The sequence below is a fragment of the Oryzias latipes genome, chromosome 1, assembly GCF_053564925.1.
Source record: "Oryzias latipes strain Hd-rR chromosome 1, Olatipes_Hd-rR_3.1".
Lineage (NCBI taxonomy): Eukaryota > Metazoa > Chordata > Actinopteri > Beloniformes > Adrianichthyidae > Oryzias > Oryzias latipes.
The window spans coordinates 27,327,073-27,384,198 of NC_136237.1; the positions used below are offsets into that span (position 1 = coordinate 27,327,073).

At 38.7% G+C, this 57,126-nt stretch overlaps 1 protein-coding gene across 6 annotated transcripts; it reads right to left on the minus strand.

The window, feature by feature from the left end:
- Positions 1-1,496: 1,496 nt before the first annotated feature.
- On the minus strand, positions 1,497-56,880 carry npnta (nephronectin a). 6 transcript variants are annotated; one of them, XM_023957375.2, is made up of 14 exons: positions 56,465-56,842; positions 47,326-47,426; positions 38,555-38,605; positions 33,895-33,987; positions 27,033-27,116; positions 19,876-19,995; positions 18,537-18,656; positions 16,499-16,633; positions 14,702-14,824; positions 13,313-13,693; positions 9,530-9,619; positions 8,644-8,742; positions 5,713-5,972; positions 1,497-5,530 (listed from the first exon to the last, which is right to left on the minus strand). In XM_023957375.2, exons 1-14 carry the CDS (start codon positions 56,533-56,535, stop codon positions 5,420-5,422), a joined length of 1,839 nt encoding a protein of 612 aa, XP_023813143.1. In that variant the 5' UTR covers positions 56,536-56,842; the 3' UTR covers positions 1,497-5,419. The 6 variants fall into 6 exon arrangements, with proteins under 6 accessions (XP_023813143.1, XP_023813141.1, XP_023813149.1 ...); XM_023957373.2 differs by having other exon boundaries at positions 27,033-27,119; XM_023957381.2 differs by lacking the exon at positions 27,033-27,116 and having other exon boundaries at positions 56,465-56,844.
- Between the last annotated feature and the right edge of the window lie 246 nt (positions 56,881-57,126).

Consider the following 57,126-nt stretch of genomic DNA (forward strand, 5'->3'; position numbering starts at 1 on the left):
TGCAGCCAGGGCAAAGGAGTCCTGGTGATCTTAGACGCAGTCTTCACCACTCTCTGCACGCGTTTGCCGTCCATGGCGGTAGAGCTGCCGTACTACACTGTGATGCAGCTGGTCAAGACGGACTCAAAAACGCAGCTGTAGATGTTGCTGAGAATTTTTTGGGAAATGCCAAACTTCCTCAGCCTCCTCAGGAAGTAAAGCCACTGATAAGCTTTCTTCATCAGCTGTGTGGTGTTGAGTGACCAGGTGAAATCCTGGCTGAGGTGGACCCCCAGATATTAAAGCTGCTCACCCTCTCCACTTTCACTTAATGTCTTCATCCGTGTGGCGTTTTTAGTCTTCATCCACGGTTGCTTTGTTTTTGTAGCGGTTCTATAAGAAATAATCAAACTGAAACATGAAAGTTTTCAAAAGTTGTAAGTTTTTATTTTATGTTCTACTGAGCAAAAACGATATTTTCAGCTTTTTGTGAAATCCTACCTGCTTGTAATACAATTGTTTGTTTTTGGGGTCACATGGGTCATTGCTATAGTTCTAGCCTTTGTGTGCAAGCTTGAGGTGCAGAATGGAGCACAAAGGGATCTTGACATTATACTGTCTTTATCTTTATCACACTGATAAAGACAGTATCAGACAAAGGGATCTTTATATGATACTGTCTTTACCTGACCTTGAGATTAACTTCTTTTTCTGACTGTAATTAGTTTAAAGACACAAAGGAGTATTTTTTTAAATATGTTAGTCAGATTAACTGCAAAATTATGTGCACCAAAGGGTTTTATTGGGATGAAATCTTGAAAACTTGATAGCGATTTCTAGATCGGGAGAAAGCAGAGAGTCACATAAAACAACTTTGATTTAAAAATGAAATGACAATTTGAGTTATGAGTAAGTCATGAGAATTTAAACAAGAAAAAAGTGTTAAAACGTTCATGTCTGTCTGAGAAAAGTGTATTTAGGCAGTGAGGAGTTTTACAGCCACAAACCGTCTGTAATCAGACTCCGTGGATTTCCCGATCATGGGTTATTTTTTTAACACAATTCCTGCAATAAACAAGGGAGCTCTGTTCTGGTGAAAAAGTAACACAGATATATGTTTAGCTGCAGCAGAAGACGTAGAAATGTGTTTGTTTTTTTCCATTATTACTGGATGAGAAACAGACAGGCAGGACACAAACAGCTGCTCAGTTTTAGGGCAATCTGTGAGACGTGTGAGGAGCTGTAGCCCTCAAAGTCTCAGCGGCACTATGATGGGAGAGAATTTACTATTTATTATTTTGTTGTTTTTTAATGTGCAGAGAAGAGAGAAGAGAATTATATATATACATATATACACATATACGTATATTACTATAATTATTAGTAGTACAAGGTATTTACTTTTAAACTCTTTTCTGCAAAAACTCAGCTTTTGTGCTTATAAAGTGTACACAAAACCAAAAAACTACTTTAAGATTGAGTTGAACAATCTAGTTTCACATCATACTACATCATCATTTTATGGTTTACATTTGTCTTTTAATTAGCAGTTTAAATAGCTACAAATTCAAATATCCATACATGAATATAGATCACACATAAACTACACAGAGAGTGAGATTTCATAAAGTATGTACACACCACAACTTTTACAAGTTCACCACTTGTGACGGCTTAAAAATTGTTTGTATAACAAATGCTCTTTTTATAACAAAGCACAATAAAAAATGAACTAAATATTTCTAAAATAAAATAATAAATCATGAACTGATTTTTTTGTACCTAATTTTGGCATCTGATATTAGTAAACTAACTTTTTTGGGGGGGGGCTTCAGCAGCAGGTCAGCTTCTAGAATGGGCTTCTTAGTAGATCTTTGATAATTTAGGTACAAAAAATGTTGCACAAATTTGTACGAAGGTGTTGATTGCATGTGTAAAAAATTAACTTCATAAAAGCTGTTTAAGAGAATATGAGGTCATAAGTCTGCTTTTCAAACATTTATGAATTTGACGTCCGGGTACCGTAATCCACAAAACCACAGGACATTTTTTTGCTAAACTTCAGATTTTCAGAGTTGATATTTTAACCACTTATGATCAAAAAAATACATGTTTGTCATCATTCACCACAAATAATCCAACAATTTTTAATTTTGACTCAATAAAAAGTTCTTTGTCAAATTTCCAGATTATGTGAATAACAAGCCATTATTATAAAGGCTATTGCAATAAATTAACTTCATTTATGAAGTGTATAAAATCTCAATCTTGGGGTAATTTGGGAAACCCAGCTAACATTTTTACATTACTTTTGTAATGCTTTGAGTTTTTTTTTTGGCATTTACTCATGAACAACACTGAACATCTTGGAGATCACATTTCAATATACCTTGACGCTACCTTCTTCACTGTTCTCTGGTAGACCTTCTATTTGCTTGTGTGTTTGGGATCCTTCTCGTGCAGCCTGACCAAAATTCAGCTAATTCTAAAAATCTTTCAGAAGACCTTGGGATAGTTTCATACGAGCTTATGATGAGGTCATCTCAGTGGTGATGAGGTCCCCATTTTCCCACAGCTACAAAAGCTTGATGTCTCAGAGGTTGGCGTTAACTGATTTTAAATCAAAACAACAATCATCTGACTTCTTGTGGTGCAATTTGGTAATTGGAGCAGCTGTGAAAGTCAATCTTAACTCAGGACCAGCAGTCTCCAGCCCTACTGCTCTGCTTGTTTTCCAGCCAACATTACTACTTTCTGCTGATCAGTTGTATTATTTGGTTTCAAATGCTCATTAGGCAAACACACTCAATGCAGGTGAGCCAGCTAAGCTGGAAAACAAACAGGGGGGTTGCTGGGTTAGAAGGACCAACGATCTAAACCAAACAAGCAGCCCACCTGTAAATATAGTCTCACTTATAAGTGAATCCCAATGGGGTTTACTACAATGCGACTGAAAAAGTAGGAAAGCAAAAAGAGTAAATAACATAAACAGTGCATTATGAGGCCTGCAGCACAAATCTCAATTATTGTGAATTATTGTGAAGAAAAAGTAGGAAAAACATCTCGAAAGCAGACAGAAAGCTTCAAGGGGATGTCGTTCCTTGTATATTATTAGATTACTATAACAGGACTTTGTAATAATGAGCTTTACCGTTTTGGTTTGGGTTGCTTGTTTTTTACTGACAATACTGCCCACATGTTAAATCACTGATATCATCCGTGCAAAGTGCAAACCAAAACAAATACAACCCTGTGCCTCCTCATCATTCCTCTGCCAGGCAAGAACATAAATGAATGTGACAATGTGTGGAAAGGAAAAGTTCCGCTAGTTCAAATTAGACCCTAGATTTAAAAGATATAGGCAACTTTTCTCCCATTTGTCACATTTTCATCACATTTACATGAATTACAGCCGATAAATATTATATTTGTTACTTTAAAGCACACTGTTTCCTGAATCTTAAACATATCTACTGAATGTGAATTCATTAGATAGGCAAGAATTAAAAAGTTCATTGTAACTTTGAAGGCAGATTCATATATATGTTAATCCACACTAGATATTGAATATCTGTCAATTAGAGTTCTCAATTTTTAGATTCAAATGTTAATTTCTCAAGATAAATTCACATTTATCATTTACATAATAGTAAACGTAAATGTTAAACCTAAAACACAATAAAAATGTAAATGTAAAAAAAAATAATAATATAAACGCAAATGTTTAATTTAAATTTTTTATCGCTATATAAATGTTGAGGAAAATATGTTAATTAGACCTTGTCCATTTGAAGAAGCCTGATGTTGTGAGGCCCAATGCAGGAAACCCACACCTGTGGACCTTTAAGCACAGCAAAAATTAAATGTAACTAAGCACATGAACACTTAAAGAGACATAATAGAAGATATATGGACTGCAAGATTCAATCCGTTGAAGAAATCCAATGAGAAAAGCTGTTTTTCTTTTACTCTTCGGTTTCAGGTCTTCTGCAAAACTTTAGGTGGATCAAACTATAGGGCCATTAGGGAGGTGATGGGCTGTAAGGTGCACTCTACTGATGAATAAACCCTTATGACAGAATGTTTGTTTTAGAAATTGCGCAAAAACACCCAGCTGTGTTCTCCCCCCATCAAAGCTTCTTCGGTCGCAGCCTAAATAATTCGTTTTCTAAACATTTCTACTTAGATTTAAAGATTAACTTGTCTGTGTGCATTAATCATTTGGATTGTAATTTTACATTTCTTTTTAATAAAACATACACATCACTATTATGCTTTGCTGCGTTTTGCGATTAGGATTAGATTTAACAAAAAGCATGTAAATCTAAAATTAACATTTAGACATAACATTTAATTACATTAATACTTTGCACTTGAATTTATTATTTTGTTGTAAAAAATATTACTAAAGATGATTCTGCAATTAGATATACATTTAGATGTAACATTTAAATTTGACATTTTCCCAGAGCGATTCAACATTGAACATTTATGTTTAGATTCATGTTAAGCACTTAAACCAGTAAGGTTTCTACTTGACACCTGTTGTCTATTGTCAGAGTGACTGAAATGTGATGAAATGTTAGAAAAGTTGTCTAAATCTGCTAAAACTGTAAATTAATTTTAATTGTAAATTAAATTCATTTAATTTTCAAATTGATTAATTTTACAGTTGGCATTAAACGGATATTCGCATATCTATACAGTCCTATGTTTGTTTAGTACTGCTTAGATTATACAGTATGTGGAAAAACTGAAGCATTAGGTGTGTAAAAGTGTAAAAAAAATGTCTGCATTGGGTTCTCTTGAGCTGAAATATTCATTTCAGTAAGCAGAACAAATGTTGCAATAAATGTATAGAAGAAGAAAAAAGGTTTTTTGACAAACAGTACTTTTTAAATGAGTTTTTAGATTTAAAAAACGTTTTCTTTACACAATTGTTAAACTTCCTGTCATCAGACTAACCATACATTTTCCTGATCACAACTCTCAAGAGATGGGCTTTTATGCTTCACCTCCCAGAATATTAAAGGAATAGACTTGTACATATAAACATTAAGGTTTGGTAGAGCAGGCTTCAAAGGAATGGAACAATTCTCCAAACAAATGAGTGACTTGGATCCTTGTTTCATGTTATGCCGGGATTTTGGGGGTCGGCGGGGCAGGTTCCCTGATATTTACCAGAACAACGTTTGGAGAGGATGGTGCTGCTGGGATCTGTCCATGAGAATCATTTCAGTACTTTTTGTTCATATACAGCCAAATAAAAGAAACCCAGTTTTCTGCTGACCAACTAGCTTTCAGATACCATTCATAGTCAGAGTGATGATGGAGGGACAGGTGAGGGCCCGGGCAGAGAGAGGGTGGGGGTGTCACAACGGAGTCAGTTCTCCTTTAAGTTGAGTGTCCCTCTAGCTTTTTTGCTGCCCTTCTCTGGACATCAGAGTCTCCTGAGATTGTGTTCCTCTGTGCAAGTGCCTTTCCTTAAGGTGATGTCATCAACTGCCATTTCTCCGCTTCTGCCACGCCCACGCTCTCCCTTTAGGATCACCTGCAGATAACACGTAGAAAACAGTTAGATGATGAAACGTTTCTGTGTTAACTTCTGTCAAACTTCACTCAAAAATAACATCATTTATTTGTTACTCCTTGAATCTAGTTATTTTTAGTGACTAATAAAGAGAAAATGTGTCACTTTTGTGATCCTTAATGCATGTTTACTGGACTACTTACACTTTCCAGGCCTGTACCCCACAGCGTGATTTGGGTGTGCCTCCAGCCATTACCACCTGTTCGGCCCCACACCGCAGGACTGTACTGCTTTCCTTTCTTCACAAACACTTGAAGCATTCCCACATGGTGACCCGCTAGCTTGTGCCGGAAGGACAAGCACAAATTGCCATCATTCCAGGGCGGGGTGAGAGGAAGAACTAGTCGGGCTCCTCGTCCAGTCCTTTTGTTTCCCACTTCAGGAATGGTAAGGTAACGCCCACCTTTAAACACAGTGATCACAAACATCACAATATACAGCTGTACAACTGTGTTTGTATTTTCTTTGAAAGCCAAGGATGCACATGAAAAAGTCTCCTGTAAAACTGTTTCTTTCCTTTTTGCCCTTCTCTGCATCTTTTTTTATTTCCTTTATTCTTTCCTTTCCAATTTGTTTTAGTTTATTTTCAAAAACACATCTTCAGGCACCCCCTAATGTATTCTAGAGTCAATATTTTTAATTTTCGGTAATTACCAAATCTATGCAAAAAGCAATGAATTTTGATTTTTTTTTTTTTTGTTTAAATTTTTAAGCCCACGTTTCTCCTAAATGTATTTTTGGATTTGTTTCGTATTTGAAATTCAGTGAAGTATCTAATGAAGCAATGCATTAAGACCTTCACGTTACAAAGGATTTATAACGTGTAATTTGATTTTAACCCTTTCATCCTGTATATCACTAGTTTGTGATTTTACCATCGTGGGATAAAAGTTATCTAAAATATTTGCAATGTATCATCAAATCCAGCCCTTCACCTAATTTAGAATAATTTTGAACAGGAAAAAACATTTTCGTATATCATTGGATATAAAGTCAGAAATGAAATCACATGTTCAATTCTATTCACATATTAAAAACATTGGGTAATTAAAATGTTTATTTTTACAATGGAAATAATCCTAATAAAATTTTTGCTATTTAAATCCAAATCCCTCACCTGGCCTTGGAATATAGTTAACTGATAGCATTTATTTACACAGTCAAAGAGATTTAGGCAAAGTCCTCATTTGTCCAACTGAGTGGGCAGAATGAAGGCATCCATGTGAAAGCCTGAAAATGTTCCAACATCTTTCGCCTTTTGGGCAGTGTTGCCAGATAAAGTCACAGTTTTCCAGCCCTAGATGACCTATGCCAGAAAAACCACCTCCAAAACGTTCATCAGTGATTAATTACCAGCAATTAATCATTCATTGTTGTAACTTCCTATTGAGAGTTCAACTTTTACATCCGCCATTTTTGCAGTCAGTCGGCAAAAAATGTCAAATGGCAGGGGTTATGGTATAACTTATGAACAAAAGTAGAAATTGTTTTTGCATTTTCACTTTTCAAGTATTTCAGTGAGATAAAATACTGTATAAAAAAATGTCCTAATGAAACATATTAAAAAGTGGTTAAATATTTAAAAACCTGTTCTTGTGAATATAAACAAAGTGTTAACAAAGCATTAAGAACTAAATAAATTAACATATCACCTAAGATTACTTCAAAAGTATTTTGTGTTTTTCATAAACAGGACATTTTGTGCAACAACAGTAAAATCATCATAAATATATATATATATATATATATATATATATATATATATATATATATATATATATATATATATATATATATATATATATATACATTCAGAAAACAAATTAGTTTTTGCTTCTTTATTCACATCTCAAAAAGCACTATTGTTTTTCTGCACGTCTCCCCTCATGTCTTTTTAGTGCAGCTTTATGTTAGATCAGAACAAAAAATAAACTATAGAAAAACGTGAAATACATTAACTATCAAATGGAAAGTGAGAATTTGCAATAAAATGTCAAAATTGATAATAAAAGAACAATAAAGCATTAAACTGTTAGTTTACTCTATAAGCTGTCAACTCAGTGTGCATGGGATTGCGTAATTTGCCATGAGGCCCAGCTCAGTGCTGTATCACCTCGCAGCCTGCACAGTCATTAAACAGGAAATACGCAAAATACTGAGATTTGGGGTTTAAAAGTAGATAAAATGATTATAATCATACATAAAAAAAATGAATTTTTTGAACAGATTAGTGGATGCGTATTTATGTTTATAATTAGTAGACTTTACATCTCATGATGGCAGGTGAGGATGCTTACAGGTGAGGCACTGGCTCACCTGCCTCCCCTGACCCCCTAAAGCAATATTTACCCACAAAGTCAGAATCAAGGCCGCCCAGTTAGGTGGGCAACTCCCCAATCTGGCAACACTGCTTATGGCACACCAATATGTAGACCCTAAACTACTTAGTTTCTGCAGATATTGCAGCACAAGTATCCATTCTGGGTAACATTAGAGTCAATGCAGCTAAAACATTATTGAATAGCTTTTGAGAAGTAAAAAAATAGTGGAAGGCGACTTTACGTCACAGAAAGTGATCTAAGGCAATCCAGTCCTACATTCAACAGAGATCGTTCAATTTTATAGTTTCCATCAGAAGAGGTTAAATAAAGAAATGATCAAAGACACAAAATCCACCCAAGATAAATAAAGAAAACCATGTGCTGGTCACTTCACTGTTGAGACACCTGAGTTCCCTCTGTATGATTACAAACGTCTCCTCATTCAATTACCCCCCTTAACAGAGTTGTAGTAAAACTTAAGCAGGTCCTAGATGGCTCACATTATCCACTCATGATTTGCATTGCTTTGTACAGCAAATCCCTAATCTGCAAAAAAGACAAACTACTTTGTTGAAGTCGTTTTGACCTGCAAGCGAGCAGAACAAAGCTGCTCTTCTGAGACAGTATGCACGTGTATGCTATTAAAGGATTAAAACATTTTAACACCCATTTACTGGCTTTCAGGTTCTTTTTCTTTTCTTTTTAATTGAAGGGGGTAGGATTGGGAAGCGCTGACCCTTGTCCTTTAATTACCTGTTGGATCAGGCGTCGTCTCCCAGTGCAGGTCTCCATCTTTGTCCCTGATCCACCCACAAAGACCATCATCAAAGGAGCAGCTCAGATACCCCGACTCTGAAAAGGGCAACACGTTTCAGAGAAATGGAGGTCACACACACACACATAGAAGCAAAGGCTTAAGCCTGCTCTTTTATTTTGGTGCCTCCAGCATTACAGATGATCATCTCTGTGATGGAAAAAACAAGGCAACGTTTTAAGATTTGATGCAGAAAGGAAGGACGTTTATGAGTTAATTCTACTTTAATAATCTCAGTTGATGTTTTGTTGTGTTTTATTTTTTAACTGCTGTAATGAAGAATAAATGAAGAGCAGAGACTAAGGCTGTAATATACAAAGACTTATAGTTCCAAAATTGGTTTTCAGAAAAAATTAAAACCTATTTGTCAGCTAAATTGACTTTTTGAAAAAGCATTCAAGGCCATAAAAAATATTAGAAAATTTAATTTTGTATTGCATTTTAATGAGCACTGCACAATGAGTAAACGTGATCAGTTAAAATACTCATCTAAAGTTTTCTAATCCCTGCAAAATATTGGAGAAGTTTGTAAGAAAATGTACTTCCAAGGAGTAAAAGAAAGAAAAAAATGATTTGCCAGATGACAAAAATCTCTGCTCATGTCACTTAAACTGATTCCTCATGTATGATTTTCATAGGGAGAGCACTTTAAAAACACCTTTTGTGACTGTAAAACAAGCACAAAGTCAAAGGCATCCCAGAGATAACTTTCTGGTTTCAATTAGTCAATATCTCACGCTGCTCATCTGTCATCTTGTAAGTCTAGTGAGCTCGTCTTTTGGCACTTGCATCTTTCACGAGCTGCATTGTGTGCATTGTGTTCACCTGGATCATCCCTGACTTCATCTGCTGTGTTGCCCAGTTCAATGTCAAAGTCGGAGCCGAGGACAGTGTTCTGGTCATGGTTCCGAGGGACTGCAGAGAGGAATAGGTTGGGATAAATTATAATTACGGTATTATATATGTTCATAGTTTTATTTCCCAACAAATGGATTGCCAACAATGAATGTCAGTGTCACAGTTGACATGTTTTTTTTTGCACGTTTCCTGAAAGAATGAAGATGTTCGTTAAGATGGCAGTAAAGATAAACACCAGAAATCAGATCTGAATCAAAGGGAAATTTCAAAAGTTCATCTGACGCAACATGTGAGCAATCGGTGCTGCTTTGCGATTGGTTGATCAGTTCAGGCGCACACATTCAGTACTAAGAACAGCTGCACCCGGAATAGCTCCTGACCTTTCCCAATGGGGTCACACTGCACAAAATAGTCTGGATCAAGCTGTTATTAAAGGTCAGCCGTGTTCCGCTCTTTTTTGTTTTTTACTTCAGCATTGAACATTTTCTAAGAAAAGCTTTGGTCCTTTTCTTCCAGATATATAAATGTGTTCATTGGTTTAAAGAAATGGTTTAAAAAATATATAAAAATCGTGTGAAGATAAAACATGTTTCCTTTTTATTGGTATAACTTGCTAAAATCCAATTGATAAATCTGCCTTTAATATATGTATATTTTAAATTGTATTAAAATAATAATTTACTTAAATTCTTAACATGAGCCACCCCATCCCCTCCCTCTTTTAGCCCGGAAAGTGAAAGGGCCCATCCCAAAGCTGGGTCATGACGACTTGGCAGCATGTCCTAGTCTGACAGTCGGAGGGAATCTAAGTGTCTAAGTGTGTGGGGGGGTTATGCACACCAGGCTCTCCAGCAATTCGTGGCATCCTGGTATCTCTGTCTGTGCGCAGATCAAAGCCCCATTTGGAATTTTGCATTCAAAAGGGAGGAAACGTTTCTAGACGGCAGCAGAGATCTAAACAGGAAGTGGAATGAATGAAATAAAGTGTTTTTTTTTTTTCACTTGTAAGAAAACAATAACTATGTGTGTTTAAGAGTTTACAAGAACCTTTTTCATAGTCACTGCAAAATTGCAATTATATAAATAAACATTTTTTGACATTTATTTTCCTGAAATGTTTTTATTATTGTCATTAGGTAGACTAAGTACTCAATATAAGCTAAATTTACTTACGATTTTTATCTTTTACATTTTATTTCTTTTATTTACTTTATTTCCAAAGTCTAACCCCATAATAATTGTAAAGACCAAATTTGTGGAGCTTAACAGGCTTTTATGACCAACAAAATCTTATTTCTTTCCTTCTGATGTTAAAACAACAATTTATAGAGTTTCTGTTTTATTAGCCTTCTGTGTCTCTTTAAAAACACCCTCAAACTACACTGCAAATGCGCACTGGAACCAGGAGACTCATCGTTCCTGTTTTCATCTCCTGATTAAAATAATTAGTCATTTCTCCTTCCTTTCTCAGTTTCAGTTTTTTTCAAGAAGCTTTGATTCCTAGAGTGGCTTTGCTGTAGGAAAACTATTAAGTCTGATATCTCTGTCAAGCAGTGCAGACAGGTGTAAATGTAATCTTCTCTCCTCTTTACTGTTTCTAATTACTACATACCATCTGGCAAGATGAGGAAGAACCAGAGCGCCTACACCTTTCTAATTCTGAATGTAGCTGTTGCAACTTACAAGACAGTGAAAGTGCCTTCGCATTGGGTTTCTGGCCTTTGAGATATATTTTGCTGCTTAGTTCAAGCAGTTTGTTACTTTTTCAGGATGCACCAACTTTTATTTATTCCTAATGGTTCTGTGTCATATTCATTTTTAGCAAACGTCAATGGTATTTGAACCACAAAAGAAGAAAAGAAAACAGATAAATGATTATTGTACCTATAAACACATTATGCAACTGAATATGGTAATCCCTTTTTTTAACTTGAGTGGAAATGTAAAAAAAGGAAAAAGATTAAAGAAACAGTTTATTTTCTGACATTGATTTATAATATAATACAGAAGATGTTTAATTTCTCTTTTATTACCACTCATGATTGACTTCCAGCCAATTGTGTAAATGTTTATCTGCCACAAAATCTATTCCGCGAGATGCTAGGAAGTTGACCTTAAGTGTTGCGTGTCTAGCTCTGCATCATCTGCAGGGATTCCTTCATGCAGCCATAATTTTCATTTTAAATAGGTCTGTGAGACGGAGATTATTTTTATTTGAGTTTTTGTAAACTTGTTCTGCAGCTGAGAAAACAGATGAGTAATCTTTAAAATAAAGAGATTCTACAGATTATTTTTTTTAATTAAGCAGCTAGACTCAGTTTCAGGCCTCCTCTTCATTAGTTCCTCTTCACTTCTGTCATTTGATATCGAAAGTTGCCACAAATGTCAAACAAAGTCTGGCGATGAGCTTTAAATGAAATTCAAAACAGAGAGTCACACTTGGCAAAAAGCACAGTGAGAAAATTAAAGCCAACAACAGAAGAACAAAACATTCTCAATCTAATGGTGCCATTAATAAAAACTGATCTGTTATTTTCTGCTTTAGATGTGTTGCTTCTTAAATAATTTCTTAGAAATCATAAAATTCTTACAAACACAGCTGCCTATGTATGTCTAATATGTCTGCTAAGTGGGCCCACAGCAGCTACATGCATAGAAAAACGGCTTAAACTAAGGCTGATGATTTTTTTCCAACACTTTAGATTATTGACTCCCTTAAATGTCTGGCTAGAATTATAAATGCCTTTTGATGCAAATATGCATCAAACCACTGCGGCTCCAGATTTACCGTAATTTAGTATCAACTTGAAAGTGAAATATCAGTGACTTTTTTTTTATAGCTATAAACGTCATTTTAGCTAAAAAGATGAAAATTAAATCTGGACACAAAAAAGAATCTGACATTAACAAAAACTCTTAAGAACTCTTACTGCACTATGAATGACTTCACTTCACAACTACTGTGTCAATTTGTATGCTTTATGTGTAAAACAGCATCTGTGACAAAAGCATAAAAGTTCATTTTATGTTAAAAAATGTGTTTTCCTTTCTGCTCAGAAATGTATGTCAGTCTGTCATGGTAAATGGGGTATACTTATATTGCCCTTTTCTACCTTTATTAAGGCCCAAAACACTTTATGGTCACAGTTAATACTGAGCCTACACATGTTCACAGTTTAGAAAATCTTTACCTGTTCTTTAAACCTTCACTTCTTATTTGGCTATGTCAAGCTATGTTCACACCGCCCTCTGCAACCCATGTTAAAGCAGCCACTTCTGAAGAAAAGTCTGTGTAAACGCACGTGAATGCAAGTTATGGTCTTCTCTGTTCAAAACTTTTGTCTTTATGTGTAGTTAAGCAAGTTTTTACAAGTTTTTGGGCTCTGCGTACAAAACACGTGGCCGTTGAACGCATATTGCTGGTTAAAGCAGTTTGAACTTTGACCAATCAGGGACTCAGATTTTGTAGTGACCGATGGATTTGGTTCATCTGGTAAACCCAGACACAGCGACAATAAATACAAAAAAAACGACAATAGGCAAAAAACAACAATAAACCAAGGCCAATCCATATGCGTCATTGCAAGGACGACCAGTAATTAACCAAACTGTTTCCATTTGGTGCCCTAATTACATGTCAAACGCCCGTTGTGTTTGTGGCTTCAGACAAAACAGAAATGTGTGTCAAGAGCTACATTTTAATCTACATTTTCTGAAAATAAATAAATAAAATAAAGGTCCAATTCTTACTTTGCACATCCCCTCGCTTTTTGGTGACTTCCTTCTGGATGGTGTTGTCCACTGGCGTGACTGGAGGTGGAGTCAGTGGTGGTTTTGTGGGAGCGGCTGGTTTTGGTGTGATCAAGGGCTTGCGTGTGGGTATTGACGGCCTTCTGGTGGGCACGAAGGGCTTTCGGGTGGGAACTGCAGGCTTGCGTGGGGATGGCGTGACCTTACTGGGAGGCAGAGGAGCTTTGGTGGTCGATTTAGGGCGAATGGGGTAGACTTTTTTCTGAGTCACAGGTGGACGGGTGGTGGTGGTTCTTTTGTGGTCAAAACCTGGGATGAGGTTGTGATGATTTGGAGGTACTTTTCCAGGTCTTGGGGGGTCAATAACCACCTTTGGAATGGCTGAAATCACAAGAGAATGTTGTTGAAATTCTTCAGAGATAATGAAACATAGATTTGCTGATATGTCTTTAGCCTTACTTTTACAGAGGAGAGTTTAATTCTATCAGAGACCTTTATGTCTATTAAATCAGATTAGATTCATTAAAATAGCTAAATGAGTAAGTTTCAAGTTTAAAAAGTAAAAAAAAAAGAATAAAGGAAGCATATAGTATCATGCAAACTAAAAAAAGGCTTTATATATATAGAAGGCGTAAACATTATCTGCTTGCATATCCAGAGGCCTTGCAGCAACAGACTGAGAATGTGTGTGAAATAATTCCCTTCAACCGTCTTTGCTGATGAAATGTAAGCAACTCCTCCTTCTCTTTTGTTCCTCCTCACATTGTCTGTATTGGGGGCAAACTCTTGCTATTTTCTGTGGCGTTTTTTTCTTCTTCCTAGTAGCTTCTGAGTGACGATTGAGCCTAAATCGGTGCATGTAGCCTGAATCTGTTTTTTCCCTTCTCGGGTTGCAGACCACTTTTGAAATGTGATCCACAAGCAGGACATAGAAACTCAAGTCTCGGAGCCAAGCGTCTCTCCCCCCCTTGGGAAGGCATTAGATATTAGCAGGAGGCAACCGCTTGGTTGTGTCAGTTAAGTGATTAAATATTGAGTTTCTGGAGAATCTGCAACCACAAAGACAAATAAGCTGCGTGTGATTAAGCGGAAAGAGAAAAACTATATTAGATATGACACATTTGATTCTAACTTCTTTTGTGGCTGATTAGAAAAAGGCCAGATGGAGAAAGTGGGGTTACTCTGGGCGACAGTGATAAGGCAGCAGGGTGATTCCTGGAATGACTGACAGCCATTACAAAGACAGGAATTTCCGAATCAGCTCGACACTTGTGAGGCTTTTCTTCCCTCCCTCCTGCTTTGCAACTGGCAAAGAAAACAACAATGTGAGGCCCCATCCCTCTCAGCAAAAGTGAAGACTGACGCCAGCATTTTTTTCCCAGGCCTTACGTTTACAGTCATGTCCCATGCCCCTGTAGCCATCTTTGCACTTGCACTTGTAGGAGCCTGGCGTGTTGTAGCAGTTGGCGAAGCTGCTGCAGTGGCTCTGACCCGAAACGCACTCGTCCACATCTGAAAGATAACAGAAAAACAAGAACATGCAGCAAAAGCTGAAGGTTTATAGAGGATTTAAATGTAGCGGTAGATTAGAAAAGACTAATTGCTTCAATGGTTCTTAAAGGAACGCTTGTCTGAATTGGTGCTGGCAAAGGCCTTTGCATAATCAACAATGACTCATTCATAAATGCCTGAGAAAAATCATCATGAGGGCTGTTTAGGAAATATCCTTGAAGAGCTAAAGTGCTCAGATGTCAATGGAGCATTCATTATAAAAGATTTCTATTTTACATATTACAGATAATTACTTTTTAAAGACATTGGCTCAAAATTTGATTAAAAGTATTAGAGACTTAAGTGTTGAGGCTTAAAATGATTTGCCAAAATTCAAATCAGTTTTGTGAAATGGTTATTTTTGTTACTATTTGTAGAAGATGAGAACAGAGGAAAGATCAGTAGATAAACACAATTGTTTGTCTGAATAATGAGCCAAAGTGGCAAACACTGGATCAGCACTAATTGATCAACTTCCCATTGATTTCTTTAGCCATGATCTAACATTAGCTGAAAATGTGCCCAGTTTGGTCAGAAACAACTTTCTATTCAGGTATCATCATTTGACAAGAAGATTAGTATCACTGAGGGATCTCCGATGAAATCCTCTTTTTTTTTGTATTTTGTCTTCTTGGAAAAAAAATGCATTTTTCATTATTTTAAAAAAGGTTAATATAATTTAATGACAGTGAGTTATTAAACTATTGTCTCAAACAGTAAGAAATATTATCAGACAGAAGTGTCTGCTAAATTCCCATGACTTTTCTCTCGGTTCTTTTTTAAAAAATGTCCGATATTAGGCTAGTTTGACTCTTCTGACTCTTTGTAGCCTGAGTATTACTTAGTGATCTATCTTGCAGTAGGACTTAATATGTCTTCTGAAGTTAACATTTACATATTCTTTTAAATTGCTGTTGAATTTGAATTCAAAGTGGTCATCATGTCAACTGTAGGGCAACTTTTACAGAAAAATGAATAAAACAGTAATAAAACAGTGTTTCTTTTTGGCCAATTTAGTGTTATGCAATGCTCCAGGAAATCTATCAGTGAATCAGCAAACTTTAAATAAGTCTGGCTAAGTTCAGCTCATCAACTACTGGAAAACTACGTTTTAATTCATTTTACTCACAATAAAAATGTTTTTTAAACACTTTTTCTGTTTGCCAAGGTTTCTTTTGGTGTTTTTGTTGCTGTCAATCCACTGAATGTTGTTCCTGTGTCAATAAAACTATCTATGTTTAAATTCTGCTGCCTTTCTCACCTGACCCAACTTTCACATTTATAAAATTTCCAAAATAATTTGGAAAAAAAATCATACAATTGTGTCTGATTTACTATGATGACATTTGAAGAGATTCTCCCAAACATTCAACTTCCTATTATGTCAAAGTGTAAAAAAGCAGATGGTTTCATGTGTTTTTAGGCCTTCATAAACAGAGTGACATGGTCTCTGTCACAAAACAAAGCTCCTGAAAATGAAGAAGCAGAAAAACTTTCTGTGTTCAAGATTTAGTTTGAATCATAAAAGTTAGATTGATCAGATTGTCAGACTTTATATAAATAATATGTAATTACTGCAGCAGTGACCTATGATCATTAGTTGTGCTTTAGTTGTGAAAGCCAGCGTGTCATTACCGAAGCACTGGTATTTTCCATTGATGTATTGCAGGTCAAAGCCTTCATGGCACTTGCAGATGTAGCTGCCAAAGGTGTTGATGCATTTTCTGAACCTGGGGCACACCGCAATCCCTGCTGCACACTCATCCACATCTGCAGGAGAAAAGAAAGATGGGTGCTATTAAAAAAAAGATGTTCCGATCCATTATATATTCACCTAATCTTCAAGGAAATCTTTATGACAAGGCAAGTTGATGCAAAAAAAAAAGACGGACCATACATTGTATAAGGAAAAAGGAAATAGTCATTTTAAAACAAAACTGCAAAATACTTGTTCCGCCTTCTAGTCTTAACACTCCCTTAGGAAAAAAAATAGAACAGTACCCATGCAGTTGCATAATTTAAAGAACTACTTAAAGTGGCTGTGCTGATCACCTCCACAGGCGTGTAAGCATTAATATTTAAATGACGAGCTTCTCCATGCATTTGCCGCAAAATAATTTGCAGCACAACACGACTCAGCCACTGTGGCGCCTCGGGGCATGCTGGGAGAAGAAGCAGACAGAGTGAGCAGGGCAGCACTTTGCCTGAAACTACGCACGTCCAAACCAATTATGAAAATATGTGCATGGCTCAATGGATGAAGCTGCTTAATGGACAGCAGCTGGAGTCTGCGACACAGTTTGGCATCTATCATAACCATGAATTATTTAATTAGAAAACAAAACAGCAAAGACCTTGAATGTGTAGCATTCACTGCTCTGAAAAGATCCCATCACTGTTCTCCAGAGTGTGAATAAAACCTATTGTAAAGATGCAGAGCATCAGATTTAAAACTAGAGTCGAAGTCTCAAATGCAAAGCATGCTGGATTAGCGTCTAAAGCAGTCTGAAGACGCAGATGCATTTGCAGCTGAGCAACAACAGGTCAATATGCCCCTCGGTGGGATCAGAGGACATCTCTCTTCGGGGAATCAAGGCTCGCTTTAGAAAACTGTCCCTTCCGTTAAGCCACTTAACATTAAAGTGGAATGATAAGGTATTGCAGCAGTAACAGCTCTCACTGGAGGAGTCTGTTCAAATCCAAAGGCAACGTTTGCAGGTAAAAGTACTGTAGATGTGGAGGACAGAGCTGGAGTCTTTCTTGCTACATTATTGTATTAAAAAAGCCAAGATGGAACAATTTTCTGTTTGAGATCATTAAAACACAAAAAAAACTCTAAATATTTCAGACGAGTTCCAATTGAAGGCTTAAAGACTCACTCCAATCCTCTTTTAGATCTATTTTGAAAGCATTTTCAGTGGTCTTTTAATTATGATTAATGCCGATTTTAGCCAAAATAAAAAATGTGTTGTTAACTAGTTTCTAGCTGCAGGTGTTCATCTCTAAGTTGTGGGCGGAATCATTGGTGTGAAGCAATCCCGCACTCCATTCCCATCTCTGTTTTTTAAGAAGCTTTGTGTTTTATGCACTCTCCAACTGGCTTGCAACCCTTCACACCTCCAAACTAGGCGTGGACAATAAATTCCAAATTTATCGTTATCGCTAAATCAGCCCGTGTCATACATGTATCAGAAAAGACACTGTAAACTGAGATAAATGGTTACCTTAAATGTTTACACACATGCTGAAAAAATCTCACGGCATATACCCAATTGGATGGACCACTTCACATAGTTGATGTGAATGGCGTGCAATATCGGAGTTTTCCAGCCACACAGTTTTGAGTCACATGCCAAAACAAAGACATCCATGGATAAGTGGATGCATCAGAATGGAGTGGAGCAGGGAGCTCCAAGCTTTTTCCACTGTCATTTTTTTGTCTGGCCCTGACTCACAATTATAGGAATTAGGAAATACTCAGAAATGCACTTTAAGGCTTAATTTTCTTTATATGTCCTCCATCATGAAAAAAAACACAATTATTTTCTCAAAAGATTTCTTTGTGATAAAAAATATCTGCATCAAGACAGAGAGAAATGCACACAGCTTCACCTCATGGGAGCGATAAAATACGGCTCAGTTTTCCAGGCCCATGAGTTATATAAAGACTCACCCACGCAGGTCCTTCCATCCGGAGCCAGCTGTAGCCCTGGTGACGGACACTGACATCGAACCTCCCCTTTCAGCACTTCACAGCCATACTGACAGTTGGCCATGCCACAAGTCCGAGCATCTAATGGAAAGAAAGAAAAAATGCATGTTAAGCCTTGGTGACAAAGAGGAGTACAAAGGAGAGAGTTATGCTGCTCTTATCCATGCCTTCCACACACACACACATGCACCTCTTATCCCTTAGCCAATTTGTAAGAGCCGGGCCACTTGCCGGCCTTTGTGATATTAGTGAGCTTGACCCCAGGGTGCAGCTGACAGAACAGCAGTCACTCTACGGTTATTAGATTCCTCTGCTGTGCAATAGCCGTATACTCACACCTTAGCTCCAGCAGCCCTCTTTGATCCTTTCTTAAACCCTAAAACTAATAATAATCCATCTCCAGCATATCAGAGCAGAAGTACAGCCGCACTGTTGTTGTTCCATGCTGGGAAAACCAAGACCCTCTAAAATTATAACATGTTGGAACTGAATTTGTTCAGCGCCTCTTGATACATTCAGAGCGTAAAAAGGAAATTAAAAAGCAGGGCTCATGCTGCTGCAGCTACTTGAGCTGCTGCTGGCTCCCTGGAGAACGGTTTGATGGCAAAGGCGGACTGGGCTGATTAAATGCTACAGCGATCCATTGATCAAAGCACGAGCAGAGGAGCGAAAGGGAACAGAAAGGTGTTCAAATTTCCACACGTTGTCATTACGGAAACAACACACTGAAACACTAAGTGGGATGACATTCGGAGTTTCAAAGTTTAAAAGAGGACAGAACTTTTATCCAAGGAGTCATGCACTCAGCAAGTGGAAACATGCACAGAAACCGAGGTGGGAAACAGAATGAATGGGAGGCAAGCAGAGGCATCAGCTCCCACAATGGGAAAGAACTCAGGGCATTCAATGAAAGTTCACATTCTGCTCCCTTCATATTTTCATTTTAGCTCTCAAGAAGCTTTTTCTTTTGGTTTTCTAAGAAAAAATGACTGTGATGAAGCTGATCAATGAGAGCTTTTAATCTAAAAAGTCTTTTTTTTCCCTTTCATGATTTTTTATGGAGAAAAAAAAGGCTTCTTAAAGAAATTGCCAGGCTGCTGTCAGAGAAACTCACAGGAGAGGAAATGGGTTTTATGACAGAGGGCATGTTTCATCAGCTTTCCCCTTTGGAAAGTTGATGATTACGGAGGTAAAAAATATGCTTCACCATAGAGTATTTAATAGGGATTTCTAAGCAGAAGTGATTAAAGAATCTCCAATTAGCTATAAACTCATGGATGTGTGCACTTGTGAGACTTACTTCCACAGGTTCCATCAGGCATCAGCATGTAGCCATTCAGGCAGTAGCATTTGTAGCTCCCAAACGTGTTCATGCATCTGTGTTTACAGGGCCTCGGCTTCAGCCCACATTCATTCAGGTCTGTGGACACAAAACGGGAGCATGAGTGGACACACTGCAAATCCTCAAAATACAAGCAAGTGAGGTCAAAGATGAGAAGTTCTCTCATGTTATGCCTTAGTCCAGGGGTCGGCAACCTGCACCTTTCAAAGAGCCATTTTGATCAGTTTCCCACTGAGAGGAAAGCACAGGGAGCCACAACAGTAGGGGTGTAAGAAAAAATGGTTCTGCCGATATATCGCGATAGTTTATTCAGCAATACTTGTATTGTTTCAAAATGTTGTCAGGATATTCATTTAATTATTTATTTGCATTCTTTTTATTCTTTACGAGCGTGATGTTTCCTTTGATCTTTTGTGTATTTTCCACAACCTTGAATAGACTTTTCCGTAACAAACAAACAAATTCACTTTGATACAGACTCGTTTCTATTTTTTTTTCTTTAAATCCAGTAAACCCAATACATTTTATTAATTTTATGGATGACAACTATTTTTTATCAGGAAGCAGCTGTTAGTTTGTTGCGGGGTCTGGAATCATAAGCGATGAGTCTAAGCCCCGCCCCTGCCTCTCAAACCTGTTCATTGTTTTCCCCCACGTGCACACTGGAGGGGGGCTCCAGGGTGTTCTACAAGTGTATTCAGCACACTTCAAAAACTCTGGACTTTTTATCTGCTCGTTGTAATTGGGATAGTGAGGGAACAACACACACCTGGCCATGGAACAGCTGAGAAGCCAAGTGGCCCGTTACTTTTGGTTCCTTAACAAGAGGGAGGCACAGATGCAAACTGTTGTAATTCCTGCACCTGATCCTCACCTGATCTTGATTTAAATACCTTCAAATTAAAGCTGACAGTCTGCAGTTAAAGCACATCTTGTCTGTTTCATTTAAAATCCATTGTGGTGGTGTATAGAGCCAAAAATGTTGGAATTGTGTCGCTGTCCCATTATTTATGGACCTGACTGTATATATGCGTATTTTGAGCTTCTGCGTGCAAAGTTATCGCATTCAAGCCTCACTATACAAGTTTGTACAACCATTTTGGGGCTCTCAGTACAAAACATTCTGCATTGAACACGCAGTAATAGTTAAACCAGGTTGATCTTTGACCACGAGGGGGCCCAAGCCAGGATCTTATGCCTTGGGCCCCCTAGGGCTTGGGATAAATACAGATATCCCAATTCCAAATACCGTATTTTCCGGACTATAAGTCGCACCGGACTATAAGTCGCACCAGCCCAAAAATGCATTATAAAGTAGAAAAAAACACAGATAAGTCGCACTGGACTATAAGTCGCATTTTAACTTTCACAACCTTATATGACACAATCATAGCAGACTGTTTATCTAATAATTTCACAGTATTTTTTTCTCAAACTTATTTATTTATTCTTTTCATGAAGCATCATTGGCCAACTAATACTCTGTTTTCATCCTGTATTTTTAGAAACAGTTTTCACTTTTATTGCATTTCTAAATCTATGAAATCATTGGAAAATAGAATATTATGTTGTTAGCCTTCAAGATCTTACTGTAAAAAAAAGTTTGCTGATTCTCTGAGTCACTTAACATACTCTTAACACTTAACATACCCCATACATCAAATTGACCCAGGAACATCATCTCTGTTCCTCACAAATGAATATAACAGGAGGGTTAACAATGTATTTATTTCAATTTATTTCTACTATAAGTCGCTGCGGAGTATAAGTCGCACCCCTTGCCAACCTATGAAAAAAAGGGCGACTTATAGTCCGGAAAATACGGTAAATACAGAGTGTTGTGTCAGGAGGGGCATCCGACATAAAATGTTTGCCGAATGTGAATCAGACCTATGAGATCCGTACCGGATTGGTGGAGGCCCGGGTTAACAATGACCACCATCTGTGCTGTACCGACAATGTGGCGGTGGAAATTGGACTACTGTTGGTTGAAGAAGGAGAGGAGGAACTTTGACTAATCAGGAAATCAGGATTTGGTAGTGACGAATGGATAACATTCTTTTTGTTTCCCGGAAGTACGAAGCGTTTGAACATTAATCATAGGAGAGAAATTAATAATTGCGATTTGTCCCCGGAATTATTTGACACCAAATCTTTCATTTATTAGAATAGAGCTGTGAAAGAAAAAGCTTGGAGCAATTTGCACCACTTCAACATTTCACACCAAGCCTCTTCCAACTGTAGGTAACATGCACTGGTAACTGGTGGCAATAGTCCCACGTGAACTTATGCTAAAAGTGTTTAAGAATGCGCGTCAGATGCTGGACACCCAAACTACTAGAACGCCAGGAGCGCGCACCTTTCACTTGAAGAGCACTAACGGGCTAGCACAATGTGCAGGATTTGGAGGAGTTGAAAAGATAATCACTTTATTCACTACGACTTGCCCTTCCTTGTTAAGAGTTCACTATGGCTGTCTTAAAATTTAATGCAGGCCACCTGTGTACAGGTTTGGCCTTCTTTTGGCTTCAGACTGCCAGTATCTACCCCTCAAGACAGTTATGACCCCTTGGTTTGACCTGCCAGCTGACTTAAAGTGTTGAGATGTTCTTAAAAAGCCCCAAAGTCAGATGTTTGATGGTCTAACAGGAAGCCAGTATCAGCTGTCAAACCCTCCACCACCTTATTGTGATCAAATACGCCATTATCCCCCCTTTGGCTCACAGTGACTTCATAAGCCTGCTCTCCTTCTCAGGTCAGTCCCAATGTTTTTATGCAGATACACCGCTGCAGAAATCTCCAACAAGCCAGGAAAATGAGATTACCAAAAGGATGCTGTCGGAATACACAGCAGGTCGGACTCATAAGAGGATGGAGCTTACTCTGAGAGCAGCACCTTTCAGATGCTCATGCAAATTTCTTCTGAGTAAATACATTCAAATAACACGGCAGCAAAGAAAGATCCTCTATGCCCATCTTCCCTCTAGTTGTTTTGACTCAAAGGTCTGTAGGGATCAATGGAGCATTTTACTGAAACCCCAGAGTGGGGTTGACATTCATAGACTTGGCTGTAGGTCAGATTATTTATATAAACCTTTTAATTAATTTAAACAGTTTTGATTCTTGCAAGAACACAAAAGATAACAGTCAAATACATCAATGCCAGATGAGAGAATCTTTTTAATAAAGATCTGAAACTCTGATTTTTGTTTGTAGAAAAATAAACGACTCAGCCCAGACTTTAGTGGTGCTTAAATAACATTAAGCCTGTTACAGATTTAAAAGCTAAGACCGGCAGATGCGGCTCCAGAACTGCTCAGTACACCTGCGGAGTTCACAGTCATCTCTTAAGGTGTAGCAGGTGTACCAGTCCTTGTGATTTTAAAGGATCAATGCCGCCATGCTCTGGCTTCCTTTCCGTCGGGAAGCTCTTGGGGTTTCTGTGCTTCCTCTGAGCATTGAGCCCTGGCTGACCTTGAGAGAAGGTTGCTGGTGCGTCAACTCCTGGGATTCTCAGTAACAATCTGGAAACCCTGAAAACTGCATTACTTTTACGGGTTTCTACTAATTTCAGTGGGCAAATGAAAAAATAAAAAGCACACATAACTTTTTGATTAGCTCATAAAAATAAATTACAAAACTATCTGTAAACAGCTCTATTTTACTCAATTTAGTTAGGATACATAATTTAAAGGCTTTGCATGAACACCCTGCTGTTTCGCCTAATAGTTTGAAATTAAAATGGGCAAACTTTTCCACTTCACTGAACACTGTTTGTATAAGAGCTTGAAATTGTTTAAACATAGACTTGATCTTTGTCCTTTAAGTCTTCAATTGTGAATAATTTAAAAAAAAACAATAAGAACTTCAGTGTTATGTGTATTATTACATCATATTGTTGACTTTAAACTATTACATTTTCATATGAGAAGCCAGTTTTCTTTTACAAAAAGGCCTGTTTTGTATTTTTATGGAGGAATCTTTTTTTGTTTTTTTCCCAACAAAGCATACAAAAGTCATGCAGGTGATGCCAAACAGTTTGGACAATTTGTCTAGACTTGAATCAGAGCAGATATTTGTTATTTTAGTAATCAAAAGGCTGACAATAAAAGTAATAGTATATGAAATCCATTTATGTAGATCCCTCGCAGAGGCCGGAAGCTTGTCATATCAGTTCACTGTCAAACAGAACTATGGTAATAGGGGCATTTCCCTCTCTTTATTTCTCTGCATTGCTTGAAATAAACATTTCCCTGCCCTTTTCTTTGAAAAATATACAAATTTCAGAATATACTAACACACAAATTCAAGTAGTTATGATTCTCATCATGATTTGTCCTCCAGAAACGTTTTAAAAATTAAGATTTTGAATAATGTCATTACAGAGAGGGCTAGATCAAGATACATATTTAAAATATACCACAAGTCTTTTTACGATTCATGCTCTCAAGACTTTTTCAAAATACTGAACGCCAGGTTTAAAAATATAATTTTAATTTAAATGAAACAAAATAAATGCAGGTGTTGTGTCGTCATTTCCTTGTTCATTTAATGTTAAGGCATTTGCACACAGGGTCATGCATATTTGGTATTATAAAAATAGCTAATATTAAGGAAATAATTTTCACTTCATTCTGAAGTCCATCCTGTTAAAACCAAATAACCTCATGACGACGGTCAGGCCGGAGAGTTCAAACCCCTGATCCTACATGCACTAAACTCCATAAGGCAGTTTGGTGTATAAAAATAACTGTATATTATTTGATAAAGAGTGTAAAATAAATACTCATTCAGTTAAAAATAGTGTTTTTGACATGTTCTTTTGGCATTTTCTGATGATGGGGGACATGTTTTAACAGAATTAAGCTCAAAATAGATTTTCTGAATATCAAATTATTGTGAATCAGAAGAAGATATTTTTATTTTGGCTACAAACGGCATATTAACAATTTTAAAACCACTAGGAACACTTTTACAATAGATCAAAAGATGATAGGAGTGGGACTTTAAAGGTTTGAAAATTATTTAGAGTTTTCATTCATTTTCTAAACCCGTTTTTGTCCCTTCAAGGGTCACAGGGCTGCTGGAGCCTATCCCAGCCGCAAAGTCAGGGTACACCCTGGACAGGTCACCAGTCTGACGCAGGGTCACAATCACGCACCCATACACACTCACATTCACACCTAGGGACAATGTAGAGTAGCCTATTAACCCATGAACCATGTTTTTGGACGGTGGGAGAAAGCCAAAGTCCCCTCTCTTTTCTTTATACTGCATTTTCTTGTTCTGCTGCCTTTAACTACTGTATTTGTCAGATGCATGTAAAAATAGAACAATGTGAAATCCTCTGAACAGAAGAAATGTAAGCCCCACTCCCCATCTCTGAGATGCAGACCAACTGGAACAAATAGACTTCATCTCTCTGCACATGTGGGGTCGTTCTGGACTTATTGTGTCTGGCTCCAACGACACATGTTGAGGGAATTCTTTGAGAGCCACATAGGTCGTACTCTGAAAGGACGTGAAGCATGAAGCAGGTTTGTTGTTTGTTTCCAAAAGACCTGATCTATAAACAGAGCCTGAATCTAATGTGGATTAGATTGCCAACTGGTGTAATACCACTTAATCCTTCAGGGATTAATAATTGTCCCATAGCTATAGGATCTTAAACATAGAAAGAGGACAAATAGTTTAGTAAAAAAATATTTTAAAAGGTTCAATTGTATGCCAATCTATCTGTTGTTGCACATTGCTGCCACTTGAGGGCAGCATCAGTGATTTGTGGAACATGAGGTGTGTATTGGTCTTGATTGTATTGGCTCATTGTTTTTGCCCTGTTGTGTGCAGAAAAACAAAGCTGAAGGTGCAGAAGCATTTCCGCTCTGCTGGATTAAAGGTTAAACTAATGAGGATTTTTCGGCACAGTTTCAGTCTCTGCTGTCCCACATTTAGCTCTTTCCTTTTGGCACTTCATACTGCTCAAACACCAACAGATGAAAATTCTCTTTCTGTGGTTATTAAGTCAAAACCCAATAACTGCTTCACTTTCACAGAAAACAGGACTCACACTTCCCAGAGAAGATGTGCACACACAATTTGACTCATTAGTGTGATTGGCCTCGCCAATCTTTCTCCATCCTTGATTTCCAAAGTAAACAACAGCCTTCCTTGTTTGTGCAGAAACAAAAAAATCATAGCAACATTGTCATTTGTTGGCATTGGCAGACAGTTTTTTATTGTTGATTTTTTTTTTTTGCCTTTTAGACTGAAAAAAGGATGTTAGAAATGTAAATGAAGGATTACTGAGGCGATCACATTCTCAGACAGTGGAAGCTCAGTGAGCATCAGCACAAGCCAGTTGCAAGACACAGCCAGGCTTTAATCTATGGAAGAAAAAAAATAAGTTCAGAGGAGGAGAGGGAAAACACATATGGATAGAAAGCCTAGAGAAAACAGACAGACATGATCACCAATGGACTTTTTTCCCCCAATAAATCAAATGGGTGTACAATCACAGATGTAAAAATGGGTGTTTGCTTGGCACCAAATGAAGTGCTAAGACACCTTTGAAAAGGATGCAAAGGGGAGTGATTTATTGGGTCAGCTCCACTGAGGTATGTGATGCCACATTCCTGACACGGCTCGACCACTGACGGACAGATTAGCAACAACTTCTGCCTGGGGATTTGCTCGTCTTTAAAGAGGATAACACTGTCTAAAAAGGTAGCTTGACCTTCAGAGTGAGCCCTGAACCCCTGTGGAGAAATGAGTTCTTTGTTTGCATTAATGGAATTAAAAATATGAAAAAGGGAAAGATGAAATCAGGTGTGGTTTGCTTGTATCGTATCAGTGCTCAGGGTGGAAATAAGACAGAAAAAGAGCTGCATGGAGGTAGAAGTGTGACATGCTTGGCATTCATCATGGCATTTTAACTGGAAAGCTGCCTTTGGGAGGCACCGCATCTGCCACACATGACAGAAAGTAGCAATAAAAGTCCGTGAAAGTGACATTCACTCCTCCTCGGGTGCAGTGGCCAAACCATGCATGATGCCAACGGGGGAAAGAAGGGAAGCTGCTGAGAAAGAGGAGGAGGGGGACTGACTGGAGAATCTCACCCTCTGTCACTGGCTGACGGTCCACAGGAAGAATGATAGGAAGGTGACTGGTCCATACTGGCTGAGTTAAATGGTCCAACGCTTCTTCTTTGAACAAAAGAAAGTGGGTTAGAAATGGGATGGGAAGTGACAAGTGTTCTGGGGGGTTGATGGACATCAGAGGATGAAGAATGAGAAAGGAGAACAGGAAGAGCTGAGGGAGATGAAAATAAAGAGCAACCAACCAATGGATTAAAAACGTCTGACCACAACACCACCTGCTAAGAGGGAAAGAACAACATTGTGCAGCAAAGAGGGTTACACTTGTGGGAACCAAACTGGAGCTTATTATCAGAACAGAAAAAGAAGAAAAAAACAATTTCATTAGTTTTTTGTTTTTTTTTGTCAGCAAATTTGCAGGATTTAAGGGGCAAGCTGCAGGACTGCAAACACTTGATCTCCAGGAATTTCAGCCCCTCCCCGATTGTTCAACCATCCATCAGTCAAGCCACCTTTCCTCCGGCGGTGAGCTAAGAATACCCATTGTTAGGTGACAAGGAGATGACACATCCCCAACGTAGTACTCAGCTCACCTGATTTCCTTATAGGAATTCCCATTTGGGAAATACAATGACTTACTAGTAGTATCTGGTCAATGACACACACAAATTACACAACTGCTGCAAGAGGCTAAAACCAGAAAACCAAATGAGCTCTAATCTAACCATCAGGTCAGGTGGATTGAGAGGTCCGTCCGAGTTTAGTTTAGACACATTTAGATCTTAAATTGCGAAAGACGACCGATGGAAAGGACAAGCAGCGGACTATAAATCATTTAACCAAAGAAAATATTGCAAATGCAAACTGTAACTGTTCTGATACAAACACGAACTTTCTTTAAAACAAAGGTGAAAAGCACAAACATGCAATGACTGGAACAATCTGAAGGGTGTTTGAAGAGATCTGGGTCTACAACTGAAAAAGATGCATGTTCTACAATAATAACTCCTGCAACCAACACAAAATTCTTCGGAATAACACAAAAATGCTTTAATTTATTGCTTTAGATTCATGTTTTAAGCTGAACATTTTGACAAATAAAAAATAGTTAAAACATCAAGATTTTATGAAAAAGGAGGAATTTAACAATTGTATTTACTTTGTGTGTTAATTTTTTAACACAATCCTTAACATTTCTGATTTACAAGTTCTAAAAAAAATTGTTAAGTTTTGTTTGTCAACAGTGAGCTGATTCTAACTTTGTTTCAAACATTTACTGTTAAACATACTTTTTGTGTGTCGGATCATATAAAACTTTGGGAAACATTTAAATGAGGTTATCTTTAAAGTGTGTGAAAAAGCACAGATGTGTTCTCTAAAAGAGTGCAAGAACTTATGTTATTTGACACTCATTTATAGCTTTTCACCTCTTGAGAATCTAACCTAAAAAAAGATGGCAGATAGAGCAGATCTGAGGTTAAAAAACCCCAGCTGTTCACATGTTGATCACAGCGTGTGAACTGTTAAGACCATCTCCATCACAAACAGTCAATTTTTAATTTGTGAACCAAGATAAAGGGAAAAAAGAACCCAGATTGTAGTAATCTAAGAAGAGGAATAGAAAAAACAAGCATAAATGTGTATCTGATCAATCATTCCCAGAAATGTATTAATCACTAATCTAGCCGACAGCATCTGGAAGTCCTGCAGCTGTGGGGCCTTTAATGACTGAGACACTGCTCTATCAGCAAAGTCTTTCATTCGGACGTTAAGATAATTAAATCTACCTGCTTAAAAAATAACCATCTTATTAAGATGATGGCACCAGAAGGGGGTTGGTGTGTGTGCTGCCAAACTGTTGCACAAGTGATCCCTATAATGAGTTTATTTATGCAGCTGGAGCATAATCTATCTTTGCCACCCTGTCAAGATGAACAATTTACCTCATCACCCATGCTGAGGCGCCTCTTCAAATTAATTAGGATTGTGAAAGTAGAGCATGTCAATCTTAACTGTGGATTTATTTGTTTCTTCCAGGATGTAAATAATCACATTCTCTTCTTTGTAATCCACTCTGAAGAGACTAAGTGACTAATTTGGTTTCACTGCTACACCCTAACAAACTGAAAAATAAACACTTAAAGTGAAATTTTTGAAGGCTGAAACGAAAATGCAGTCCTGTGAGTGTTAATATTTTATGAAGGTTCAACACAAAAAAGCCAGTTCACTGGCACTAAGTGGATGTCTCTGTCTTTCGCCTATTTCACATTACCAACAATATAAGAAGAATTTTTTTTTTCATTCGTCTTCGTTTTTATTTACTTTGTTTTGCATGCATTAAGTGAGTGGGAGGTGGTGTTTTTTTTCTTTCATCAGTCATTTGAATAAATCCTGAAAGCACTGACCTTTAAGCTGAACCTCTAAAAACGTATAAAAAGTGTGAGGGGGACAAAAGCCTCAAACTGCTTGTTGATTGCTGCATTTCAAACGAGCCTTGGGGCAAAAAAGCCACCAGTTCGATCTTTAAAACAGTATATTCACAAACTTTTTCTGTTTTTAAAAGCAAAAGCAGAAAAAATAAAGCATTGCGCGTTTCTTTGTGATTTGAAAATAAAAAAGCGGCATTAAACAGATACATGCATATGCGTCAGAATGGTATTTTCAATCATTTGAACAGGGCCGGAGCTACTGTATATGGGTGGGGCGGATTATTTTTGCACAAAAAAAATTATAATAATTAGAACAAGAAGCTTCCTTTAATGATTTCTTAATATTTGTCAATAATGATTCTATTAATATCTCAAAAATTGGGGTGGGGGGAAAATGTTTCCCTTCCATATCTCCGCCGCTGCATTTGACCGAAAGGAAAGTTCAGGTGTGGTGTTGAAAAGCCTCTTGGTGAACCTAAAGGGTTTTTTTTGTTGGATTTTTTTAAAAGGAATGTGTCACGTTAATCTTTTTTGTTGTTTTCTTTTAAATCTACAACTTTTGAGGAAGACGGATATTCTTTGTGTTGCCACAGTTCAATTTGGGTTCAGACATAACTTTATTTTTTAATCAACAGTTTAGTCAATCTCACATACTAGTGTGAGGTTTGGCTTAAAAAACATTGCTACAGGTCATGTTGTCATTTCAGTTAAAAAAACATTTTGATTAATATTTGTGCATCTACTTTAGAACGTTCCTCTTTTGTTGCTTTAGGTATTGTTCTGCATGACTGACATGACTTGCATGACTTCAAAACCATGCTCAGCCAAGGCTGTACTTCAGTGAGAAAGTCTTAACTTCAGATTCAGAATACTAAAACTGGATTCAACCCCGGGGTTGGGGGTCCTGGGCGCGCTGCTGGGGGGGGGGGGGCTGTTTGACATCTGGGGGGCAGTCTACCAGCTGTCCCCAATTGCCTTGGGGGGGGGGGGGGGGGGGGGGTTTAGCCTGCGTTGCGCCATGGGGGGAGCTACTTGGCAGTGGTCCCCCTCCGATGGTTGCCGTATGGAATGGGCCCCCCATCTCTCGGTTTTATTTGCACCTTAGACATGTAGGGCCCTTGGTAAGGGGGGTGCTTGGACATCACTGCCAGCAAGCAGCAGATGTCCTTTTAGCACCCTACCCGCCAATTTTTACTGCACCTTAGACATTTAGGGCCCCTTGGTGGGGAGGGGGATGGGACATCACTGTGAGTAATCAGGAGATGTCCTCTCAGTGCCCTACCCGCCAATTTTAACTGCACCCCTTCGTACACACACCCTTCCCCCCTCAAAATATGCATTCCAACATAAACACACACACATGCACACACACCCTGACTAACACACACGCACACACACACTCATTTCGCAAGAAAGGCGGGACCTTGGACCATCTGTCCCCTACCCCATCCCTGGTGGGGCGTGCGGGGCCCTTGGCAACGGCGGCCGTGTCCCCCGGATGCCGGGATCCCCCTCCCACGCAGGGAGGGGGATCCCTGAGCTCTCTGGCAAGGCCAGAAGCCGGGGTTCATATCACACCTGAGCCGGGGGTGTCTGTGTCCCTGTGGAGTGGGTTCTGGTCCTTGCCGCCGGGTGCTGGGCCAAACTTCCATCTGTGGCCAAGCCTGGTCGGGCCATGTCTACAACAACCCTTGTGGGCCCCCTTCTCCCTGGGGTGCCCCCCTCCGGGGCGGGGGCGGCTGGCCCCTGTCTTGCACCTTTCTGGACCAACCGTGGGCCTGGTGGATGGCTGCCTGGAGCGCGGAGCGGGTCTCCCTTGGGGGGTCCTGGCTCGTACCTGGGATTGGGCGGGGGGATGCCCAGAACCCCTGGGTGGTGATGGGGTGCTCGTCTGGGGCTGTGGGCACCCCTCTCGGCTGGGGCCTGGCGTTGGGCCCTCTTGGCGCTGCAGGGGGGCTGCTCTCCTGGTTGGGCTGGGGCGGCAATCTCTTTCCCCCCATGCCTCCCTGCTCTCTGGCTCTGGGGGCCTTGTGGCGGTCCTGCTGGCCCTGGCCTGGGTGGCGGACGTGGTCGCCCGGGGGGCGGTTGTTCTCTGCCTGCTGCCGCGTGGTGTTGGGGGCTTCTGGCTGCCGCGGCTGCTGCGGCGAGGGTCTTGGTGTGGGGATGGCTGGTCACTCCCCCTCCTTCTTTTCAAATTCCATCATCCATTTTAGAAGAACATAAACACTCAACTGAGCACAGGTGTTAGCTCACCTTTGCACTAATAGTTTGCGTGATTGAATGAAATATCTCACACTAGTTGGCTTAAAGGCATTAGTATGCATGTGTGAATAATATCTGTATTGTGTACATGTTGACATGTGGACATTTTTGCAGCTAACAGGTGTGTCTATAATATTTGAGTGTGTGTGAGGACAGCCCCCGCCCCATTGAGATTTGTATTCTATTTGAACCTTAAGGCCCGTACACACCGGGACGAATATTCGCCAGGCGTTATTCGCCAGCGTTTTTCGCCACGTTTTTTGTGTTCACACTCAGGCGATTTTCGCTGACGATGAGCCGAGCGAACATGCAATTTCATTCCCTGACATTACATGGCGCTTAATGTAAACAGAAATACTCCTGTACACAAGGTGGCGCTGCGCAACTTTACGCTTCTTAAAGTCGCTTTTCACTCAGAAGAAGAGAGTAAGTATTTACGCGCTTGTCAGAATAATACAAAGAAAACATGAATATTTCAAGCACCAGTAGCTCCAACTGGTGCTTGGTTCGGGGATATTTTAGAATGTCCGTCATTATTTCTTCGTGGCTGTGTAGACGCTACTTGGCGTCTATCTTCTTCGCTGGTATGTGTGCTCAGCAAGGCAGTTCTGTGTTTGAGCGCCCCCAAGTTGTGTTTTACTGTAACTTCAGAAGCTCCAGACACGTGTGCAAAAGCGCCATTCTCATTGGTCGAATATATTTTGACACTTTGACGCGTGGCGTTTTTTCGCGTCGGTGTGCACACTCTCATTGGTGCCCTTTGCTTAGTCACGAGGCATTAAACATCGGCGAAAATCGCCGGCGAAATTCGTCCTGGTGTGAACGGGCCTTTACCGTAATGTTAAACATCCAGTAGCTTGTTGCTTTATGCTGCTTCATGGTTTCACCCCCTCCCCCCTCCTATGATCGCCCTCCTATCCCCCCCTCTCTAACATCCCTCTCTCTTCTTCCCTCCTTTCCTTTCCATCCGGTCCAACACAAAAGATTTTCAAAAACAGTTAAAAGGAATAAAGTTTGGCCTCAATTACAAAAGGGTTTTCTTCAGACATACCTCTGGTTTGTCAGAAGATTAACCCCTGTTGTTAAAGTAAAATATGTCCAACACAAAAGGCCTTCAGCTCTCATCTGTCTGCCCAGCTGTTGGACAGGACAAGTTAGAAAAAAATAAAAAAAATAAAACTGGATTCTGTGGTGTGGAGGTGGTTTAAATCAGCAAAGAAGGTCACCACTACCCTACACAGTCTATTCTGCTACTAGTAGGGGGGTCAGATATTAATCTCTGCAAAACATATATAGCCTAAAAAATACACAGTAGGGCAACTTGGTTAAATGGCTAGTTTCATCTCAGTGGGATGATATCTGTCAGATTATTCTGTCTGAATGGTTGGCAGAAACGTCTATTCTCAGAGAAAAAAGGAGGCTGAACCTTTTTTTACTGCATATTAAAACAAAGAGGAGATGTCTGGCAAGGCAAAGAGGAGCCAACTAGCTTTGAAATGCAGCATGAGTCATTTGAAACATCCTGTAAAAGATTTCAGTGACCCCCCCCCCCCCCCCCCGCTCTTATTTTTAATTACACAGTATCCTATTCTTGTCTCAGGGCATGAATTCACAGGTATTCTTAGGCTGCCTGGATGACAGTCAACATACAGATAAATGAGGAGCTTTAATGCTTTTCAACACCCACAGTCAACCAACATTCAAAACAGTCTCCCACCTCAAAAAAGCCCAGTTTAAAACAGCACCAAGTCAGGCTAAATCATGTCAGATCAGTAATCGGGACGACACGGGAAGGTTGGAGGATGCACTCTCAGGATCAATCAACATAGCCAGCTCTCACTTTAATTAAAGCTGAGTCAGCCCTTACTTTGCACCTCCTTCCCTGTGATTACAGCAACTCAATACTGTCAAGTAAGGGCAAAGCAGCGTCAGTTCCAGCTGCTGCTTTACTGTTTTGGAAAAGTGCCATGGAGACTGTGACCACAATACGGTTGATATACCCTGCTGTTGCTAAGGCCGGCGTTCTCCTTTACTTGGTTTGTTTTTTCAAGAATATTTATGTCAGCTGCCATGAAGCCTGTTCGGTATGAGGAACACTTATAGCCAAACCCCTTTTATTATGTTGGATACTTCCCTTACAAGAAAAAAAAATGGTTATCAGAGTGTACACCTTTTTAGGAAAAAAAACTCACCTTGATTGCAGGTCTTTCCGGTGAAGCCGGGGTGGCACTTGCACTTATTTGGTCCAACACAGTCTCCATGTTTACAGGCAGGCTGACACACCGCTGTTCAGGGAGGGGTCAAAGATTAGGAGAGAGGTTTGTACCAGATCTGGAACACAGAGCTCTTAATCCCACATAATTGTTGTAATTTTGCAGCATCATGACTCCTTCACACAGGAAATATGCAATGCTATCATGACTGAGAAATCTGTCACTGGAAATTCTACCATTATAAAAAAGGAATATTTTCTTCACTGCAGCATAAAAAATTGTTAAAGTAGTCCAAAGGTCACAAAACACCCCAAAACTTTGACCTCTAGTTAACATTTCTCTGGATCTTGACAAGGCAGTTTTATTTGTACTGCAGCTTTGAATCAGAAATGCACCACAGGAGATAGGAAAAGCACCAACAGCAATTAAGCAATGCCCAAAGAAAAATGAAACATAAAATTTAGAGAAAGTAAAATGTTAAAGGGTTGAAGAGAGGGTTGCAGCAGTAAAGGTGTGCATGCTAAAGAATAACACCAGCAAAAAGGTTAAATAAAAAAGGTAAGTTTGGATTTAAAAATAGATAAAGCTTAGCTCCCTTGGGAAGTAGAGTCTCCCCCTTCAACTTCTATTGGTTGATTCCTACAGATGTCATAGGTTTAGTAGGTTTACCAGCAAAAAATCTGACAGGTATTAAAATCCTGTTTTCTTCATTTTCTTGTCTATTTTTTCTCATGACGGAGGATATATATGAAGAAAATAAAGATTAAAACTGCCTTTTTGAGTATTTCTTTATTCAAATTGTTGTGAAATGCAAAAAGCCTGTAGGCGTGACATAGAATCTACAATCGGCAAGCCACAAGCTCCCTGTTCCTCTCCATTCTGATGCATCCACTTGCAGACAATTACATCCATGTACGTGTTTGTTTTCCTGTCTTATCTGGCATCTGTCTGTAAACTATACGGCTGGACAGCTCCAATTTGCTCACCATTTTTTTTTTTTTAACTTGTCCTGTCCAACAGCTAGGCAGACAGATGAGAGCTGAGGGCCTCTTGTGTTGGACATATTTTACTTTAACAAGAGGGGTTATTAATCTTCAGACAAACCAAAGGTATGTCTGAATAAACCCCTTTTGTAATTGAGGCCAAACTTTATTAATTTCAATCATGTTTGAAAATCTTTGGTGTTGGACCGGACGGAAAAGGAAAGAGGGGAAGAAGAGAGAGGGACGTTAGAGAGAGGGGGGGGGGGGGTAGGAGGGTGATAATAGGAGGGGAAGGGGGGTAAGACCATGAAGCAGCATAAAGCAACACCATTTTTGCTGCACCGGTAATGTTATGTTGGGGTTGTGAGGTGCTGCAAGTTAGCGGAAGGGGCAGGTCAACATTTCCACCCACAAGGCAGAGGCACATTTTTTTAATTACCTGCTGCCGCTCTGCGGAAACTAGATCCTAGAAAAAGGACATCGTTTTTTTTATTTTGCCAAAAAACAACATAATCATGATAGCCACGCTTTTGTTTTAGATCAAAAGATGATTGGAATGAGACTTAAAGATTTACAAACTAACAGTTGCCTTTTAAATCAGTTCTAAAGGTAAATGAAAGCCAGTGAGAGGACTTCTGAGCTGTTGTGATGTGACTAATTCCAGTTTAAACTGTCAGCAAAGTTCCAAATGAGCAGTCAGTTAATCTATATAGAAAGACCAGTGTCAAGAATTAACGATCCAGCTTACCGGTACATTCGACTCAGCTTATGTTTTTTCTTAACATGAAAACTCTTGACTTTTACTGTTTGATCCAGAAAATGGGGTGAAAAAATAGAGCAAGAGCAGAGTATTGACATTTACACAGGGTTCCACGACCAGAGGGGGAATATTTTCCTTTCAGACAGAAACTGAAACAATTAAAACACCAAAAAACAAGAGCTTATAATTAGTTTGTCAGTAAAAAGCTGCCCTGCAGATCTTACACGGTGCGTAAATAGCAATAATTGGAGCCTGAACAAAGATGAAGTCGTACAGCTCCACTGACTCACTTTCCGTCTCAGTAAGCTGGAGGCCCTTCCATTCTATCTGGATGAGCTCCCTGCAGTTTGCTGCATGGCACGTCTGAAAAGTGGGGCTGATTTTTATTTAAAGCTTCATTAATTATGTCATAGTTGAAACAAAAAAGCTATTAGATGATTTAATTACTGCTTTGGTCATTACGGCAGTGCATAATGATGTGTTTGAATGTAGATTTTAATGATGTTGTAATGGTGATTCCCTATTTATCACAAAAAGGCATCAATTCAGACTAATGTTAAATGGATGTTTGGTTTCCTCTCTTCATAGGTGAGACCTTTAGCGTTAAAGCTAAGATGCAAATCTTCAAAAAGAAAAAAACAAACTGACTTATCTTAAAACAAACTCTATTGGCATGTAAAACCAATTGTATGGTTGGTGGTTTTAAAGTAAATCATCTGATGTATGCAGAGGATTTTGTTGTTTTTTAGCAACAGCAGCTCCGGATTGCAACAACTTTAAAATATCTGTAGTGAATTTGGTTTTAAAAAAGATATTTTAGACAATTTCAATAAAGGTGCTGTGTTGATTTGTCGTACAAAAGATGTCGTTACAACAAATTTTTCTGCTTTTAAACTGTCTGATTCTGAGCTTGATGTCTGTCACTAAGTAAAATGTCTTTGACGTGTCATCAATAATAAACTTACAGATGATGATATCCACAGACAACGGTGTGCGTATTTTATATGCTCAGGCAAACATGCTTGCAAGCAGGTTTTATTCATGTTCTGACAATCTTAAAATTCCTATTTTCAAAACTTACTGCACGCTATTGCATACTGCCCACCTGTGGACCAACTACAGGGCATCCAGCATGAAGAGGGACCAGGTTGCCTGTAATGACCCCCTAAATATTTTAGTAAAACGGCCACAGTGGTGCAGCAGTGCAGGGGTTAATACTCTCAGAACCTTGTTGAGACATTTTATCTATAGTTTTATTTATCGTCTTAACGCTTCAAATAAAAAAATCCTGATCTGGAGAAACTATGTCTTAGAAAACAGCACAGTTTTTTTGTATTGTTTTTTGGGCAAAAACAGCCATAAGCATAACTAAAAGACCACCAGACAGGCCCCGCCCCTTCTAGATTTATAGTACATCTGAACCTGACCGTATTGATAAACATCCAGCAACTTGTTGCTTTATGCTGCTTCATGGTTTTACCCCCCCCCCCCCCCCCCCCCCCTTATAATCACCCTTCTACCCCCCTCTCTGACATCCCTCTCTCTTCCTCCCTCCTTTCCTTTTCCATCCGGTCCAACACAAAAAATCTTCAAATACAATTAAAATGAATAAAGATTGGCCTTGATTACAAAAGGGGTTTATTCAGACATACCTCTGGTTTGTCAAAAAAATTCAGAACCCCTGTGGTTAAAGTAAAATATGTCCAACACAAGAGGTATTCAGGTGTCATCTGTTTGTCCAGCTGTTGGACAGGACAAGTTAAAAAAAATAAATAAAGACCACTGGGAAAGCTCTTAAAATAGAGTGCGTTTTTAACCTCCATGCTTCAATAGTGAGTTCATTCCTCAGTTTAAAGTTACTTTAGTTTCTTTCTTTCTTTGTTCTGCAGGTCCTCTAATGCCTGTATGTGCCTCAAATTCACTTGATAAACTTAAAAAGAAAGCAGATGTTCATCTCAACTTTGTTCACGGATGAAAAGAATTGAGCACATATCCAAGCGGCCTGCTTGGATGTTGTGTTTCCTTGATGAAGATTGGCTTGATTAGAGGCAAACGTAATTATTTGTGGACATGTCCAGCAGACAGAAAGACAGCAGCATTTATTAACTACAGCTGAGGTTAAAACAGCTAAATTTTGAATGAAGAATAAAAGGTCAAATGCAAAATGAATGAGTCCTGTTCCATAACACTATGCTGTTTATTTAACCAATCTAATTTGATCCGCCACTCATCCATACAAAAGAATGCTGAGAGAAACCGTATTTCAATTCATTCATAAACTATTGCTGATGCTCTAAAATAAACCTGTGCAGAATAGAATCATGCTTAATAACAGTAAATCATAGTCATTATGACTGTTTTTGTGCTTAAACTCATAAAAATGGTAAATTCTGAAACTAGTAAATATTGAATATTATTTTTACTTGAAACATAACAGATGGGCAATCATTTCTACTGATTGATGAATGTGCTAGAGTAAAAATGAGTAAACCTAACATCATCACTGCAATGTAAGCACAGCATGGGTAGATTATTGACTATCACTACATACATTGTGGATTTCACCTCCAAGGGCCACATTAATATATAAAGTGGCGGTCCAGAGGGTGGCATGAATATTCATAACCTCCAAAAAAATATTTCTCAGAATAATTCATGTAAGACATGGCTTCCAGTGACATTGGGTCTGCTGGGTGTGGGTTATTTGCATAGATCTGAGGGCAGAAGGGAAACGTTAGCTGCTGTTAAGAGGGGGGAGGAGGTGTTGGTTAGTGCTGCAAGCGAGTGGGAGGGAGTGTTGGGTTCGCTAAATAAGTGAGTGAGTCCAGGATTCAGAGGATGTGCCCCAAACAGAAGACATCCCGGAAGATTATTTCAAGAAACTTGTGGAGCTAACCTTGGGGCTGGCACCTTATCCCGACTACTCTGTGAGTAAAGGCGAAGAGAGCTGCAAAAGAAGTAGCCATACAAACAAAGATGGCAGGGGTTGTTTAGTCTTTGGGAGGACACAAACCAAAAGGTGATGTTGATGAGCGCACAGCCAGGTCAATTTGACAAGGAAACATTCCTGGGAACAAATGAACACGAAAAACAATCTGGAGTTCTGGAGCCACACATGTCTTTGTTTTATGAATAAAACAGGGGACCACATAGGGTTCTAAATTGGATAGAACGGCCGGACCAGGAGCAGTGGTGTGGAGTGAGAAAGGAATTACATGGAATCTGGATGAAACCATTTGGATTGAAAATTATATTTTAAAACAGAGCATTTTAGAGTTTTCAGGTTAAAACTTTTGTTCTTATTTTAGAGCCAATTGATGTGCCTTGTGTAAAACTTAGAGAAATGCTGCGTGCATGTGGTTTTTGAATGATGGGAAGAATGAAAAACAACAAATCTTCCAGCACCACATGGATGCTAGAGTGGAGTTCCCTAACTTTTCTTCTGAGGGCCACAATAACTCTTTTTTCTTTAAACTTTTTTGATCTTTCTTTTATTGTAAAGCCCTATAATAAAGTTTTGTTAATTCATGATCCTTTTAATAAAATAAATAACACTATTTATGAAATGAAAAAATGACCAAATAACTGTGATTTTCAAAGACAATAAGTCAGGAAAAAATAATGATATATTAAAAAAGAAAAAACAATAAATAGTGGATCCTCTCCCATCATTTTCCCTCTGAGACTTTGAGGGCTGCAGCTCCTCACACGTCTCACAGTTTGCATCCAAACTGAGCAGCTGTGTCCTGCACGTCTCTTTTTCATCCAGTAATAATTTAAAAAAAGCAAATGTCTATGTCTTCTCCTGCAGCTACGCATATGTCTGCGTTACCTTTTCACCGGTACAGAGCTCCCTCATTTATTGCAGGAGTTACGTTCAAAAAAATAACCGTGATCGGTGAAATCCACGGAGTCCGATTATGGCAGTAAAAGTCCTCACTGCCCACTTTCTACACTTTTCTCAGACAGACATGAACATTTTCAACTTTTCTCTTGTTTAAATTCTCCAACCTTCATAGAAAATTAAGTCCAGAATCTTAGAATGAAAACAAAGACCTGATCAATCAAAGATTTCTGTTTTGAAGAGCTCCGCGTTTCTGTATAGGAGACACGGCACGGACAGGGTCTCCAGCCAATCAGGACACAGAACAGGGTGCGCTGTTTAAAAAAGGCTGCATGATGGCTCTAAAAGAATGAGCTAAACCGGGAAAGATGAACTGCAACGTAGAAAGAGAAGACTGTCTTCTGTTTTATTTGACAGGGATTTTACAGAGTTTACGGTTGGAGCACAGACTGCAGTAGGTGGAATAAAATGTCTTATATACCATGGTCCGGTTGAATACTCGATTCTGATTGGCTGCTGGGTGTGCGTTAAAACCTGATGACCACACGGTGAAAAAAGAAGTTCCGGTCACCTAGCTTAAATGTTTCGTATCACTGCGCCGGCTTCTTTAAAACAACATTTTGCTTCATCATGCGGACAAGTGGTTTAAGTGGCTTTACAAGTAGTTTAAGTGGTTTAACGGCCTTCGAAGTACGCATTATCACTTTTTAACGCACGCCGTGAAAGCCTCAATCGTCCACCTGAACCATTCTGCGATTAATGCATACCGTAATGCAACCGTCCTCCGCTTTGCGTCAGACGGTTGCTTCCGCGATAATGCATACTTCGTCGGCCATTAACCCTTACATGTTCTATGCGGGTCTTGATCGTGTGGCCAGATAAAAATAAAAAACATGGGTCTCTGATATTGTTCAATGGGCTGGACCAAACATGGAGGCGGGCCGTAGTTTGCCCACCCTGATCTAGATGAATGTCTTCTCGTCATTTATCTATGTGAAGTATAAATAAAGACATATAATGCACTGAGGTCTTAAGCACTCATAAAAGTTATTCTACCAAAAAGAAACGGTCGCATTTCAAGTGATTCAATATGTAACAAACACTTTGTGTTGCACTTTAGCCTTCAAGGAGATACAATCACTTCCAACTGTTTGGACAACTTCAAATGTAACTTTCTGAGGTTTTCTGCGATGAGTAGATGCCAATTTTTCTCTTCACCTTCTCACCACATCGTGTTAAAATATTACCAATTTGTTAGAAACTACATCGTTGAGAAAGCAGCTTCCAGCTCCCAAGTGGCTGAAGCACCTTTATCAAGAGGCTCATTTCTGAAGATCAAGTGCTAGACATTTTTAAAAAAGTCAACAGTTTCAAAGAAATTGCTTACTTTTTGAATTGACTGCCTGTCTTTGAGTCGTATCTTTTACTGTGCAGTGATCAGAGCTTTTAGAGTGAAATTTTGGATGCTGATTTTTCTTCTTCTGTTTCTTCTGTTTACAGTGCACGGCTCTGTTCTGCGTCATGATTGGCTGTTGACCTTGTCAATTAACCTGCTCCCTGCTGTTTCTCCTGTACAGAATGCGTCCAGTTTGCCAAATTTACAAAAATCTTCAATTGCGATCAGATCTTTTTTTTCATTCTGTAAACTTGACTTGTTTTTCTTCAAAACGCTGAGAATTAAAACAAGAAAGAAAAGAGTGAAAATGTTCATGTCTGAATGAGAAAAGTGTACAAATTGCGTACTAAGGGGTTTTACAGCCTTAAAACATCTATTGTCTTACTTTGCTGATTTCACTTATTGTGGGTTATCTTTAGAACATAAATGCCACAATAAACAAGGGAACACTGTACGGGCACTTATCACTACATAAACTAGCTATTCATTTCTTCTTTATTTTCCTGCTTTGGTCGGGCAACACCGCCCCCATCTGAGCAGCATTAGGAACTGCAGGACTGTGCCTGAGAATCTGAGAAACAAAAGGTGTCAAAAATTACTGGGACTTCACTGATCATTCAAACTTCATCCATTTATTGTGTAGAAGCAACCTAAATCAAGAAATACTGGTAGTATTTGCAGTATTTTTGCAGGATTTTCCCTCAAGTTTTAACAAAGCCTTGCTCTGACTTCAAACAGATGAAAGGGAACATTTTTAAACAAACTTCTGAGCCCAGGGATAATGAAAGCAGGTGGCAGAGACAAAGAACCCACAGACAATCATGATAAAGTGAATTATATTAGCTGAGGTTTCACTTTTATCCTTGCCCAGCTCAGTTGCTAGCTCACGTTACCAGTTCAAAAGTTTGGCTTAATCGGGCCCACAGTATCAAAAAGAGAGAAAGAGTGCACTCAATTCAACTAAACCCTGCACTTAATGGATTTGTAAATCCCCTACGAGCATTCTGAGGGGCTTATGATATGCAATCTCTGTATTTCAAAATGAGACTTACTATTTTTCTAATAAGATTAATTAAGAGAAAGTCAGAGATCTTTTGAGAAATGACCATAGAAGAATCACAACTTCACATGCAAAGTTGATTGTGTATTTAAAGACCTGATTTAAAATTGATTCTTCTTTCACTTAAATACAGCTGTGCTGCTTGGAGGTATGTTTCAAGTTTTAGTGCTTTTTTATTAGAATAATTGGAGCTTTTCCAAAAAAAATTGAAAATCATGAAAAAGTGTATTTATTTCTATATACTGTTAAAAAAACGTTCATGGAGATTCGGTGCCCAATGTTTAATTTATTGCAAGCTCAGGATGCTGGCTGTTGTCTGTTGTGCTGTGTCAAATCAATGGAAATCTACTGTTTGGGCAAAATGTGGCAGGAGAAGATGCACCAGTAAAAGAGAAGACTTTGGCCCTCTGCGGATTATCAAAAGGACAAGATTCAAGAACCTGCAGACATCCAGAAAGAGTGGAACGAGGTGGAGGAACAGCTTCAACACTTTTAGATGCATTCAGGAGATGGGCTACAACTGTCGGGTCAAGCCACTTCTGAGCCTGGACTAACAGAGGAGATGTCTCAGCTGGGCCAAGGAGAAGAAAGACTGGACTGTTGGCTAGTGATACAAGATCTCTGATGAAAGTAAAGTCTGTCTTTCATTTGGGAATCAAGGTCCAAGGGTTTGGAGGAAGACTGGCGAGGAGGCAAAACCCAAGCTGCTAAAGGTCCAGAGTGAAATCTCCACAGTCAGTCATGAGTTGGGCTGCAAAGTCCGGCGCTGGTGTTGGTGAAATCTGCTTTCTTCAATTCAAAATCACTGCAACAGTCTGGGAGAATGTTCTAGAGGACTTCATGATTCCTTCTGCTGAGGATCTGGATGGAGATGCAGATTTCATCTTCCGTCGGGTAACTGACCCCTGCCCATACTAAGAAGTACTGACGATCCACATGTTTTGAAAAAAATATATATTTCGATTGATTTGTTGTGATCATAATCTATGTCTCATCATTTTGCAAAACTAAGCAGTAAATGGTGATTTTTCCACAGTTTTCTAAAATTTTTGAAATCCTTTTTTTGTGGGTTTTATGAGCTGAAACTCTAGTGTAAATAAACAAATAAATGCTTGAAATCAATTCTATATTCTATGAAGGTTAAAACATTTTTTGAATGGAATTATGGAAATAAATACACTTTTCCATGATATTGCAATTTTTGAAAGGGTCTATATAACCTATGTAAATAAAATAAAAATACTTCACCGTAAACATAGTTAAACAAGTCTAATCAATTAACTGTTCCATTCTGCAATTCGTCTCAGGCAAGCCATCTAGTTGTGCTGCAGTAACAGAATATTCTGTTGTTTAATGTCTGAGAAAGACCTGTCTCTAAAACCTTAGATTTGCAAAAGTTCAAGTAGTTACTGTGATGGCAAAACGAGGTAAGAAGAGAATTTAGGTATGGGTTTGCCTTTCAAATGACCTGTCAGATGGTTATGAATGGAGGTTACCTCCACCATAAATCTAAAAGCAATGCTCTCTATCACTTTCTCTGCCTGATTTTTCATTATAATCTCCCTTTCATGATGTCTCAGTTGGCTGTAGGAAGAATCCAGTCTTAGTAATAACCTCTAAACTATTTTGAATGCACCACAGGTTTTTAACTTTAAATCTTCCTCTCTTCATCACCTATATCTGGGAGTTAAGAAAAATCTGTGACGTTGATCCAGTACAGTTCTGATTCTGAGAGAAGTCGCACAAAATGAGCATCGTGCTCTTTGGATGAGAGCCGCCGAAGCTTAAAAAAATCTGCTCCAAAAGCATTCTCTCACACAGAGCTCCACGCACACCCATGACTACACTCTCTGCAGAAACCTTCCACCTCACCCCCTCTAAATCGCAGCCTTCCTAAATTGATGGAAGGCCGATTGTGGGTGAATGGATCCAAGTTGTGCCCAGCGAGTGGCATTTTGAAGCGTTAAAGCAATCACTCGCTGAGCAATTTAACACAGGGATAAAAGACAAGTGGCGACAGTAAAAGCTTTGTAGTTCAGCTCAAAAATTAGCTGACATTTTTTTCTCAACAAGAGGCATGAGAGACTCCAGAACAACAAAGAGAAAATGCTCACACACTGCTCTTTCGATGGTCAGTATCTAACACAAACATGGTTTTTATATTGGGCTTGATTACGGTTGAAAAAAAAAATAGACACCTACAATTCACTATCAACATTAGTGTTCTGAAAGGCAAAACAATGACAGTTTTGTTTATTGAATTGATAAATATAACCTAATTTGTATTTGCATACATTTGAGCTTTAACCATGAGAATATGATTCCTTGGTTGCTCCCAAATTTAAGCTGCTGAGATAATAAAGTGCTTTTTGTCTACAGCTAGCTTTAGCCTGAATTTACATCACGTGAGAAGCTAAAAAGAGTCCAGTGAAGATGCACTGGGAAGCTCTGAATGCTCTGTTGCTGACTCCTGCCAGGAGGACAGTTGACCCTGGCTCTGAATGTCACTGGAGCTGCCCGGTATCATCCAGCACAGGCTGTGCAGTTCAATAGCCAAGATCTTTGGGGTCTTTGGGAAAAATCATGTCAAAATAATAATTTATATTTCAAAATGTAAGTTTTTCCCCCCAATAAACACAACTATAACTTGCTTTTCTGGCTCCACATCTCATCTGTTATTTAACCCCTTGACACCTATTGATGCAAATATAGCTCCGTGCACTTTGGCTCCAAAGTTACCTTAATTTAGCATCTAGTTGAAAAAAAAAACAAGTGATTTCTTTTTTCATTGCTGGAAATAAATTCAGGCATCAATGTGTTAACTATACAACCAAATCAAGCAGTGTGTGTGTCACATTTTCCACAATAAAACATTAAATGTAGAAAAAACAAAAAAAGTATGAGCTGCACATATAGCAAAACACAATTCAGACAATATTAACAAAATAAGTCGATTAACATACTGTATATGTGAGTTAATGGATGCAGTGGACATGCAGGACTGATCCATTTTCAGGCCTTTTCCATGGAGGGAACTTTCAAATGCACTCCATCACCAGATGGGGCTGATCTTGTGATGGACTCTCTTCCTTTTCTTAGATTTTATGAATTTTGGCTTTTTATTGAATACATGGTAATTTAATTGGATTGGAACAGATTGTAATTGACGGGTAATCAAATTAACTTGTTTTAAATTATTTTAATTATCTGCAAAGTGTCCTGGATTAGTTAAAAATTCATACGATGCATAAATGAATCACCTTGAAGATTTAGTTAAATCATTAAATGCAAAAAAAAAAAAGACATTTGCGAAACAGAAGCAGGGTTTGTGCTTTTTTTCCATTATTTCCAATTAAAAGGCAAATTTTGAAACATTTCTGAATATTGAATTAAGTGTTGTGAATACTTTTGTTTTCTTTTTTGTTGTTGTTGCACTGTCACTTAGTGGTTGTCACAGATGATATTACTCACAACTGAATTCTTTGTGGTGGTTTATGGCATCATTTCCTTATAAATACCACAACTGTGCCATTGCAGGACACTTTCATTGAGCACATTAGCTTAAGTCTGTGGGCAAACTTTGCTAGTCCTTAAATCCTCAAATTACATCTTTAGCATAGACTATAAACACAAATATCAGGCGGTTTTTTATTTTCCTTCCACCCTATTTGTTCAGAATAGGATGTGCAGTCCCATAAGAGATAAATAAATTTGACCACTTTAGATCAAATCTGGTAGCCAGCTAGCTTGTGCAGATGCCATGATCCAGGACAGTTCATCTTCCTCTGAAAAAAATAAAATAAGCAACCAAAAAAAGATAGTGACCAAAGAGAGGGCCAGATTTGTACGGTGGCCCTGAAGGGCAATTCACACCAACAAATCACTTAATGTAAGAAAAGCTAAATTTAAAAAAAAAAAATATGGAAAACAAAAGTAATTTCCAGAAATCAAAATGAAATATTAAAAAATGAAACACAGTAAGAAACCAGAACAGAACTATGGGACATCGCTGTTTGGATGTCAACAAAGGATTTTCTGGCTTGAAGCAATACTGGACATGCTCTGAACTAATCATAAAACTTTGTAAGTATGCAGACATTGAAGACACATTTAAAAAACTCAAACATTAAAAATCCAATGTCATCATCCAATCAGTAATGTCCCATGGTACCAAACTTTTCTGGTTTCTTATTGTGTTTCATTTTATTTTGATTTCTTTAAATTACTTTGGTTTTTCCAAAATGTTTCATTTTTTTAAATTGTATTTTGGTTTCTGGAAGTTTGCTTTGACTTCTAAAATGTAATGGTGTTTTTTTATTACTCCATTTTTTTGCTTTTCTAATTGTCATTGTGATGTTTATTGTTTCTGAGTGATTTGTTGATGTGATTTGTATGTTAGGGCCACCGTAGATTTGTCCCCAATAAATCAAAACAGGACTAGAATGAAGCACAAACAGCAACATTCAAAAACAAATGGCACTCAGCGGATTGACTTAAAAGGGAAGTGTAAAAATGTTATTCTTATTGTAACATAATTGTAATCCTTTTCTTTTGATAAGGATCTTTTTGTGATTTAGGTGATTAAACTGGCTAAATGGATCAAGCTGACCTTACAGAACTGCACCATTTAAGGAGCACGTTTTAGATAGATTTGTTAAATCTTTGAGGGTTTTAGTACAAAACTGTTGTTGCAAAAAGAGATGGATGAATTTTTAACCTCTGTGTCAGAGTGGTTAGCATTTTCCTTCTGTTTTTATGAAATGCAGGTTGATAAATTCTCACCATGAAAAAGGCACATTTACTGTATGTGTTGCAATCTGCTTTCTTCAGCAAACGTCCACAGCAAAGCGGCAAGAGTCTCAGGCATCAAGCCATGCAAAGAAATTGACATTTTGTGAGGAAAAAGGCCCGATCTGGAACCCCCTAGTACATTCACGACTCTGGGTAACATGGCAGGGAACAGAGAGTGTTTATGCTGAAAATGTTACACAAAGACATGCATTAAGGAACATCCTCTGAATCCTCAAAGTGGGCACAGCAGAGAATGTCAAAAACCATGTTTTTAGCTTTTTTCACCCTTTATTCTAATATAATTTCTATTCATCCATTGGCCTGTTCTCTTCTTCGTGAAGGCCACATGCAGTGTGAATATAAAAGTCAGGTGGCCAACAGTATCAGCCAGACATGGTAATAAATCTTTCCTTAAAGACTTCACCAGGTGGGGAGTCCCGTTAGCCGTGTGTGGATGCTTTTGTGTCTTTGCGGCAGGACTCCGTTTAACGGCACGTTTGAAACCAGCGTGAAACCCTGCAACCTGGTTAGTCCCCCTTTGCCCTCAAAAGCAGCAGCAGGCATGTAGGCACTCACGCTGGCAGTGACCCCACGAGCGGCGCGTCCACCCCCAGCAGCAGTCCACCCTGGCTCCGTATCGACACAGGCCGTTGGATGACGCCATCTGTCGCGGCCACCTGTGACGGATGGTGAGATTAGATCTTAGCCGGCTTGAATATTGTACTAAAAAAAATCTAATTACACTGTAATAATACAGATGTTTTTGCGCACACATCCACAGAAATATGTACGTAGCTACTTACATACAGTAAGTAGTATGTAGCTTTTAAACAAAATAATGTATGGTCAACAGACTCTTATTAATATATATATATATATATATATATATATATATATATATATATATATATATATATATATATATATATATATATATATATATATATATATTTTTTTTATTTTTTTTTTTTTTTTATTTTTATTTTTTTATTTTTTATTTAACCTTTATTTATCCAGGCAAGGCAGATTATGAAAAAAGTTTAATTTTCAACTGTGGCCTGGAAAGAGGGAAGACCTTTTGAGAGACAGAAATAAAAGGCAGAGAGAAAAAATAGCATAGGGATTAAATAGCAATAACACAGACAATTATTAAAATAATTACAAAATTAAAATATTAAATTTCATTATAATAAAAACCGGTATAAAGCCTATTGAGAAAACTATTGTTGTAATATTGGGCTATATAAATAAAACTGAATTGAATTTAGTTTAATTAAAATCATTAGAATCATTAAACTAGGTTACAATAACATTTTTCTTTAACAAGATTTCTTTTAAAACTTGTCTTTGAAAAAAAAGGTGTATTCTAAAGGTTTTTTGTAAATTATTCCAGTCTCTGGGAGCTGCAGACTGAAAGGATAAAGAACCCGATGAGGAGTTGGATTTAGGGACTGTTCACAGAGTCAGGGGGATAAAGGGAACCTGGCTCAAAAAAGAAGAAAGCCTAGGAGAGTTTTGTTAATAAACAGCAACCAATGAATTTTACGGCAAGTGAATAGAGAGGTCCAATTTAGTGATGAGTTGAGGGTACAGTGGTGGGTTTTGAAGGGAGCATTTGCTATAAATCGAATGGCGGAATGTGATAGAATTAGCTGTAAATAATTGTCAGTGTCCTTGTGGACGAGTGTCTGCCCTGAAACTGGTAGGTCATGAGTTCAAATCTACAATTGAGTTATACTAAAGACTGAATGCCTCCCTGCTTGACACTCAGCATTAAGGGGTTAGATTCAGGGGTTAAACCCCCATATGGTTCCAGAGTGCGACTGTGTCTGCAGCTCACCCAGGGATGGGTCAAATGTGGAGAACAAATTTCCCCCACCTAGGTGCATCACAGCTAATGAGACATAAACTTTATATTTTAATAATCCAAATCCACACTAAAAACTCATCAAATTGTAAAAATCTGGAAGTTGGTTAACACATTTCTCCAGAATGCACTTTTACAATAAATTATTTTTATTTGCAATACCTTCAAGTTTTTCAAAAACCCAATTTTATGCAGAATTTTTGTTTGCATGAAGGTGTTATATTTTACTTTAGATGCAATTTATTGCAACAAAAATAAGTTATGATAAAATATTGCTTCCAAAAATGATTATCTTACCAAGTTGTTAATAATGTCTTGTAATTTTCTTCACTAATTAATATTTAAATATACTGCTGTTTGGTTTAACTTTCGCCGTTTACCTGACATAAATAGCAGTAAAAATATATATATTTGAAAAGGTATAACTTTTACATTATTATCAGTATTTTTATTTTTATTAGAGACCTGCTTTGAAAGTTTGCCTGTTAGAATTTGGCCTTGAGTTGCCCCACAGATCTGAGAGAACCACGTCTCTGCCGAGGTTTCTTTCTCCACAGACTTCGTGCTGCCCTTGAAAACGTAATGTTTTCCACAATTCACACTCTGATGCCAGCAGAGGCTATTATTCCCGCCACGAAGAAAAAAGACAGCCACACGTGGAGCAGTTCAGACAGATAAAGGTTATTTTCAAGACACTACTCTTCATCGGGGCATTTGGCAGCAGAATATTACTTGTAACTTAATGTTTTATCAATGGAAATGGGTACATGGGAAATTCTGCATTATCTCTCTTATCTGCACCCAGGCTGATCACAGATTCAACGAGGACACGGAACATGAATAAGTTCAATGTAGTGTATTGATGGAATCTTGTGCTGGATAATTCACCAAAGCTCTATGAAAACATGGTAACTAAAAATGAGCAGGTGAATTTTCTTTTGCTAATAGAAAACATTTTTATTAAATGGCTGCTTTGTTATAGGAGGGTATGAAGTTTATTATGTGGAAAATGAAGACCTCTTTTTATTCAAAAGATCTGGAAACACTTTAACCCTGAAAAAAACATGGCAGAAGCTCTCTTGATATACCTAATTTACACAAAAGATGTTTCATTTGGCATCTGTGCGAGAAAGTGAGGCATTTGCTCCGTGTTCAAAGCGCATCCTTTCCCTGATATCCATTCGTACCGGTTAGTGTCTTTCCACCAGGCGGGGGGAAATGCTAATGCTTGTTCCCCCTGCCAATCACCGCTTTGAAAATAAATAAACAAATAAGTAAACTGGCGGATGCTAAGTGAGAGTGGCAGATCCAGGAAAAGGTTTGCCCGCTGCCTGGCAAGCAGGAAGGCACTCAGTCAAAAACAGACACAGAGAAAAAGAAGATAGAAAGAGGAAAGAATAAAGTAATGATAAATGAGGAAGCAAATGGGGAAACAAGTGTTGTGGAAATTAGGAATGAGAGAAAAAGAGAGAGAAAATTAAAGGAGAAAGAAAAGACTTGAATTGATGGCAGATTAACATCACAAATACACATAAGACAGGTCTTTTTGGGATCTTTTTCTCTATTTATACCTTTGAAAAACAACCCAGACCTTTTGTTTTGTTAATTTCCCTGGGTAGATCTGTCCTGCAACTACGTTTTCCTGCCATGTGCTTTTTGCTGCTATAGTAACAAGCAACAATCCTGGCATGCGCATTGTGGGGGGAAAAAGGAGATCATTTGTGAGCATAAAAATGACCATACTATGATCCAACAGAAAATGGACCTGATGTGAAACCAAAATAGTCAAATTATAGCTTATTTAGAGGCTCCGGAAAGTTCAGTTGGGTGATAAAGCTTTGTTATTTACCTTTTTTCAATTACAACAAACACCTAAACAAAAATTTGAAGGATTTCAAATCTGTCAGAACGGTGTCAGTTTCCACAGTTATAGTGTAAAACAGAAAACTTTGCAAAAGGATTAAACCAAACTGAGTCTGAGATAAAACTGATACAAAAACTGAGACAAAAAAAAACATCAGTCTGGCTTTCAGGAGCATAAAATGTTGTGCAAGTGATGCGTGACATCTAAACCCCAAGCCAAAGTCAGCCAAAAATGGAAGTTTGTGCAGCATTTATGTGTTTGTTTGTTTATGACAAAATTACATCAGCGTCTATTTTCCTAGTGTTAGTGGCAGGGTGTGAATAGTAAACCATTTAATCTATAGTTCACCACAAGATCAGATGTGCAATACTACTTTGTATTGAATTTCTTTTTTTTAATTGAACATCTGCAGGTGTGAAATTGTACAATTTTACAAATCAGATCCTGATACTTGTCTCGTCAAACGCATCAAGCTTTGAGCCTTAAAAAACAAAAAGGAGATATACCTTTATTAGATGGTGACATGTTAAGCTTTACATTTATCTCTGACGCATTGATGCTTCTTTAAGGACAGCTCTTTGGTCATCCGTGTATCATTCTCCACAACTGCTTTTTTGAGTTATCAATACAGGAATCTCCCACGTCTGCATCCAATTAACAAACACACCAAGACATTCTGACCACATACAGAGAGACAGGGCCTCTGTCAACTAATGTTCATGCATCTCTGCAAATCCCCTTGAAAATGTCATCTCGGACTCCATCATAATTATTACTGGTGACATAACCATGAGAGAAGACCTTTTCGTTAGGTGAATGGAGGGGAAGAGCAGGAAAGAGTTGGAAAGAAAGAGGGAAAATAGTTCACATGAATGTGCAAAAGGCATCAATTTAAACCATAACTATGCCCTCTTATGAAATTAGTATAATTTCAAGCTAATGTGTTCTCTCATTACATCAAAAAGATACAAAACTACTTCTCTTTGAACTCTCGTGCATTGAAAATTTAGAATTTTTATGAAATATTTGAACAATAAAGAAAGCCTGCTTGTTCTCAGTGATAAATTAAAAAGCGGCCAGATCAATTGGACATGAGCCTAATACCTGTATTTATTACTCCAAAGCCCTGATTGCGGATCCTAAATTGCCCTCGGGCCTTGAGGGAACTCAAGACGATAATTATTATCCTTCACGCCTGTACCCTTCATGCACTGTAACAAATCTTTTCAATTGCAGACTGAATGACACAGTCCTTCCCTAAGAGCCTGAGAGGCTGATATCTACAGTGCAGATGCTGCCGTCCTTCAGATGCGCCACTTACCGCAAAAACGTTTGCTAACTGCCCTTTACTGACACTGAAAAGTTGTGAGGTTTCTGTTCACTGAGTAGAGCAAAAGTTGCTTATTTATCAAGATCATGCAGGTAAAGAAAAAAATATCCAATCACAGTGAGGATAATCTAATCAATCCATGATGGCTGAATGGATTTTTCTGCCTCTGCATCAGTTGCATCTTGGCGTGAGACTTGCTCGAACCTGCCGAGCTCAGCTGACGGCTTGCGGAGTCGTAATGTGTCATGCCGGTTTAATTAACCACTTCGGCTGCATCTGCTGCCAGGTCTGCACACAGGCTGCCAAGACCATCACATTAACACAAAACACCATGTGGCCACACTGACTAAATATGAGCCGGTGATTTATGTCAAGGTGAGGAAATAGCCCAGCCAATGGAAATGATTATCTGCACAGAGGTAAGAGGTCTGCCAGGCAAGAAATAAATATAAACATAAGAAGCTAGGTTTAACAAAGCAAATACCGGTAGGTTTCTTATGGGGCAGCACTGTGGTGAACATATTCCACTTGGCAACAACTGAAGTCAGTGGACTGCCTGATGCAGCACGAGCCGGTTTCTTCCATTGATGTATTTCAGTTGTCCTAATAACAGATGTATTACAAGAAGGCAATCCCAGGATTTCATTAATTCATTCATCTTCTAAACCCACTTTGTCCCTTTTGGGGTCACAGGGCTGCCGGAGTCTATCCCGGCCACTCGTGGGCGAAGGCAGGGGACATCTTGGACAGGTCTCCCGGGATTTCATGATCTCAAATTGTTAAAGGAAAGCTCAGAGATCATGAGATGCCAAAGACATATGAACTAGCCACTAAAACATTCATAACCATGAAATTCTGGGATGTGCTGAGGATGACTACACTTTGGCCTGACACTCCTGTCCTGGGTGGGTTTAACCCAGAAGTCTCCAACCTTTAGCACCAAAAGAGCCATTTGGTGCAGGTAGTTACATTAAGCTAACGAGTGACGGCAAATGTCCCAAAAATACCCTTTATTATTTTTATCGTTTAGAAAATGTGGCTTTTAAATACTTATAGTAATCTAAAATATAACAGTGTAATATTTTGCATGTAAAAAAATTGTAATTTCTTTTACTTTTGATTGCATCACACACACATGTTCTTTTTAAAATAAAACACACCCTTTAATTTAGATATTCCTGCTGCAACAGATTTACTTGAATTAAACAAAGAAAACCAATTCAAACACGGCATTTATTCTTCTTCTTCTTCTTTTTCTTTCAAATATAAACATAGCACCATTGGTGTAGATGTTTTTTTTTCAATATATACATCTTTTATTGAATTTCCTTAGGATTATTAAGATACAAGAGATTTTAAAATGTAAAGGCATTTATATACTTTCAGAACTTTGCCCCTGAACAACAACTAGACAATGTTGTGCAGATAAGAATGTACTTAAAGCTTAATCTAATGATAAACATCTCTGACTGTTGATTAAACCATTTCACATAAATTAAAGTTAAGTTAAAAGTCTAAACATAAATGACAATTTGACTAAAATAAATGAACCAAAACTACAAACCTATTATTTATTTAGTGACATTTAAGTCATTTAGAAAAGATCTTAAATGTCTGGAATAAAGTGCTATAACCTGATTATATAAAAAAGTAGTTCTTCCATGAATACCAGTAGCCCCTTTGTTGTATAAATGGCTGATGTCCTCACTCTGAGACTGTTTTAAATCAAGTTTTTTTTCAAAGGCTGGGATGCAGGGATGATGGAGTGGCTCAATATGCAGCTCCATCAACCTCTCACGTAACCTGTATTTTAACGCCTGCATGAAAGTCGCACTGACAATGTGACTAACAAGTATATCAGCTGTTATTCTTTACTGTCTGTGTTAATGTGTACTTCTCTGATGTATTTACTTTCCACTTTATTAACAGAATTTTACACTCACAGACAATAGTGATGTGAGAGCGTTCATACAGATACCTCCTGGCTAAATTTTCCAGTGATTATAAAATGTCATGTTCTTGTTTTTTTTTTTTTAGTTATCTTTTTAGTCATCTATTCGGACTAAACAGAAGTTCAGCTGCCGTTTTCTCCTTTTTAGTTGTTGCCCAACTATTAAGGAACCAGGCTATACTATAAATCTGCATTTGCTTTAGCCCAATCTTGATCTTTGAGATCCACCACACTGCCTGTTTTCAGCTCGCACTGCACATCTTGCTGCTGATTACCTGGATCAGATGTGTTCAGTCAATCAGAGTAAGGAGACAATTGAGTCAGCTGAACAGCAGAAAGCAGAAACAGAGAGAACTGTAAGCACAGAGGTAGATCTCAAGGACCAGGATTGGGCAGCCCTGCTGTAGGAGCTCTTTTGGAACCGACATACGGAATTCTGGGTGTCAGATCAAATTTGGGAAAAAAAATTGCAAAGGAATTAATTGTGTCAAATCTTTTGTCTGCCCATATTTGAAAAGGGTTACCACAGAAAAGCAATTTTCACTGCAACAGAATTGGTGTTACACCCAATGACCCTTCAGTTATAACCTTGTGTGAAAGTCTGCGGGCTTGAACCCACGACATGCTGCAAACAAGAGAGGTAAAAGACATGATTCCTAAAACACTGGGGGGGGGGGGGGGGGGTACACCCAACCCCACGTTGTACCTAGTTTAAAAAAAATATATATTTTAAATATTCTGGAATGAAATTTAAAAGCACTGATTTAAGGCTTTTCTTTTCTTAAAGCACAAACTAATAGTGTTCCCAGAAATTACTCATACCCCAATTCAGGGAAGCACTGTCTTTGTGGAGCCAATGCAGGATCTATGCCTAACAAAATCCCACAATCCTCCCCTCTCCATGAGATATAAAAAAAAACAGATGCAAAAGTCAAACCCATTATAGCATTTTATGGCAGTTAGGATCAACTTTGTCTAGACTTTGGCAAAGTCTGACGTTTGATTTGAGATTCTATATAAAGCAGCTTTCTGACACTTAAATACTTGGTGGTTCAGGTTCTGGTCCAGAAAAGAAAACTTAACCTCGGGTTGCTCCTCCTGCAGAACCGACTAAATTTGACACTCACTTTGCCGCTTCTGCCTATGAAAGGACTCTTTAGGAAAACTAATATGGCAAAAAAAAACAATGCAAGATTTCATATTTTTAATACATTTTTGATCATATGAAGCTCTTTCTTATCATAAAGTTCAAACTTGGTTCTGGGATCACAATGCCAAGAGCTCCTGCCATCAGAGGGTTTTGGGTTATGACTCAGCAGGTCTGGTATGCGCTCCTCGGCTGAATTGGTTCAATGACATCACTAGAGAAGAATATCCTCATCTCCACTGCCTTTTCTGTGTTTCGACAGGAAGCTACTAGCTCTTAGGGTCACCTGATCCCAGGTAAGAAGATCCTAAAGAACAAAAGCATCTCTCCAGTGATGTCTGTGAAGGACCCTTCAGAAACCTGCAGACAAGCCGGCTAGAATCCTCTTGAAAATCCAGTAAGTGAGCAGGACAGGGTGATAAATGATTTTTTTCCTTTCTTGCGCTCAGGGGATATTTTCTCAATGAATTAATATTGGGGCAGAAAGTCAAGCCTGAGCAAGTCTATACCCATAAAAATTGGCAAATTATGGCTATACTGACAAGCCACTCCATCAGCAGGAATGTTAATAATGCACAATATGCTGCTGCAAGGTTAAAATAAATGATAATTACACAAAGGCAAGGCGTGAAATAAAGTCAGTCTTCCACTCCTCATCAGTAAAAGCCTGACACGCATGCAGACAAAAACAGGGATGATTAAGAGGAAAGAGATCTGATAAAACAACAATGATAGCCTTTAGATCTCTGTTGCATTAATACCAAGACCGGTTATAGGCATGGGAAAAGAAGGGGGCAATGGCCATCTATATGCAGTGACTGAAAATGTTAGATCATGGTTGAACTGGAGAGGACACCTGATATTAAAACATAGTTCAGTTTTGGTGGCAAGTTAAGAGGGGAAAAGCTGCATTTTCTTTAGAAATTAGAGAAAAGGAAGGTTTGTGGAACGTTTAAAGTATCTGGGTAAGTCAATCCAAGTAAATGTAAACTATTAATCTTATCTCCATATAAGGGAGCTTCAGGAAACTGAACCCACGATGGGTTTCTGAGCTGCAAACACAAGACAGAAACGCCATCATCCCGCGTATCCAGCTCTGCTGCCGCTGTGGGCAGATGAAGATCTTGTGCATTCTTTAGGGTCTGCCTCGTCTCCACACTCTTCATGTTGGAACATGAAACACCGGGCTGCGCGCTGTCACGTCACTTAATAATCAGCCTGACATCTCCTGCAACAAGGCAAGAACTTCCTGCCGTAATATTTGCAAATATAAACACTGCATCCCGGCTGCTACTCAAGAATGCGTCCACTGAGGCGCCGAGAAATCTTGTTTGGACGCACTTGGCTTTTGGTTTGTTAATGAAAACAGCCGGGATGAAAGAGGTGCCAAGTCCCCTCAATCAGCAGGCGCAACACTTATTTAATACTAGTTCTACAAATAAAAGAAAAAATAAACGCTGCAGCTTTGAAATAATTTAGGCCACACGATTTTTTTAAAGAGAAATAGATTTGATCCACCTAAAACGCATTTTTCAGGTCACATAATCAGCTCCTACCTGCCATCGAAGTCTGCACTTGCTCCAAAGCAGCAGCTATACAACAACACTAACTTCATCCACCAGTGCATGGTTTTCAGGAGTTATTTGCGCCGAGGCTGGCCGCTCCTCTCTCTGTAATCCAGAGAAGCGCAGGGTGTGGAATGGAGCTGTGGAGGGAAAAAACCGGAGATCAACAGCTTCCCTCAGTCTCTCTGACGGTGGTCCGTCGGTGAAGGTCTACTGGCGTCTGTCAGGGCGCTCATGTGCGATTCTCTCCAGGAGGAGCGGCAGTCAAGCAGCGGCGACTCCGGTGAGCGTGCGCGTCACCGTGCGTAAAGGGGGACGCAGTGCTGCGTAGCGCGCGCTCAGCTCCCTGTCCTCTGCCACTTCGCAAGTTCAGAGCTCTCCACTGCACAAATACCAGATCGCTTCTCTTCACCAATCAGACTTTTCACGTCATCTGAGTTGGCCACGTGGGTCTCGCGTGCAGCTGCGTGCACGCTGGAAGTGCGTAAAGAAATCGCAAAGCCGGGCATTCAGATGAACTGGCCACCCAGGTAGATGCTGCTCAGGAAAGAAGACGCAGCGGAGGCTCAAGTTTGAGAAGCCACTCCATAATCAGAAAGACTTCTCCTGAGCCCGTGTAATTATGAACCTCACGGCACTCAGTGGAATATTTA

Excerpts from the sequence above, each read along its gene's own strand:
- npnta (XM_023957373.2), bottom strand. The coding sequence starts at position 56,535 with ATGCACTGGTGGATGAAGTTAGTGTTGTTGTATAGCTGCTGCTTTGGA. Across the intron at positions 18,657-19,875 it reads GCCTGATGGAACCTGTGGAA|ATGCTCGGACTTGTGGCATG; the intron begins GTAAGTCTCACA and ends TCTTTCCATTAG. Across the intron at positions 9,620-13,312 it reads AAAGCGAGGGGATGTGCAAA|TCCCTCGGAACCATGACCAG; the intron begins GTAAGAATTGGA and ends TCCTCTCTGCAG.